This window comes from Castanea sativa, chromosome 4 (genome assembly GCF_040712315.1).
Source record: "Castanea sativa cultivar Marrone di Chiusa Pesio chromosome 4, ASM4071231v1".
Taxonomy (NCBI): Eukaryota; Viridiplantae; Streptophyta; class Magnoliopsida; order Fagales; family Fagaceae; genus Castanea; species Castanea sativa.
Window position 1 is genome coordinate 21,995,217 of NC_134016.1, and position 72,089 is coordinate 22,067,305.

General features: G+C 36.0%; 3 protein-coding genes across 3 annotated transcripts; 2 read left to right on the forward strand and 1 right to left on the reverse strand.

The window, feature by feature from the left end:
- Nucleotides 1-5,730: 5,730 nt before the first annotated feature.
- Nucleotides 5,731-11,229, forward strand: LOC142632594 (uncharacterized). The gene is made up of 6 exons (XM_075806969.1): nt 5,731-5,972; nt 7,354-7,460; nt 7,803-8,000; nt 8,108-8,531; nt 10,893-11,018; nt 11,115-11,229. The coding sequence occupies exons 1-6, from the start codon at nt 5,731-5,733 to the stop codon at nt 11,227-11,229; spliced, it is 1,212 nt and encodes a 403-aa protein (XP_075663084.1).
- Nucleotides 11,230-12,039: 810 nt separating this feature from the next.
- On the forward strand, nt 12,040-27,500 carry LOC142631508 (uncharacterized). Its single transcript, XM_075805674.1, has 12 exons — nt 12,040-12,367; nt 17,112-17,222; nt 17,642-17,728; nt 18,862-18,915; nt 19,091-19,236; nt 19,400-19,550; nt 19,636-19,773; nt 20,935-21,006; nt 21,110-21,183; nt 21,287-21,428; nt 25,085-25,163; nt 27,180-27,500. The coding sequence occupies exons 1-12, from the start codon at nt 12,212-12,214 to the stop codon at nt 27,275-27,277; spliced, it is 1,308 nt and encodes a 435-aa protein (XP_075661789.1). The 5' UTR covers nt 12,040-12,211; the 3' UTR covers nt 27,278-27,500.
- Nucleotides 27,501-50,316: 22,816 nt separating this feature from the next.
- LOC142632595 (uncharacterized) lies at nt 50,317-50,622 on the reverse strand. The gene has a single exon (XM_075806970.1). It carries the CDS (start codon nt 50,620-50,622, stop codon nt 50,317-50,319), a length of 306 nt encoding a protein of 101 aa, XP_075663085.1.
- Nucleotides 50,623-72,089: the final 21,467 nt, after the last annotated feature.

Sequence of the window (72,089 nt, forward strand, 5' to 3'; positions counted from 1 at the left end):
CTAAGTGGGCGAATCTACCCATTTGAGAGAGGCAAGGAAGTGAATAGGTAGACGAAGTGAAATTAAGTGGGCTGAGGAGAGAAAGGACTCTGAATAAAAAGAAAAACGGGGGAGACTGAAGTGAAGAAAGAAGGAAGAGATGGCTAGGAATTACTTACGAGAATGAAGAAAAGCTCCTCGGACTAGCTCTTGAATTTTGAGAATGTAAAAAGTGAGGTAGATGAAGCTTCTGAGTCAGCAAGCAGGAAAACTCCCGCTCGTGTTCCCATAAAGTTCCTGACTGTTGGATCCGCATCGTACCATGGAATGTGGAGACCATGGAGTCGTAGAAATTAAATGAAGGCGCATCCCGAATGTCGAATCATCGAAAGCGTGCATTGGGAAGTTGAAAAGGTACCTACACAGACAGAAGTGACATAAGGTAAGAGTAGAGTAATTCTAGTAAATATAAAAATCCTCCTCTTTTTTTTCGAGGAGCAAAAGAGGAGAATTTCGAGGGACGATTGTAGGGGTGACTGGCCCAGTAGTGTGCGTTAGGTCGTCAGCCTTGTTCGAGGATGTTTAGTAGTCTGAGGACAAGTAGATGTTAGTGAAGAAGTACGAATTTGTGAGTTAAGGAAGGATTATGACCGGGAAGGTTTGGGAAGGTGGTTCAATGAGGAGTGTCTCCTCTGTTAAGCAAAGCAGAGGTCAGAATGTCTGATCTGCCATCTAGAGCAACACTCCGGACGATTCTATTGAAAATTATAAACATTAGGGAAACATAGGACAAAGGAAAGCTAAGAAATATCTAAAGGAAAGTTGCTGCCACCGCATTGAATGCTCTGTAGCTAACCCTCTGACCGCATTAATGTGAAGGTGATACCTGAATAATGACAAGTAGCCTTACAGCTACTCCCAAAGATTTCAGGAAGGTGCTGATAGGACAGGAATTAAAGCCAATCACTTGACCTACACGTTGAAGGTGGAGACGGGGAAAAAGGAGGGGAATATAAGGAAGAGAGACACCATTATGGAAGGGCATCTAAGATTCAAGAGAAGAAAACACTGTAGCAACAAAAACTAGACTTGTAACAAAATTCAAAAGAAATATATATAAGAACTAGTCTCCTTGGACTGTGCCGATGACGATTTTCTTTGGGCAAAACCAATTTATTCTTGTTTCCTTGTCATTTGGGCTTACTATAATTATTATCTAACTCATTAAAGCCTAGTTTTCTAGCCCACTCTCTACAAATTCATTGTATTGGGTTTTTTGGGCCAAGATCTTTTTTACTTTTTTGGGTCACACAGACAAATTGCGCCCTTACAACTATGATTTTTGGTTAATTAGTTATTTGTTTGGATTAATTTCAATTAATTATTTGTTTGGATTCAACGTAAAAGATAATGGAATTAGGTATTATAATTTTGATACTGTTCCATGTTTTGAATTATCTATATTGTTATTATTATGAGAAAGTCATATTGCTACTCAAATTTGAAACTTGGTATGTCTTCCTCATATCATGGTTTTTATTTATATATTTGCAGTTTATATTAGTTTTGAGTGTGTGTGTACAACTATTGAGAGTTTTGCTTTATTAATTAAAAAATTGTACAACACTTTTAAACTATGTAAAAGTATAAAAGTTAAATATTTCTACTTTTTTTTTTATAATACTAATTAACAAAATATCTATTTACTCATTGTTGGATTTTTTTTTCAAAGTTAGTAGTTTTTTCGTGCATCGCCCGAGTTAACGACTAATTATTATTATAGTAGTCGTAATCTCCAAACTCCGTACTAATATTATTATAATTATAGTAATTGTAATCATGGTAAACAATGTTATATTGTAATTTTGCAAATCTCAAATCTCAAAAAAATTTAAAAAAAAAGTTATTGAACAATTATTTATAAATATTTTTCTCCTCAGGTAATACCGTAATAAGCAAATTATATCCTACCCTTGAAAAAAATTAGGATTTAAATTTACTTAATTTTTTTTTTCTTTTTACTCGAGATTTTTTTTTTTTTTGGAAACATACTAAACATGTTACCACCACTCTTCAAGTACTTAATATTAACTAGCCTCATTACACACGCTCCGCACATGCGAAGAGACTCTTTTTTATTTTGAATTTAATATTTTTTTTCAATTTGAATTTATCTGTTGTTAGTAAGGTTACATAGGAAATATTTTTTATAAAATAAAATTTAGAATTTGAAATAGAGTAAACTGCTAGGTTTGGTGTGTGCTAGTTTTTAAGAAAAAAAAAATGTATCAAACGTACGTGAGATATGTTCGGATAGAAAGTGGGCTAATTTTTAGGAAAAAAATTTCTCTGGTAGTTTTTTTTTTTATTTTAATTTTGTTGAATTGAAATTTTAACCTTGTTTTTTATTTTTTAAGAATAAGGATTATCTAATTAGATTTGGGGTATTTTTGACATTTTTTGAAACCATAACTAACTTTTTGAATCCTTTTAATATATATATATATAGAGAGGAGATAATATATAGGGAAATGGTTTTAGTTAGTTTAATTGGTAAAGTCTTTAGCGGTTGAATAAGAGATTTAGGGTTCAATCATGCCTAAACCAAAAACTGATTGATGTTTTGGTCTAATTATAAAGAGCTATCATTAGGAGCAAATGCTATTATCAGGCTTTCAACCATAGGTTAAAACATTCTCTAAAAAAAAGTTAATAATAATAATAAGTAAAATGGAGAATTCTATTATGGTAATGAACATATTTTTCTTTTCTATGGTCGGATGATAAAGAACTATCATCAAGAGTGGATGACAGATGTCATAGGTTAAAACTCTTTCTATAAGAAAAGTTAATAATAATAATAAGTAAAATGGAAAATTTCATTATGGTAATGAACACATTTTTCTTTTCCATGATTTGCCGACAGGGCAAAGAACTATTGGACAAATAGAAAGACAATTGCAAAAGCTGACAGTAGATAATCGAAATCCTCTTTCTCTCTGAAATATATATTTTTGATACATCAATAGTTTATAGTAGAGAATTTGAACTTTGGATGCTTTCACGGAAAACATCAGGTTGTGCAAGTTGAGTTACAAGACTCTTGATTTTTCTCTCTAAAATATGACTGATAATGTTAAGGGAACAAATAAATTTAAGGGACAAAATTAAAATCACCCTAATGTTAAATTTACAATTTAATCGCATCCACCAAAAAGAAAATTGCAATTTAATCTAACTAGTCGTTAACCCGTGCGATGCATAGACTAGTTGAATAGCTATATATATAACCAAAACTTAGTCCTGGAGAACATATCATTGATATACAATTGACTTGTTGCATAATTTAGAAAATAAAAAATAAAAACGGTGAATGTTATAAAACCAATGGAACTACCTAATACTTTTCTCAATAGGAATTGTTAAGTCATGTCATCCAGTAAACACTTCCATTTAAATTATCATTTCCAATCACCCTTTGAAATTTCAAGGTTGCCTTTTCTTCTTGCCTAGTAGGATTGCACAAATTTATTATCTCACCTGCATGCATAATAAGGCACACAGTAAACAAAGCAAAAATAAAAACACATAAATCTTCCATGTAGTTGTTTAATTTATCTAAACAAATAACCAGTTGATGTTAGAGTCTCAAATTCAACTAGTAAACACTATGACACACAACTATTCCAAACTTAAACATACCACCAATTCTACAAACTTCCAGATCGATTTTAAAAGCACCATGCAGTACATATATGTAACCCTGCAAAGCTCACAAATGAGAGCAAGAATTATGCAATTCAATAATAACTCTTCATTTTTATCCTTCTTTGCTAATTATTTATAGTACAACAACAAAACTTGAGCAGACTCTCCCCAAAATAAACATTGGTCATCATTGAAACCAAAACAATTTTAAACAAACATATCAATCAAATGTATAGCTATGCAAATTTCATCATTTAAATTGGAAAAAGTAGCTACTTGGAAAAGGCAATAACTATCATCAATATATAATTTACTATAGACAAAAGGACTAAAATTTTTTTATTAGTAAAATCTAACGGGTCACTACTAAATTGTTCCAATACCAGAACTTATCTTGTTCTTAGCAGGGACATAAAAAATGGTCTTGGTGAACACACCACATTTTCCCTTGAATCTACATTTTATTAGAAGGTTCCCATTCCTAGCCAAATCATTTTTCCTTTAATACCAAGCAAAAGAAAAGATATTGGTTCCCCAAAAAAAAAAAAACCATGCACAAAAAAAGGTTGTTGAGTTAAGAAAAGGGAGACTTCATGGGAATTGATTTAGGCATTGAAATCAAAGCTAATAGTAAAATTGTTATGCATTAAAATTATTATTCAGCATCAAAATTCATAATAACCTGAACACTCCCTTTTGAGGCAATGAACATGAATGAATTGTAATTCTTATCGTGATGAGCTAAAGAAAGAGCTTTGCTTCGTTGCCTACCACTGAAAGTGTGTAATGGAAAAGGCCTCTTGGTATTATGAGCAATTTGAGAGCATAAAAAAAAAAAAGAAAAAAAAAAAGGCAATTTGAGAACAATCCTAGAAAAAAAAAAAAGAAAAAAAAAAGAGCAATTTGAGATTTAGAAAATTTTTTTAATCTCCATATGGGAAGAGAGAGCCATAGTATTAATAATAAAGAATCTCTATATATAATTTTATGGTTAATCGCAATTTTTAGATGGAATGATTAACATTGACAATTTGTTGTGATAGAAGTTGCCAAATAATAGATATCAATAATTTAAAGGAAGCTAATATGATATAAAGTCCTATAGGAGAAAACTATTAATAAAAGTTAATAGTAAAATTATTTTATAATTTATAATAGTTTCCCACCGGTACTGTATTTGATAGGATATGAACGAATAAATTGTAGTAGAATTTAAATTGCAATCAAATCATTACTATTGATTCTGTTACGTTCTGACTGGAACGGTTGGAATTTTTTGTACTGGTATGCAAACCGGTACGAGAATACCTCACGTTCCACCTTGGGTCAGATTTCGGGTCATTCTGGACAGTTTCGGCCAATTTCGGCCGAGATGTGAATTTCGGCCGGTACAGGATTTGGCTTGTTATTTAAAAAAAAAAACACAGTAAAAGGTCCAACGACGTCATTTTGAACTTTACTAAAAACCTAATCCTATATTCCTATTCTATTCTTTGATTCTTTCACTCTTTACTCTCATCTCAAGTGCTCTCTCTACCACTGTGCTCACTGCTCTCTCTCAAGTCTCTCACTCTCCCGTGACTCCCTCTGTCTCTGACTCTCTCAGTCTCTCGGATAGAAGCTTCAACCAAATAGGTATTCTTTCTCTTCTCTCACTCTCTTGGATTGAAGCTTTAGCCAATTCATAAATTTTTTTTCTTATGATTGGTTTTGTGGTTAAGAACTTAGGAGTTAGGAGTTAAGATTAAGTGTTGAGAACTTAAGATATGTGATTTGTGATATACATTGTCATAAATAATGTCTTTTGTTTGTTCATTCCTTCTCCCTCTGTCATAATTTTTTTTCTTCTTATGACTTGTTTTGTGGTTAAGAACTTAGGAGTTAAGATTAAGGCTTAAGAGTTAAGAATTTAAGATATATGATTTGTGGTATACATTGTCATAAATAAAGTCTTTTGTTTGTTCATTCACTTCATGCAAATTAAATTAAATTTTAGCTACTGCATTTGATTGAATTTCATTTCATTTCATTGAATAGTAAACTATGGTTGATCTTACTCATCATAGTTCAGCTAGTACTTCTTCTGCTTCTATGGCCTCTACCCCTGCAAGATCAGAGGATCCTGCATGGGCTCATTCCCGTGCAGTGCCTAACGCAAAAAATAACACTATATGTTTGCATTGTAATAAGTTGATTAAAGGGGGTGGTATTACTAGACTTAAGTATCATCTTGCTGGGATTAGGGGTCAAGTTGAATCATGTAAAGCTATTTCATCTGATATTAGGTTTCAAATGAAACAAATGATTGAAGACTTGAAAAAATCTAAAGAAACTAATAAGAGGATTCACTCAGAATTTGGGAATTGATAACGCCTTAAAATGTATACTTGTTATATATTTATGTGGACGTTATCTCCTTATTACTATGCTTAATTTGTATAATTAAGCCATGAATTGCATTAGTCCATATTATTTATCTTTACATAATTTCTTGAATAAGATGCCATTCATTGTGTGTAATTTTCTACTTTCAGGAAATCATGTGAGAAAGATGAGTTTACAGGAATTTGTGAGAGAATGGAGGCCAAACTAGAATTAAGTGGAGCTAAAGGACCATGCTTAAATGTCTAAGGAGATGCAGCTGGAGTGCTTGGATCGTCTACTTTGATTGGAAGCTTCAAATAAGGAAAGAAACCAAAGAGGTAGAATCTGAAAAGGAAAAATTTGATTTGAGTACTGATCAGTATTTTGGGCATATCTCACTCATCAAAATTCCAATTGACACAAGGTTAGATGAGTTGGAACCATGACTTAATTATATACAACTTTCCTGTTTTGATTTTTTCGAAATTCACAAGTTTTGAAGACCGAAATTAACTCATAAGTTACCGCTATAAACCTGGACGGAAATTAAAATAGTAAAAGTTTTATTTTCTTTGGACACTTTTATGTTAGGGTTTTGAAGGGAGGCTGGGTAGAATGAATTTTGGGGCAGAGAAAACTTGTATTTTCCTTTCTCTAATGGTAGCCTAAACTCTTTGCTAAGGTTAGGGGTTATGTTTCTTCTATACGGTATGAATATTCAATGTGATTCTTGCTAGGATTTTATCAACGATATATCTGATTGTTCAATTAGATTTCTTTTGATGTATTAGTTCTTCCATGCTTTCAATAAGTTCAATCATATTTTTCTTATTGTTTAGATGAATTTCTAATAGTTTCAAATAGAAATCAGATTTTAAAGTGAATGAGTTCTTCTGAAAAACTTTTCTAACCGCATTATTAATCAAGGTTATCATGCGTTCTTAAATTGTCTCAATTCAACCAAATCATAAGTTTTTAATTGTTAAGAACAATCAATTATGAAATATATAACTTCTTAGATCACAAAGTAATTTCTTAGATCACAAAGTAATTTCTTAGATCACAAAGAATTTCATATCGATATAGGGAAACACCCCGATGCCCTAGTTTTTACATTATTGATTTGAATCAGTTTTTATTACTATTCTTGTTAACAATCACCAAGCAAAAATATTTTTCTTCTTCACTCAAATTATTGTTTAATTATATTGTCTTTGAATTTACCCTGCTCCTTGTGGTTCGACCTCGGTACTCCGAGAATTATATTGCTACGATGTCCTGCACTTGGGAGTGAGCAAGCAGGAACCCATATGGTGATCCATTTGATATTGATGAGGAAGAGGAGGAGGAGGAGGAGGTTAGGGTTGTTGAAAAGACTCCAACTCAAAAGAGTCCCCCTCAAACATTAGGTAAATGAAAATCTAGGGGAAATGATGTTGACACTGATATGGGTCAAATAAGAGGAAAGAAGAAAATTAAGAGTTATTTTGCTCCAAGAACAACCTCAGTGACTTAACCCTCTATAAGAAGTGCTTTGGCTACAAAAGCAATGATTGATAATGCAAAAATGAATGTGGTAAGATGGTGGTATCATTCTAATGTACCCTTTTATGCATCTCAGTCACCCTATTATCAACCTATGATAGATTCCATTGCTACTATTGGGCCGGGATTTAAAGGGCCTTCTTTGTATGAGTTGAGGGGACCCCTTTTGAAAAATGTTGTGCATGAAGTTAATGCTTTTTTGTTAGATATAAAAAATGATTGGAAAGTATATGGTTGTTCAGTGATGTCTAATGGGTGGATAAATCAAAAACAACAACCAATAATGAATTTTTTGGTGTATTGTCCAAGGGGTGCCATGTTCTTGAAATCTATTGACACTTCAGGCCTTACAAAGGATGCTGAAACGTTGTTCAATACATTTGATTCTGTTGTTCAAGAAATTGGTGTGGAATATATTGTGCAATTGATTATAGAATATGCTTCTACATATAAAAAAGGTGGAAAAAATTGCAGCAAAAGTATGGTACTTTATTTTGGTCTCCTTGTGCAGCTCATTGCATAGACTTGATGTTGGAGAATATTGCTAATCCTAAGTGGTTCCCTCTTGTTGATGAAGCATTTAAGAAGGCAAAAAAGATAACAAAGTTCATTTACAACCATGGAGTTGTTTTAGACTTCATGAGGCAAGATTTTACAAATGGAAGAAAGTTATATTGTCCTGCAATTACAAGGTTTGCCACTAACTTTTTAAGTCTACAAAGCATGCTAAGGTTCAAAAAAGAGCTTAGACAAATGTTCACTTGTGATAAATGGCTTTCATGCCCCCATGCAAAGACTGCCGTTGGGAATGAGGTAAGTAAAATTGTTTTGGAAGATTATTTGTTTTGGTCTCAATGCAATAACAAAGTGAAAGTTAGTGAGCTTTTAGTTAGAGTACTTCGTCTTGTTGATAGAGATGAGAAACCTGCTATGAGGTACTTTTATGAAGCAAAGGGCAAAGCAAAAGTGATGTAGGACACAATTTATAGTTTAATTATTGTAATTTATTATTTTTGGTATTTTTATGTAAAAACGTTATTTTAGGTTTAGGTGATTTATTTCCTTATTTTTAGGTGCATTTAATGCTTTTTAAGTCAACTTTGATTCTTGATATGGTAAGGTATCAATTAGGAGTTATTTTAGAATATATTTTTTTGTCTGTTAAGTTTTATTAAATAGGCCCTTAAGTTTGTAAACGTTTTTTAATATATATTATTGAATAAAAAAAAATGTGAGGCTTTTCTCTTCTTTTGATTCTTCAAGAACTGTGAACTTATCAGGGATTCTTCCTTGTAGCGTTCAAACTTTATACCTTCGGTTCGTGATTCTTTATAATCATTGGGTCAAGGTCAACTTATACCTTTGGTTCGCGTTTCAATTATAAACGTTGGGTCAGGGTTTCTATCAAAAATCTGAATTTTAGCTTTCTTGGGCAAATATTCCAATATTGTTTGTTGGGTCTCAAAGCGTGTCGATTGGGGTTCGCTTCATTTGGTATCAGAGTACAGGTTCTAAAATCAGTTTTCTATCATTTTATCTTTTGTTTCCTGTTATCATCCAAAAAAAAAAGTGAAAAAAAGAAAAAAAAACTTGAAAAAAAAAAAAAAAGATGGTAATTATTGAGAACATTGTGGAAGATTCAATTGAGATCAAATATGACGATGAGTCCACAACTCACAATCCTCAAGTCTCAGTTGATTTGCTGAAGATGACTATACAATATGTTGATTTTCTTGGAGTAGAAAATTTTAATTTTATTTTTATTATCAACCATTTGTTGATTGATGTTGCAAATAAATTGAAAGTAGATGAGAAGAAATTTTCTGGTACACTTTACGAAGGATTCAAATTTCACAACCGGATCAAGTCATTAAAGCATTCGAAGTATTTGTTTATTTAGAGCGGAAGATTTCAGATATCAAAGATGAACTCGAGGACGAGTTTGTTTCAAGTGGAGGGGTCTGATGTAGGACACAATTTACAGTTTAATTATTGTAATTTATTATTTTTGGTATTTTTATGTAAAAACGTTATTTTAGGTTTATGTGATTTATTTCCTTATTTTTAGGTGCATTTAATGTTTTTTAGGTCAAATTTGATTCTTGATATGGTAAGGTATCAATTAGGAGTTATTTTAGAATATATTTTCTTGTCTGTCAAGTTTTATGGAGTCCTTAAATAGGTCCTTAAGTCTGTAAACGTTTTTTAATATATATTATTGAATAAAAATCAGAAAATGTGAGGCTTTACTCTTCTTTTAGTTCTTCAAGAACTGTGAACTTATTAGGGATTCTTTCTTGTGGCATTCAAACTTTATACCTTCGGTTCGTGATTCTTTATAATCATTGGGTCAAGGTCAACTTATACCTTTAGTTCGCGTTTCAATTATAAACGTTGGGTCATGGTTTCTATCAAAAATCTGAATTTTAGCTTTCTTGGGCAAATATTCCAATATTGTTTGTTGGGTCTCAAAGCGTGTCGATTGGGGTTTATGTTGTCCTGCAATTACAAGGTTTGCCACTAACTTCTTAAGTCTACAAAGCATACTAAGGTTCAAAAAAGAGCTTAAACAAATGTTCACTTGTGATAAATGGCTTTCATGCCCCCATGCTAAGACTGCCGTTGGGAATGAGGTAAGTAAAATTGTTTTGGAAGATTATTTGTTTTGGTCTCAATGCAATAACAAAGTGAAAGTTAGTGAGTTTTTAGTTAGAGTACTTCGTCTTGTTGATAGAGATGAGAAACCTGCTATGAGGTACTTTTATGAAGCAAAGGGCAAAGCAAAAGAGGAAATAAAAAAAAGGTTGAAGAACAAAGTTTTTTTGTATGGACATTATATTAGAGTTATTGATGCTAGATGGGACAAACAACTTCACACTCCTTTGCATGTAGCAGGTTGCTTTCTTAACCTTGCAATTTACTTTAGACCTTCATTTAAAAGGCAAAATGAAGTTCAAAGAGGGTTGCTAAGCACTCTAATGAGGCTGGTTCCCGATCCTGACATTTAAGACAAAATAATTTCACAACTTGATGAGTGCAAAAAGTCAATGGGTGACTTTGGCACATCACTAGCAATCTGCCAACGAGAGAGACTAAATCCAGGTAAACATTAAGAATTTAATAGTATTTCCTTTAAATATGTCTATTTATCCTTTATAGTTGTTATTGTAAGATTACATGGGCAATGATTATTTTATATTTTTACTTGTTATTGTAGTTTCATGGTGGGAGCAATTTGGACTTGGAGCTCCATATTTACAATCATTTGCCATTCGTGTGCTAAGTTAATTTTGTAGTGCAATTGGTTGTGAGAGAAATTGGAGCACATTTGAATATGTTCACTCAAAGAAGAGAAATAGATTGAAACATAAACGAGTAAATGATTTGGTCTTTGTCCATTATAATTTGAGGCTTCGAGAAAGGTAAATTTATCATCTTTACTCGTATGTAAATGAAATGTACTTTCAAATAATTATAATTTATAAAATGTTACTAATGTTTAATATTCTCATTGGTAGGAACATTCAAAGGAATAAGTATGCATTGGACCCTATAAGCTTGGATAACATTGACTTGATGGGAGATCGGGTAGTTGAAGAACTAGCATTTCTTAATCTGGATGACATAAATTGAGATTGTCCTAATGAACGTGTAGCCCTAGTGAATGTGGAAGAGGATGCTGAACATGAAACTATAGATGTTGATGACTATGATGATGACGACAACAACAATTAACATGACTTGACAAATCCTTCAATGGGTCCTGGTAGTTCTTATGGGAGTTTGATCCTTTTCTTATGGATGATGAGGAGGAGGAGGAGGAGGAGGAGGAGGAGTAATATTATGTTATAAACTTTGTTGGCTTATTAGTTATTATGGACTTATGTAATTAGTAATGACTTGTTACATTTACTGTTTGATGTTATATGGAGGTTTATGACAAAAGAGTTAAGATTAAATGTTTTGTATTATTTGATATTTAATTATTTATTTATTAGAATTGACAATTTTATATTCTACAAGAATATATAAAAATTATTTTTTAGGAACCTTGAAACACCCTGAAACAGTACACCGAAATCAACTGGTACCGAAATATTCCATTCTACTAGACTAATCGAAACGGAGTCCGAAACGGTATTCACAATATTGTCAAATTAAGATTTTTATCAACTTAGGAAATTATAGGAGAAGAAAATAAGACTAAAAAAAATTATAAAATGATAATAATGTGGCAAGCTCTGAGGGGTCAACAAAAAGTAAAAGGCTAAAAAAAGAAAAAAGAAAAAAGAAAAAGAGTAATGGAGGGTATTTTGCACAATAAACATGTAATTTTGTTAATTCGGTGAGATGGCAAGACACTAGTGGGCAAATGGGAAAAGGCAATTGAGGACTCTGAATCTGATTGTAGAAAATCGAAACCCTCTCTCTCTTTTTGTCGCCGTTTTCAAAAGTCAGTAGCAGTAGCAGTAGTAGTAGCAGATAGAAAGAGTTTCCGCGCCGTGTGTGCGTGCGTACGTGTGGTTTAGGTTAACATACATAACTCAGAAGAAAAGAGAGATCACAAGAATTCTATATTTCATTCTCTCAATCTTTGTTTGCTAAACAGAGGAATATGATGAAGACGCTGAGCGCAGATGAGTCGAAGACGCTCTACGCTCTCCTCAAATCGGAGCAAAGTCCGATACATGAGATCGCCGCCGACTTCAACTCCAAGTTCCCTCGCGCTCGCCACTTCCTTGCTTGCTCCTCCCTCGTCCTCCTTTTACAGGCAATTCTCTCTTCCTCTTAGGGTTAGGGTTTTTTCTTTTCTCGCTCCAATTTTGCCATCAATGCCTCAAATTTTGCTTCTTACCAAAGATTTTGATTGAGCTGTTTGGAAATCATTCATCAAATTCAATATTCATATCGATTCAGATTTTTTGTTTTTTTATTAATGGAAAGTAATATTATCTTGGGGGTGACTAGGTTTATAGATTATTCTCTTGGTTTATGAGTAATGAGTACAATTTTAGGCAAAATAAGCTTGTGTTAATGACTGTATAAGAGTCTTATCTCTACCTCAATTATCGATTAGGCTCTAGCATTACTATGGTAGAGCAATGCTTTTATTTTGCTTTGTTTGTTTTGGGTTTCCGTTAACTAATTATAGTTTAAAGTAAAAAAAAAAATCGAAACATAGGCAATGTTTGGAGAGCCTGGTGCGTGTATTGTTCACTATCGGGTAGATTCATTTTTTTTTTCATAGGTCAATGGTTGGGGGTGGGGGGATTTGAACCGTAGATTTCTCTGTTGGTAATGGCAGGGGGTGCCAATCAGTTGAGCTACAAGGCTATATTGGCATTGTTGGTTAGGTTCATTTGACTTTGGCAACCCTAGAATAATGGTTTTGTGATCGGTGTTGTTAAAAGTGTGCTGCTTATAGTGCAGAGCACTAGAGGAAAAGAACTTCTTACCCCTATACAAACAACGAGTAACTAAATTGTCAAAAGAATGCTCTACTTTGCAAGGTGCCAAGCCTAAAATTTCTGATTTTTTGTTGTTGTTGTTGTTGTTGAAATATATGTAATTCAAATAAAAATACTAGTAGATCTGAAGCCAATTAAAATTTACCGTTTGTTGCTATTACAAATCTCACAGTCTAATACACTTCACAAATGAATATGAAATAAAATACGAAATGCTGTCCAAATGAAAATGACGTGCCTTTTAAAATGAAGTTATTAATTTTCTTTGCTCTTTGCTTCACCCAAAAACAAAGCATTGGATCATTTTTCTTACAACTTTTTATTAATTTTAGTTTAGTTGCACATGAATATTTTGTAGCTTTATACTGACCATTGTACTTAGCTTTATTTAACAGATTAGTTATATGATATTATTGTCACCAAGGATTCAAATGTCCCATCTAGCAGACGAGAAGAACAAAAATCACTTGACAATGTAACTCAAAATTGACATGTAACTCAAAAATGTGTGCTTTACTTTGCTCAAGTGCATGCTTTTGCAATGCCTTTCGGCTCCTTGAGGCCTTTGAGTGTAAATGTGCTAGATATTTTTTTTATGACACGGGGTGTGATAATTGGATATCTTTGTCTTAAAAAAGGATAACGTTGACTATGGCTGGCCTAAATCATGCCTGAAGTCTCTCTCTCTCTCTCTCTCTCAATCAATTTTTTTTTTTATAAGTAATAAAGATTTATATTCAAGAACACTACCTTATGCAGAAAAACATAAGGCAGAAAGAAAAGTACAAAGGGAAAAGAAAGAGAATAGAGAAAAAAGAAAGGAAAAGATACTAATTACACAGGAGAGAGCTAAGGAACATAGGGAGAGAATCACTAGAGGTGAGTCCTCAAGCCCTAGACCAGTCAAACAGAGAGCCACTGAAAGAAGCCAATAGCTGGTCATCCGAACTTTTCATGTCCTCAAATGTCCTCCTATTTCGCTCCCTCCAAAGACACCACATCAAGCATAAAGGAGCTAAATTCCAAATGCTAGACAAATGCTTTCAGGCCAATTCCACCAACCAAATAGAGTATCTGCAACTGATCTTGGCAAGACCCAAAAAAAACCCAAAAGATCTAAACACCAAACTCCACAGCCGATAAGCCTTACTACAATGTAGTAACAAATGATCCACCAACTCCCCATTACTACGGCACATGATACACCAATCTACAAAATCCATCCATCTACCCCTCAAATTATCACCTGTAAAGATCCTATCCCATACAGCAGTCCATGCAAAGAAGAAAACACGCCGAGGAGCCTTAACCTTCCAAACACCTTTCCAAGGAAAAATAATGGGCAAGGGGTTCTCAACTTATTGTAAAACGATCGGATATTAAAATCCCCATTTTTTGTCAACTTCCATAGCATACGATCTCCGTTCTCATTCGGAGGTAGATTTGAACCCAAGGTACGGAGAAATTCATCCACACCACCCATTTCCCAATCATTTGGTCTCCAAGTAAAATGAACATCCCAGCTTCTCCGTTCCTCTATCCCCAACTGTTTAAGAGAAGAGACCATCGATGCCTCTTTATTGGATGCAATCCCATACACACTCGGAAAATTCAATTGAAGTGGAGAATCCCCACACCATAGATCTGTCCAAAGCTTCATTCTATCTCCCATCCCTACCTCAAAGCGAATATTTTTGCTAAAATCCTCCCATCCCATGCGGATACTTCTCCACAAGCCACACCCATGTACCCCTCTACCTAGCTTGGAAGTCCACAACCCCCCCCCCCCCCCCCCCACCCAATTCTTCCCCAAACTTGAGAGCTACAACCCTTCTCCTTGTCTCCTCAGTTCCAAACCGCCATAACCACTTCCCTAGTAATGCTTTATTAAAAGTAGTTAATTTCCTTACTTCTAACCCACCGTTTTCCAAAGGTGCACATACCTTGTCCCATCCACCAAATGTGTCTTGGAGTCCCCCCACAAGAAATCCCTTTGCAACCTCTCAATTTTATTGGCCACATGCATAGGAATGGTAAAAAGAGATAAATAATAAGTGGGGAGACTAGATAATGTGCTTTTCGCAATGTTAGTCTTCCACATTTTGACAAATATATCTTCCAACCGGCTTACGCTTAATTTTCTCCAAGATAGGATTCCAAACAGTAGGAGACTTGTGAGATGCCCCCAATGGCATACCAAGATAGGTCATAGGCAAAGACCCGATCCGGCATCCCAAACTCTCTGCCAAGACATGGACATTGGGAACCTCCCCAATGGGAACCATCTCACTCTTCAGCGCATTAACCTTTAAACCTGTCACTGCCTAGAAACAAAGAAGAAGCATTTGAACATTGAGAATCTGCTCCTCATCTACATCACAAAACAGAATCGTGTCATTCGCAAACAAAAGATGCGAGACACATACCCCTCCACCCCGTCTACCATCTACCCTAAAGCCTCGAAGCAAACCAGTCTCTTTAGCTCTTTTCATCATCTTACTGAGGACCTCCATTATAACCAAAAACAACATGGGGGATAGCGGGTCCCCTTGTCTCAATCCCCTCGAACTCTCAAAAAAATCAGCTGGAGACCCATTAAACAAGACAAAGAAGTAGACTGTAGATATGCATGTGCGGATCCACCTACACCACCTCACCCCAAATCCCATTCTTTTCAACAAATTAAGAAGAGCCTCCTAGTTCACATGATCATAGGCTTTATCAATATCTAATTTACAAATAACCCCCGGAGTCTTACTCTTCACCCTACTGTCAACACACTCATTAGCAATGAGAACTGAATCAAGTATCTGTATACCACCCACAAAACTGTTCTGAGACTCAGATATCAGCTAATCCAAAACATCTTTCAGGCGATTTGCCAACACCAAGCCAAAATCTTGTAAACACTCCCCACCAAACTAATAGGTCTAAAATCTTGATTATTGGAGGCACCATTCTTCTTAGGGATTTAGGCTATGAAAGTTGCATTAAGAGATTATTCTAACTTACTGTGTTGGTAAAATTCTTCAAACACGGCCAAGACATCTCTTTCCACAACTCCCTAACCATGGTGATAGAAAGCCAAAGAGAAACCATTAGGACCTGGTGCTTTATCTCTTTCCAACTCTTTGACAACAGGAAGAACCTCCTCTTGTTCAAACCTCCGTTCAAGCCAGTCCCTCTCCAACCCCTCTATCTGATCAAATTCCAGACCATCCACAAATGGCCTCCATTCCTTTGTCTCCTTGTACAAGTTTTTATAAAACTAAACAGCTTGGTCTGCCATCTCTGATTCGCCCTCGTAGATAACTCCATTCACCTCCAAAATACTAATATGGTTATACCTTCTCCGAGAATTGGCCACCTTGTGGAAAAATATGGTATTGTTATCTCCTTCCTTAATGCAAAGCATCCTCGATTTTTGTCTCCATAAGACTTCTTCCAATGAGAGGAGGTTTTTTTCGGACGCTCTACATTTCCAAACTCACTCCGGTTCCATTGAATAATATCTTCCTTCAATGCCTTCAGCTTCTTGGCAAGTACAAAACTGGGTTCACTTGAGAAAGAATATCGATTCCACCAAGAATGAACCCTATCTTTGAAACCATCCGTCTTTAGCCACATGTTCTCGAACCTAAAAGGACTTTTCCCCCTTAATATCCCTCCTGCCTCCACTGATATGGGGAAGTGGTCTGAAGTAGGACGAGGTAAAACCCGTTGGGTCACATCCGGATAGTGATCCTCCGAATCATGAGAAAACAACAAAAATGAAGGAAGAGAAGGATAGAGAACATGTGTTCTTGGGTTGAATTCCTGTTAAGGTCTTGGGTTCAAGACTCTCATGGTGAGTGTGTAGCTTACCACAAAAAAAAGTGTGCTGGGGGGGGGGGGGTTCATTTTTAAGTATTCTCAACTCATTAATTCTGCTCTCACCTTTTTAAGTCTATTGATATCTTGATCAAGTTCGATTGTACTTTCTTTTGGTCTTTTGTGATTGTTTATTGGTATCTATTGCTGACTAGCTGGATGTTATAATTATTGCAGGACAAAAAGCTGCTTCATTCAACTCAGCGTATGGTTGCATTTGCTGTTCTTCATCAGACTTATGCCTCCCAGAAATCTTCTGCAAACCCTTTTATAAATTTTATTATAAATGTAAGGGAAGTATTGTTTTAATGAAAATATGAAGGTTTTTTATTTTTATTATTTATAAGCTTTTGGTATTTACTAGTTCTCCTCAAAAATTTTTTGATAATATATTTTTTTAGCATATCTGGTTGATTGTGTCAACAAATCAAACTCTTAATTAAGTAGATGTCATTGCACTGTTGAACTTTGAAGAGGGTTAAATCTTTCAAATAAGCTTGTGGTTTTTTGTTGAACTTAGAAGAGGGTTAAATCTTTCTTTAATGTTACCTATTATTTTGTATTGCAAATTTCTTTTTGTCATTGATTTACAGTATGGTTTAGTTACAATCTTCTTTATTAAAATAACAAAAATAACTGTATCATCTCTTCCCTCTCTTCTTTTTTTTTTTTTTTTTTTTGGCGTGCGTTCTACCGTTGGAATACAGACTGCATCAGATGATGAAGGTGAAAAATATGAGAGGGCATTTATTCTCCAGTTGCTAGGCTCTGATGGCTCGAGTAGTGGCAAAGAGGTTCTACTTTCTCAGTTTAGCCTTTTGATTTGTATAGTTGGACGGTCTTGTCCATCAGTTATTTTGTGAAATACTTGCTTTTTAGGTTATGCATTTTTGAATGTTAACAAGCTTTTGGACAGTGTGACATGTAATCAAATGATGCAAATGAATGACAAATGGCTTGATTGACATCATATCTATGTATGTTACCCTTACCAATTGGATATTTGGATTCCTTGGGTGATTAATTTAGCTAATATTTATGAATTCCGGATTTTTCCTCCTTTTGTACTTTTTAACTACTTTGTGCGTTTTGTGCATATTGTAGTGTCTTTAATAAACTTTTTCTTACCTATCATAAAAAAAAAAAATTCTGGATTTCACAATCTATGTTGCATGGAATTGTGTATGTTTTCAAATGTCAATATTAGGAAATGAATTTGATTGAGTTCTTGGGGATGCTGAAGTCTGCTTAATAGAGGTCTGTTTTGGTTGGCATGTCCCCCATGGGTATTGGAACTTTTGACAAATTGTGTTGTGAAGAGGTAAAAAATAGCAAATTGATCTTCTGCTGCCTTTGGATATGGTCCTGTTTAATCAGTCTGGCTCTGGCATACTTGTTATGTATCCGTCCCATTTGTACATGACATGGTAGGTTGTGCATTTTAAAAATGTGCTTCTTGGATGTGGTCTGTCTAAATTGCATGTTTTAGATTTTCTCAACCCCAAAGAACTGAGTTAGATGCATCTGTGTTTTTGTTAGTATGTTTTAGATCTTCTGCTGCCTTTGGATATGGTCCTGTTTAATCAGTCTGGCTCTGGCATACTTGTTATGTATCCGTCCCATTTGTACATGACATGGTAGTTGTGCATTTTAAAAATGTGGTTCTCGGATGTGGTCTGCCTAACTTGCATGTTTTAGATTTTCTCAACTCAAAGAACTGAGTTGGATGCATCTATGTTTTTTAAAGTAGGTCGCGCTTGACGTTTTTAGTGAATTATACTATGGAGTTTATGCTCATATTCGATTTAAGCGATATTGCTTACATTCGCATGTTCCACCACGTTAGTTTTTGCTACATGTATACTTTTTATTGTAAGATTCTTCTGTCTATGATTAAGGATTTCTGAAGTGGGTATCTCTGTTGCAGTTTCTTAAGCAGTCTGTTGCAGATTACATCCAAGGTTTTGATCCTTCCGTGCATGTAAGTTAGACATATATAATGGTATTAGAGGTGGATGAATGTAGTTAATATATTAATGAGTAAAATCATATCAAGACTATGCAAGGGATCCCTATTATTGAGGCAGGGATAATTTCTGAAATTTATTCTTAATTTAGGTCTTTTCTTGATATCCTTCTGTTTTCTCTACTGTCAGTCTTTTCCGCAATGTGAACAGTTGCAGCAGCAGTATTGTGATAAAATTCATCCAGAACCATATAATTGCTTATTTAAGGATGGTTCAGTGAAAAGTGTGGTGCCAGACCCTGATGTACCCAGCGGTTGTGATGCGAACTCAATAGAGTATGGACCTTAGAAATGGAGAGGCTTTTCCATTTTCTTTTCTTCTTTGTTTTAACTTTTAAGCTTTTACCACAGAGAACTTAGTCCAGGCTATTAAAATTTTGTGTTCCTGTGTATTCAACAATTTCATACTGTGCATTAGAAATTAAGAGTCATATTTTAGGTTTGACTTGCAACCTGGGGCCAAACCCAAACTTGGATCTGGAGATAGAGAAGAATCAGTAATTGGGTTGTTGCGGAATTTGTCGCTGGAAGGGTTAGGTCCTCAGTGGATCAGGCCTCTTCCACCAAGGCTTCCAGTACAGGAGGGGGAGGTAAGAAATGTTTTAAGCATTTCTTTCTGATGAATTTGTTTAGCTTATTGGTGTACTTTATTTATGCTTGTAAAGTCCTTTTCAGCTAGTGTGGCTCAACCCTGATGACAATCATGAACTGTTATGGGACTATGGCATGTGTGTTGATACAAGCAGAGGGGCAGCAGTGAGGGACTTAATTGCAAAAGCTTTGAAGGGACCACTTGTGCCTCCACAACAAGAGGTACTTATTTTTATTTTATGATAAATTATAATATACTATGTACGATATATATTGATAATATATTATCAGTCTAAGATTTAATTGGTCAATATACAAATGGGTTCCTACATGTTGGGTGACTCTCTATTAGTTCCTTGAGGTTTGTATTTGTTGTCACTGTATCCCTTCTGTTTAAATCCATTAACCTTGCTCCATTAAATGTCATTTGACATGCTCATAAATTGAACATTTTAGTGAATTTTATCAAATAAAAAACGAGAAAATTATCATTTTTCTCATTTTTTTGTTTATTTTATTTTTTCCCTTAGGGAATTTTTAATTAAAATAATGTTTTCAACACACATGGATATCACATTACATTTATGCAATGGATTTGGATAGAGGGACAACATTGACAATGAATAAGAACTTCAATGACCAGATTGATCAAATTCGAACTTCAAGGACTAAATTGAGAGCAATCCCAAACAGAAATGGTTCAAAATGTATTTCAGCTTTGAATTTGTTATCCAATGCTTCTTTATAAACAAGTGTTTAATTTATGGGAGTTTCAAACCTTGTGAGGTTCAGCTGCTTTTTATCTAATGATTTGGGAAGTTATACCATATTGGTCATGGGAATCCTCTCAGGTGGGGGGGGGGATTAATTTATGGTACATGGTTCTAGGCTTATAGCACATATGTATGAAGCATTTTTCATCACGTGCATGGATGATTTAAGATGCAGCTTGTCCTTGCTATTACTGGAGGGATTAAAAAAGAATCAGGTTGGGGCTTTGTGAGTCGTCCCTTTGAAATTTTAGAGAGTTTTTAGTTAGGGTTTGGGACCCCACTTAAATATACAAATGAGATGAAATTGCAATAATTCCTTCACTAACTATAAGATGGTTCCAAATAGAAGTCAGTACAGGTCATTTGTTCTTAGCAGTTTGCTTAAAGGTTTTTTTTTTGTTTTTTTGTTTTTTTGTTTTTTTTGTTTTGGATAAGCAGTTTGCTTAAAGTTAGCAATTTTCAATAATAAATAGATTGTGTTGGCTTGTTAGACCTCACACAACTTTTCAGTGTGAAACACCAAGGGTCTAATCTTCTTAGTTTTAAATAATGCTACTCAATTTTTTTTTGAAGAAAAGTATGTTTCTGCTTGTCTCCTTTAATTCTGCAGCAAGTCGTGGTGGAGTTGGTGAACGACCCCAAGCTTGTGTATCATTGTGGACTGACACCGAGAAAGTTGCCAGTATGTGTTTATGTAATCAAACAGTTTATTCAGACTATTAGCATGAGTGGTTTTGCCTTCCTGTTCAATTCCTCATTTTTTTTTTATTTAAAAAAAAAATCAGGAACTAGTGGAAAATAATCCTCTAATTGCAGTTGAAGTTCTCACCAAGTTGATACATTCCCCTGAAATTAATGAGTATGTCTTGCTGTATTAATTTACTTTTTGTATAATTCTGCAGCAGTGATACACTTCCTGACATTGTGGGCTTCATTTTCTCTTCTTGATGCTATGTATACAGATACTTTACGGTGCTTGTCAATATGGACATGAGTCTACACTCAATGGAAGTTGTTAACAGGCTTACAACAACAGTTGAACTCCCCTCTGAGTTCATACGCATCTACATAACTAACTGTATATCATCTTGTGAGAACATCAAGGTTCTTCACTTTTCCTTGTGGCTGTTTGTTATTTTTGTAGTTTTAAAATTATAATGTCTTCATATTCTTAGCATTTTGTGTATAAAGACAATGCGAAAGTTGATTTACATAGGTTTTGCTGTACTGGGTTTGGGTACTGGTCTCCATTTGATGGGTTATTAATGTAGGTTAGATTCAGAGGTGAAGAAAAAGGGGAAGAGTATTGGAGCTTGACAGAAAAGAATAGTTACAAGAAAGACTTACTAGACATATAAGGAAGATGGGGTTGGAACTATGAGAAAGATAAGAAATGATTTTTTTTGTTTTTCTCTAGGACCCTAAAAATTATAGAGCAATCCATCTTGAGTGACATAATTGAATCAAATGGGAAAACATTCTAGATACTTCTTTTTAGTTTTTATTAGCCTAATAATCTGATTATCTTGACTTTTATATATATATATATATATATATATATATATATATATATATAAATATGTATGTATGTATGTATGTATGTATAATGTATGTATGTATGAATAAATATGTACGTATGTATGTATGTATGTATGTATGTATGTATATAATCTGATTCTCTTGAAAAATGTGAAGAGATGATTCATAGGGTTTGAAAATAATTGAATAAAACATTCCCAATTATTTATCTAACCTGGCTCTAATAGATCTTGAAGATTAGTAGTTATCATGTTATGTTAGTTCTCTAAATGATATATGGAAATGTACTGTGAATGGAAAGATCTATTAAAAGTTATAAGCAAATTTTGCATTGCCATTGCTGCTTTGTAGCGGATATTTACTCATTATTCTGCTCCATGATTTGGAGCATAATATGAATTGCCACGTTGCATTGGAATAACATATATATTTTGAGACTACGAAATAATACTGTCACCTCTTTGGCATTGATCTCCACCATCAATTTTGGGATATATTGGATGACATGCTGATTTTTAGTGTAGGTGATTCTGATCAGTTGTATTTGAGATTTGTTCTGTTATGTTTTGAAGCTATATCAGGATTGAAGGGTAACGTAGCAAATCTTAATTGGTACCAGTTGCAGTGGTTAGGCACTTAGAGAAATCGGAAATATTCTTTGGCTGTATGATGTCCTCCTCGCAATAACGGATCTGGGATTACCTCTAGGAGCACAATTCAAGTCCAGAAATATTTGGAATGGAGTGCTGGAGAGGATGGAAATAAAATTGGTTGAATGGAAGAAAATTTGTTTGTCAAAGGTAGGCAGACTAACTCCTTTAAGGAGTACACTGTCTAGCCTTCCTACTTATTATCTATCTCTGTTTCCATTGCTAGTTGGTGTGGCAAATCAATGGAAAGCTCCATCATGGTTTTCTGTGGGGTGTTTTGGGTGACGAGCAGAAGTTTCATCTTGTGAATTGGGATGTGATATGTAATTCCATTTCCTTGGGGGTTTAGGGGTAAGGAAGATGTTAATTTTTAATCAAGCTCTTTTTGGGAAATGGTTGTGGAGGTATGTGTGAGAGAGTGATGGTCTTTGGAGGAAGATAATTGATTACAAATATGGAATGTGGAAGCATATGCAGAATGGATGGGGTAAATTCTTGAATTTTGTTTAGTTTAAGGTAGAGAATGGATCGAGAATCAGCCTTTGGCATGCTGGTGTGGGGACAAGATTTCTTAAGGATGCTTATAGTGAGTTATACAACATTGCTAGGGATAGAAATGCAATGGTGGTGGATTATTTTTTACCAGTAACTGAATTTAATTAAAAAAATGCAAAAGAAGGCCCAATCCTAGTACATGAAAAGGAAAAGCCAAAAGGAAAACAAAAAAGGAATTTTATTCTGATAAGTGAAATAAATACAATAAAAATTAACATCTGAAAAAAAAAAAAAATCCAAAGATAAGAAGTATGGAAAAATGAGTGGAAGTTGAAGTCCACTCATATAAGGTCTTGAGGAAAACAAACCTGTGCCGTGCTACTGATAATCCTTTTTCCTTCAGAAGTGCGCAAATTCCTCTCTCCAAAGCTACCTCATTAGGCATAATGAAACTACCTTCAAAGTCTCCCCACTATTGAGTTTGCCAAAGTCCCCCCTTCAATGAGGCCAACAGAGCAATTTGCTCATTGAATTGGGCATACCCAGCTTACTCTGAATAAGCAGAAAAGTAAATCCCATAGTTCCTAAACAATGTAATACAAGATATTTAATCAACTCCCCATTGGATTTACAGATGCAATACCAATCTACAAATATTATTCTCCGTTTCCTAACATTGTAAAAAATGCAATAGTGGCGGATTATTTAGAGTGGAAAAATTGAGGTATTCATTGCAACCCTGTTTTAGTCCATTCCTTACATAATTGTGAATTAGCTTTTATGACTAAGTCCTTAGAGGATTTATATGCTGTTGACCTAAGTGTGAGGGATGAAGATTGAATGCTTTGCCTTCTTTGATAAGTAAGGGTTTCCAAGTTAAAACTTATTATAAAAGCTTGGAATCGGGGAGCAATAAATCTTTTCCTAGATGAAGCATTTGGAAGGCTAAGGTGCTGCCTAGAGTGGCTTTCTTTTGCTTGGCCAGTGGCATGGTTCTGGATCGGTATTGTATATGTAAGATGGGCGGAAAATCAGTGGATCGTTTCGTGAGCTTTTCAAATGTGGTATTCTGCTTGGTTGGGATTTAATTTGGCGATGCTCTGTGCGGTTGTTGGTCTTTTGGAATGCTGGAAAGGGAGGTTTGGTAAGCATGAAGGAATTGGCCATTGGAAGGCCATTCTACTGTGCTTGTTGTATGGAGAGCGAAAGGCATGGACATTTGAGGAAAAGGAGACTCTGGTAGACAGATTGAAGAATTCTTTCTTGAGGGCTTTCTATGAATAGACCAAAGCTACAATTCCAGCTTAATTCTCAGGCTTTCTAGAGTTCTTAGATATGTTGAATTTTTATACTTAATTTTCATTTTTTTTTTATTGTATTTGCAGTCTCTCTTTTATACGTCTGGTGTACAAGGGAGGTTTTAACGTTAATGAAATTGGTTATAATTTATCAATTATTTTTGAGATCTATGCCAAAGAGATGACAGTTTATTTGTGTTCTGTTGTGAACTGAGATAATTGAAAGATAGATTAGTCAAATTCGAGGGGACTAGCCTCCTGAACTTGAGAGAGGAAATAGACATTTTTGATTAATTTTCTGCTTCTTCACTACGTACATAAATACCAGTGAGGAGATAAGCTTCATCACAACCAAGTCCTAAAACACAGGATCCAACTTCTACGTAAATTTAAATGCAAATTGAAATTAAATCCTAATCCTCATCCTAATCTACTGCATAATTTTATTAGAATTCTATTCAAATTCAAACTTCTTCAACTACTTCAGAATTATTTGCCATTTGGCCTTGGGACATGGTCCCACCAACATGTGGGTGGCTGTGGTATACATAACATATAAGCAATTTTAGTCACTTTATATCGATAACTTAGTTGCCATGTCATGTAGTAAAAAGTTTTGTAGAAAAATGGTATAGTATAGTATCTTCCAATTTTAAAAATTATCTGTTGTTTTGAAGATATCTTGACAGTTTGGAGGTGGATTTAGGAATTTAATGTTTGTATTTATTAATAGATGTCATGGGTACAACTTAAACTTTAAGCTTTCTCTTTTCTCCAGGATAAGTACATGCAGAACAGGCTTGTGAGACTTGTATGTGTTTTCCTACAAAGTCTTATCCGAAATAATATCATCAACGGTAAGTGTTCTATTCTCTTTTCAGGTTAAACTGCTATTTATCTTGAGGTGATTTGATGTATTGGGAAGCCATAGTAATGAGAATAAAGGAAAACCTTTGTAGCCGCATAGTTTATGTTTAGATTCACCGTGTAAATGTCAGTTGATGTTTATGTTTATAGAATTAGTAATTATTGCCTGCTCCACATTAAAAAACAGTAATTAAAATAATCGATGGGATGCAGAAATGGAAAGAAACAAGGCAGGAACATAGCAGATACCAAAATTCATATATAATGATGCTCAAGTCTCAAAGATGTCATTGTCTTGCTAATATAGGTGTTTTCATCTTTGTATTGAAAAATTGTCAACGAAATTGGAAGCATGTTGATAAATGACTGGTTATGAATTTGGTCTACAACTTTGGATGGTGACATTAGGTATAGAAAATGCATAATCAGAACATGTTTGAAATGTGATGTGACGGCATCTCTTGAATAAATCCAAAGTCTTGAAGATACATATATTAATAATCTGTAGGAACAGGGTGAAATGGTAATCATTTTTGAATTATTGAAAGCTCACTAAATGAGTAATTTTTCATAACAAACTAGTGGTAGAAAATGGAGCTTGCTTGAGTGAGGGATGTTGTCCAATGGTCCATTTGCTGAGAAACTATCTGGAAAAGAAAAGGCTAGAATTTTTCCAGATAGGGTTGGCTTAGGTATAAAATGTTCTTAGGTTTCTTCTGTTCTGCTGTGAGTTCTCAGCGATCAAATAATGGTTTTTTGACAAATTAAATTTACCAGCAGCTGCTGTAGACAACTGAGTTCAAAGGGCCTCCAACCCACCCTTTCCCCTAAAAAAAAAAGAAAAAGAGGAAGGGTTTCCCCAACTTTATCAGAAATTCCTGGCCACTTCCTAGGCTTTCTTTCATGATGTTAAAAATCTCAGCATGTATACCAGTCTTGAGAATGGTTTTCTTTTGAGGAGTGAACGTGTGGAGAACTTTTGTGATGCATGATTATCCAAATTTGATTATTTATTTATTTGCTAAAATAAGTTGAGGGGACTAGCCCACAGGGTTTGAACCTGAGCTCTCCCCACTGGGAGTGCCATTGAGCCAGAAGGCTCTCAGCCTGCTATGATGTGTTTCATGGGATAAGATCCCTTCTAATTTAAATACTCTAATGTCCTTTAATTTTTAGCTAGATGTGAGACTCGTGTCATTTATTTAATTTTGTGTGGTTTGCATGAATTTTTTTAAATTTTTTTTTTTGACCATTGGGATTTTTAAAATGTCACGTGTCTTATATATGGATTAAAATTGGAGGAAATTAGAGGGTTCAAATGGGAGGGGATCATTTCCCGTGTTTTATTTGCATAAGTTATAACTCCTAGAAAGTTTATCAGAAGCGAACCAGGTAAGCAGTTTAACTGTGTTATTCTTCAGTTATTATATTTCAGTGGATGAGAGAGATGCAACTAAAATGGTTAAAAAATCTAGTGAAAACTAGATTAACCATGCTCAGCAAGATGTAAATAAATAATTAGATAAAATGAAAAAGGGTTGACCAGTTGAGGCGGCATAATTGTTCCAATAATTAAATCATGAGGTAGAACCTTTGACTTTTAGCTGATGAACATTAGCACGTCAGAATGTTTATGTTTTTACATTTTTTTTACCATCATACTGAAGAGGAGCCCTTGAAAGACAAATCTTAAAATAATGTTACGCTGTTTTTAGTGTCTGGAATTTGTGGAACTGTCCATGCATGTATTTATGCAAGAACTTGTCTTTGTATGAAAATTCTATTGTTAACTAGAGTGAACTATTAAAAAAAAAAAAAACTTAAAAGAGTGAATTTGGTGGAGTAGTGTGCGTATTATGTTTCTGGAACCTGTTGAATGTAAATATACTTATTATTATTGAGTAACCACATGGTGTAGAAGGAATATTTTTTTTGTTGTATTTGTATGAATGTGAATTTTGGTGGCAACACAGCTGATTTCTGTCACTTGCTTTTCATCCTTGCAGTTAAAGATCTTTTCATTGAAGTCCAAGCCTTCTGCATTGAATTCTCGCGTATTAGGGAAGCAGCTGCATTGTTTAGGCTTCTCAAGTCCTTGGAATGAATTAATTCTAGTTTTCTTGGGTCAATTGACTAGCTTTTTCTATTTCTATTCTTACTCCCTACTTGTAGATAGTAACATTATCATTTAGTTACAAATAGTGTTCATTTCTTCTTATCACTTTTGTTGGTCCGCTTCATATTGGTGTACTAATTTATGGCTAAAAATAATGAGACGAGTCCATTGGCATTCACGTTGGTAAATCTCCTCCCATTTTTAGTTTTCACTCACTGTTTTGAGTTTGTTACCATAGCTGTTAATGCAATGAATGATGATTCACTTTACTTTATACACTGTAAGAGAGAGGGAGGTATGTATTTTGTTGCATCACCTGTAGGAGATAATTATTGGTATTTGGGGGGGGGGGGGGGGGGTAAGGCGTATTTCACCTAGCAAAAGCATAATACTTTTTATATTGGCAATCTTTAGATGGATCTATTTTTAAATAATATATTTTTTAGGCTTCACTTCTGATGCTCTGACGGGCTTCTTTACCTGAGGCTTGTGGCAACGCTCGTGATGTTCACTCTCGATTTGGATTTGGTCACGAATCCTGATTAGGCATCATGGGAGGCACTGATCTGAGTTCTTGATAGTTGGATTTCAAATTTGATTTAAGGTCAACGATAATTGCACTGAATTGAGGCATTTCTTTCCGTTTAAATAAAAGGTTTTGAAATTATGGACAAAGCAAAGCAGGATAATAACTTTATAAGAGTGGAGAAACAATTTTATGAATATTTTACCGAGTTGTCCCAACTAGTTTTTGAAGTTATCTAGTATTTGGCTACAATTGGTGTCACCGTCGGGAATGGGAAGAGTCGGCACCCTATTCAAAAATGGTTGAAGAACAGTTCAGAATTGAAGGATAAAACTAGTAATTTATGAAGAAAACCAAATGTAATCTAAAAATAATTAGAAGCTGACAAGAATTACGACTACTTGTCGTTTGTTTCAATAGGAAACTGGTTAATTATTCACATTCTATATATAGATAACATTATTTTGTAGTAGATAATAATAAAGAAATGGCAAAAATGCAAAATTGATTCTCTAACTTTCACATTTTTTCATTTAAGTCCTCTAACTTTCAATTTTGTCAATTCAATTTTCTAACTTTCAATTTTTGTCAATGTAGGGCTCCGTTATATTTGTGTCAGTGGCTGCCGTTAAACCCACTAAAACGACGTCGTTTTGCATTTTATTTTATTTTTTTAATTCAGAATTAAAAAACGAAAGATCTGAAGAAAAAAAAAAAATTAAGGGGAAGACCCAAATCCCTAGCCCATCACCGATTCAGAATCCTACACCTATTGCTGCTACCACTCCTCCACAAACCCAATCCTCTCCTCCTCGCCTCAACAACGACAACAACGTCATCGAAATCCTCTAGCAACGCGGCCTCATTGAATCCCTAACCAGCCCTGACCTCCACGACGCCGCTGCCGCCGTTTCCTTCTCGTCCTCAGCTCTCAAAGTTTACTGCAGTTTCGATCCCACTGTTCACCTCGGCAACCTTATCGTCCTCTCCTGGTTCCACCGCTTCAGCCACCAAAGCGTTGTCCTCATCGGTGGGGCCATTGCTCGCGTGTGCGACCCTTCCTGCAAGTCCTTCTAGCGTCCCGACCTCGACCTCGACTCTCTTTGCCGCATCACCGAGTTCACGTACCAACCATTGCAAGGCTATGATTTCTGAATCGGTGATGGCATTGATGGGTTAGAGATTTGTTTCTTCTTTGTTTTGTTTTGATTCCTTAATTTTTTTTTTCAGATTTTTTTAAAAAATTCCGAATTAAAAAATAAAAAAATAAAATGCGAAACCCACTAACGGCAGCCACTAACAGATAGGTAACGAAGCCCTACATTGACAAAAATTGAAAGTTAGAGGATTGAATTGACAAAACTGGAAGTTAGAGGACTGAAATGAAAAAAATGTAAAAGTTAGAGGGTTAGTTTTGCATTTTTGCCTAAAGAAATTATTAACATATTATTAAAAAGAAGAGTTTTTTATTTTTCCACTTTTCTATCACTCCAACCAAACAAATATGTGAGAAAACTAATTCTTTTTTATTCATTCCTCTTTTTATATCCTTCTATTTTTCCATCTTTCCAACCAAATAGATTCTTAAGCTTTAGCACTCTCATCTAAGTTATGTGTCTATTTCTAATGTCAAGTTATTTATGTCTAGGGGTTTGTTAGGTTCATTTTCTACTAGTCATTTTGATTGTATGTTATGTCAACTTGGTAAGTAAACTTTATGCCTTCTAATAAAAGTAAATCTCATGCTTCAGAACTTTCTCATCCTTTCAAGGTTCTCCCATAAAATTTATCGACTACGGTGGGGCATTCTATGGAGAATCTTTTCTCTTGAGATAGTATCATCAATAGCAAGATAGTTGACACAACCATTGAGGACAACAATCACCTAAATACTCAAGAAGGAGAACCTTTTCTTGATGCAACTCTTTACAAACAACTAATTGAGAGTCTAGTCTATCTCACTATCACTCGTTTGGACATCTCCTATGTAGTGCACATTGTTTGTCGATTCATGGTTGCACCATGGTCCTCACACTATGCCACTATTCTTAGATTCGTTCATTATCTAATAGACATCATGTTCTATGGAATTATCTCTTTCCCTTGGTCATTGCTAACTCTCTATGCTTACTTGGATGCAAATTGGGTAGGTGATTCCACTTATTGTGAGTCCACTACAGAGCATTGCTTTCTTCTTAGTGACTCCCTCATCTCTTTGGCGCAACAAGAAATAGATTGTTATTGCTTGCTTCAACACCGAGGCAAAATATTTCACACTTGTAGACACCACAATTGAGTTCCTTCAGCTGCGTTGTCTTCTACAAGATCTTGGCGTTGATTGTTCTATTGTGACTCCAATCTACTGTGACAATCGAAGTGCCATTTTGATTTCCCACAATGATTTATTCCATGAGTATACCAAGTATATTGAGAGTGATTGCCACTTCATTCATCAACATTTGCTTTAGGGAACTTTACAGCTATGGTATGTCTCTTCACAAAGCTTAGTTAGCTGACGAAGCCTCCCTTATCGGGACATTTTTGTGAATTGGTTTCCAAACTCAGATTAGTATCACTTTTTACCCAACATAAGTTTGAGGGTGGACTATCATAGTACAAGCCCAACGGGCTTTAAGTTCTTTGTATTATTGTGCTACACATGTATTGCATTCCTGCTATTTGTATAGCAGGCAATCCATTATACATTATTATATACTGTTCAATACAATATGACATTCAGTTTCAACATGATGAAAATTACAATGACTCAAAAAAAAAAAAAAAAAAAAAATGAAGTTACACATTTCAGTTGGGCTGTGGTTATATGGCTTCCCCATTTAGGTACGGGCTTTAACAAGTGATTTTTTTTTTGGCTGGGGGGTGGGTTGTTTTCTCTTCTAATGAGTATAGGTAATTTTCCGTTTTCTTTAATATGTGTGGAGCACACTTTAGATTTCAACAGGAGTTTTCTTTTGAATTGGGCATGTGCAAATCATGGTTATGATTAATATAGATTTTTTCAAATCGGCGGGATACATTAGATCTATTTCTTTACTTTTTGTTATAATTCAATATTCAAGAAAGAGTAGATTTGAACCTTGAATATCTTTGTTAGAAATATTAAGAAATGCCAACCAGTTAATCTACAAAGCTATTGACTATATTATACCAATCTTGAGTATAAGAAGATCTAACAAGAGGAAAAAGTTAAGAGTAATAAGTTAGCACTTTTATGCAATCCTTTTACGGTTTGTAGGCTTCAGCAACTCAGGTGTATCAATTAGGGTTGAGCATAACAAAAATTGATTCTCTTGATTTAATTGAAAATGGAGGGAGAGTATATATATTTTTTTCTTAAGATTAAATATTACAAATCTAAAAGTGTACGGAATGTATGACAATTTGAACATTGTTAATCTATGAAATAAAATTTGAAATATGTACTCTCACTATTTTCAATGATATAGATCAGCCACCTGTGCACGTATTGAGTTTTGTTATATATCTTTATTATTATTATTGAAATAAAGCTTTTGAAAATAGAAAATTAGCCTAATTAGGTAATTTATTTAAATGGATTTGAGTTGCTGCCGAAACCAACCCCAAGTTCTGTTGGACTAATTGTCTTTAGTCGGCAAATTTTAAATTTAGATACATGCATTAGTCCTTAATAAGAGATCAATAATGGTGTACATTTTGCTGTACGGCTGGGGTGGGTTCTGTCGGGCATAGTATATTGACTCCCTTCATGTGATCTTCTAAACATATCTATACTCCTTTAGAAATGATATATATACATATATATATATATATATATATATATATATATATATATATATATATATATATATATATTGATCCATTGCTATATTTTTAATTAAGTGCATGACTCACTCCATTATGTATTTTTGTCCTTTCTTGTTATCTGTTGGGTGTTTGGCTTTTTTTTGTTCGAGCATTTGATTAATCTTCAAGCACGTATACTCTCTTTCCCTTTTATAATAAATCTCCTTACGATGATGACCATAATAAAGCAAGATTTAATTTGAGGCAACTTATTTTGAGACGTTTTGATCAATCCAAGTCAAATAGCAATTCAGTGGTTTATCCTTGAGATCTACTATCAAGTAACTTCATAAAAATTCTATAAAAAAGAAAAGAAAAAAAGAAAAGAAAAGTAACTTCATAAAAATAAATAGGTGGCTCTACAAATTTTGTTAAGGGGTCATTAAGAAATTTAAATTAAACAAAATTTAATAAAAGGGGAACTTAAATATATTGAGTTATCGATAAAAAAATAAAACACACACGCACATATACGCAAATATGAAGTTTTACAATTTTTTATTTATGAGTTTTCATATTTTGAAATCGTTACATAATAGTTTATTATCAGTTGTCAATTTGTTATTATTTATTATCAATGTAGGTAGATGTAATTTAAGTTTGTATAACATTTTTATTTTTATGTATTTTTCATTATTTAATTTTTCATTGTTTTTATAAAAATATTTTAAACTAAATGACAAAATTCAACTCACTAGCACTGTATTAATTATTGACTCATGCATCCAAACTCATCCATACATAAATAATAAAATTATATATCTACTTAATCAATCAAATGCTTGAATAATTACTAACTTTACTTTTTTTTTAATTTTTTAATTTTTTTTTTTTATACAAGATAGAATTTCTACTCTAGCATAATTTAAGTGTATATGTGTGTGAAGCTCCCTCTTGGAGACTTGAACCCCGGCCATTGCCCCCCACACTCCACAAACACTTATACCTGTAGAGTGACCATCGCACTAAGGGTGTGCGGTGGTTACTATTTTTTTTTTCTTGAATTACTAACTTTATAACAAAAAGTTATTATTATATGATAACAATACACATATGTAAAAAACCTTATTTATTTTCTTATAATTACTGTACACACCTATTTACACACATCATAATTCACACAAATAATATTATAACAAAAAAAAAATAATAATAATAACGCACGCAATCAATATCAAGCACACACTCACATATATATAATATAAATTTATAGTAAAAAGATAGACACTCATAACTCATAAACATTCACTCTTTACTTTTAAAGTCGAAGTTATCAAGATAGTCAGATAGAGAAAAGAGATGAAATGAGATTCATGAGAGAGAGAGAGAGAGAGAGAGAGAGAGATATGTATTGTTGTTTGGTTTTGAGATGAGTTGATTTATGTTAAAAAGAAGTAATAATTATTCTCAAAGAATAGTTTAAACTGCAATTATGCCCCAAATCCAAAAGAGTTAGCTTCTCCTCCTTTTCTAACAAGCAGGCCAAATATAAAGGTACTATTTTTTTGCCTTTATATATTTTCAGTAAGCAAGCCTCCACATGCAGGTACTAACACTTGTATCTGTTTATCTTGCAGATAGATTTGAGAACCTGAATTAGATCCAACCTTTTTCTAACTACTACTTGCCTTTGGTCAGAAAATTTTATATTCGCATACATGTATCAGTCCCCTTATATATATTTTTTTGATGAAATAATTATATAGGTACGTACTTCTACAATAAGGAAGAACATTCTTCTCTGTACGGTAGGGGAATTATTATATATTTATATTGTTCATTATAGTATACATCATATGGATTACTGCCTTTCAATCATATCCTGGCTCCCATAAAAGCATGTGCAAGATTCAATTAATCGCAAACTGCTCCATTGGCAGCTAGCATAAGTATGTAATACAAATTAATTCTTCATATTCAGACCACTTTGTGACCCTAATCATATGAAAATTTTAAGACATTGTTTAATATATGGCATAATCAATGGATGGGATTATAATGTTTCAAGGGTGGCACTGGCATCAATAAAAAATAATTAAGAAAAAGAAAGGAAAAACGGGTGGCACTGGCACGCATGATTTCCACTTTTCTCTCAATTCGTCTTCTTTTATGGGAAAATGAAAAAGAGATCTTTCATTGCCTAAAAGAAGTTCACTCCCAAGTTTTTACACTTAAACTAGAAATTTGCTAGTGATTTCTGCGTTGAAAAATTGTTTACACACGACATGTGGGAAAATCAAAAGATAAGTTTCGGCCTTTCCACTCACGTGTCATTCACCATTGCCTAAAAACTTTCACTCACAGGTTCTTAACACTCTTAGTAGAACTTGCTAGGTCTTCAATTGGTTCTGAGATCATCCATGGTGGTTTCTTATGCTGGTTCCAGATATATTAATTCCAAATCTTTGCTATTAACCAAAAGGATAATTCTTTTTGTTAACATATATTAGGGTATGTGGGCTTTAGGCCCACCTTATTTACTTGTATAGCACACTTACTTTTACTGCACACTCTGCTTCCTATATAAAGACACTTATGTATATTTTATTACTTGAGAAATACAATACAATATTTCAGTATTTCTAACATGGTATCAGAGCCAATGTTATGACCTTTTCTTAGCGGCCTTGTCTTTATTGGTGTTACTTCATTCTCAACATCGCTTTCGCCGTCATAGTAGTTGTCGCAGCCTTTCACCGTAGAACTTCTGACGTCTTCCAACTATTGTCCTTAGGTTCCAGACCTGCAGCCGCCGTCGTTGAGGAGTCCTGCACCACATAAACCACTGCACTTACTGTCTTTGCCATGCATCTTGCTCCGATAAGTATTTTGTAGGTACCACAATGATCGTCTTGCCTTGATTAACTCAATCGTGGAAGTCTCGTAGTTATCGGAGCTTGCGAAGTTGCGCCTCGATCACATGCTAGCCTCTGTTCACGTGCCTCACGCGTGCCGCACGCGACACGTGCCAAACAGCTTTGCCACGTCAGCCTTTGCTGATGTCAGCATCTTGTCATCTACTGATGTCATCGCCCAGTCAGCCTGCTGACGTCATCCGTTGACTTGTCGTTGTTGATCGTTGACTTGACAGATTTGAACGTTGACTTCTAGAGTTGACTGTTGACTTTGCCAAGGTTGATTATTGATTGTTGACTTTTTGCCAGAGTTGATTTTTTGCAGTCTAGGTGCTCATTACCTAGTTTTTCCCATAGATTTCATTTTTGCAGTCCATTTTTGCATTTTTTGCTTCTAAATGAAGAATAAGGGCAGGTCTTCTTTTGGTTGCAATAATCGTTGCCGACAATCTAGCAAACGTTATTGCTATTTCTGCAAACGTTTTGGTCACAATATTGAGACTTGCTATCATCGCAACAAATTAGCTATTTCAATTTCTGCCTAACACTGAGACTGTCCAACCAATGGCTCTCGTCTTTGCACAATCTAAGTCTTCAGGTTGTACTTTCGCAATTTCCACAGATGACCTTAAAAACATCATCGCTAATGTCATTCGTATGGTTGGTAATGCATCTAATTCCTCTTCTCTCTCAGTTTTATGTGGTATGTCTTCTTCCTCTTGGCTTATGGATTCTGCTTGTTGCAATCACATGACACCTCACTCATCCTTATTTTCAGAACTTAAACCTGCACCACACCCTCTTAATATTTGCATAGCAAATGGTTCCACAATGTCTGGTTATAATATAGGTTCTATTTCGACCTCCAACCTCTCACTTCCTGGGGTCTTTAATGTTCCTGACCTTTCTTACAATTTATTTTATGTGGGACAATTAACTGAGTTGGGTTATCACATTATCTTTGATTATTCTGGGTGTATTGTGCAGGATTCGAGGACGGGACAGGAGCTTGGACCCGGTCTCAGAGTTGGGCGTATGTTTCCCGTGGACAACCTTCGTCTTCCACTTGTTGCTCCTGTTTCTGTTGCTACAGTTTCTTCTATTCCTTCCCTTACACTTTGGCATGCTCGACTTGGTCATGCATCTTCCTCTCGGGTTCAACAATTGGCTTCTAGAGGTTTGTTAGGTTTAGTGTCTACAGAAAATTTTGATTGTGTTTCATGTCAGTTAGGAAAACTACCAGCTTTGCCTTTCAATACTAGTGAATCAATATCCACTGATATCTTTGACCTTATTCATTTTGATGTTTGAGGGCCTTCCTTTGTCTCTAGTATTGGTGGATCTTGATATTTTGTTGTCTTTGTTGATGACTACTCTCGCTATAGCCGGATTTTTCATATGAAACATCGTTCTGAATTATTGCAAGTATGTTGTAATTTTGCAAAAATGGTTGAAACTTAGTTTTCCAAACGCATCGAAATTTTTCTATCAAATAATGCTCTTGAATGCATTCAATATGCTTTCCAAGCTATTTTGCATTTCTATGACACTGTTCATCAACTAACTTGTCCAGGTACCTCTCAAGAAAATGGTAGAGCCGAACGAAAAGACTGTCATATTCTTGACACTATTCGTGCTCTCCTTCTCTCTGCCAAAGTTCCTACTCCTTTTTGGGGCAAAGTTGCACTTCATGCTGTTCATGCTATTAATCGCATTCCCAGTCCTGTCATCTAAAATCAAACTCCATATGAGCGCCTTTTTGCTTGTTTCATTCTTCTTCAGCCACATGAACATAACAAACTTGAGCCTCGGTTAAGGCTTTGTTGTTTTCTTGGCTATATTGAAACTCAAAAGGGGTATCGGTGTTATGATCCTATTTCTCATCATCTTCGTATCTCCCGCAATGTTGTCTTTTGGGAACATAGCCCCTTTGTCGAGCTCCCTCACTTCCGTGCTTCCCTACCTTCCTCCTCTGTCTTAGATCTTTTTCCAGGTGAGGCACATATTCCTTTTGTAGCTGCTCTTGATCCTCATGTAGTTGCTCTTGATTCTCCTATAGACTTCTCTGTCCAACCACCAAATATCTTTTGATCCCTTTCTTAGTTCACCTATTAATGAACAGGTGGAAGATGAACAGGTCGAAGACGAGCTATCCAACCCCAACCTTGAGCTTGGGTCCCCTACTCCTACTCCGCCTGAAGATCTTGCACAAAACATTCCACTTCGTCACTGAATTTGGTAAGATCTATTCCTGCACATTTACTTGATTATCATTGTTATACTGCCCTTGCTACACTACACGAGCCTCACACCTATCGTGAGGCTTCCACTAACCCTTTATGGCAGATTGCAATGAAAGAGGAACTTGATGCATTATCTAAAAACTATACTTGGGATTTGGTGACACTCCCCCCTAGGAAATCTGTGGTTGGTTGTAAGTGGATCTAGAAGATTAAGACTCGCTCTGATGGGTCAACTGAGCGCTACAAAGCTCGTCTTGTTGCAAAAGGTTTTACACAGGAGTATGAGATTGATTATGAAGAGACCTTTGCTTCGGTTGCTCGTATCTCATCTGTTTGTGCCTTCTTAGTTGTTGCTACTGTCAATAAATGAGACATTTTTCAGATGGATGTCAAACATGCATTCCTTAATGGGGATTTAAGTGAAGTAGTTTATGTGCAACCTCCTCCTGGTCTCTCTGTTGAATCAAACAAGGTTTGTCACCTTTGACGTGCACTTTATGGCCTTAAACAAGCTCCACGAGTATATACAATTATAACCACTATATGTAAATAGATTGGAGCAGAAAGTAAAAACCAAAGAGCATATACAATTATAACCACTATATGTAAATAGATTGGTAGGGTATTGATTTTTCTAACATATTCATTCGCACAATTCCAATATATTAAACATTTTTGGAAGTCCACATGTTGAACTATATCATGCTCAAAATGCTGAAGTTCCATTTTCAATATTAGTTTTTCATTATTTGGTAATTATTTTGTGAAACTTGTTTATCTACAAGCAAACATCATCATCTTAAAAAGATTCATATACATCTCAAGGATATAAAGTTAAGCTAAAATAAGCAACTTTACTAAAAAAAGCCAATGATTTTTAAGTCTTATTCTTTATAATTTTATTCAATCAAATGATGCTCAATTATAAAGTCATCTTATTGGTGATGAAAAAAAAAAAAAAATCAATTGTTCAGTGGAGCTAGACAACATGATAACACCACATCTTGAAGTCTTAAAACTTTCAATTTTGGATCTCAAATATGCAAAAACTAACCAAAGTGTTATACTGAAGGTGTGTAATATATATGGTTATAATACATCAACCATTTTTTAAAATAATGGATTTGTTTGATTTGTTTTGCTTTGTAAGAAAGTTTTTGTTTTGGAAAGGAGGACATTGGACCACAAATATAGGCGCTATGTGCATGGCCACTTTAAATATTACATTTTTTTGGAGCCATAATTGTTTTTTTTTTTTTTTGGGGGAGTTATGAATATTTTGAACCAAATATTTCAAATATTGGATTCAGGTCATCTAAATTTCCTAGGATACTCTGGTTAGGACTTAAGGAAATCTATTGGTAGAGTACCCTAAGAAATCTAGAGGATCTGAATCTAAATATTAGCTATTAATATAATATTAAAAATTTTAAAGTCCCTGGGGCCGTGATGTATCCCTGGTCTATTCCACGTTCTGCCATTTGCTCACGTACGGTACAATAAGTAATCATTATGATAAATTAATGTCCCAAATAATTGACTAAATATATGTTAGTAGGGTGTCAAACTTAGGTCTCCCATCATAAAAATTGATAGCTTAGGAGAAAAGGAGAAAATGAACTTTTGTCCTTATTTTTAAAAATATCTAGCAATATGTCTATGTTTTGAAACTATTTAGGTCTATGTCCCTGTTTTGAAACTCTATTTTCTCAAAATCGAGTTTCAATGTAAAACTCGATTTGTAGAAAATCGAGTTATAGACAATCAAACTTAAAAAAAAAAAAAAATTATGGAACTTGAGTTTCACAATTTTTTTTTTTTAAAGTTTGATTTGGCATAACTCAATTTTGAGAAAATCGAGTTTCAAAATAGAGACACAGACATAAATAGTTTCAAAACATGGACATATTGCTAGATTTTTTGCAAAATAAAGGCAAAAGCCCAATTTCCCCCCGAAGAAAATATTAGATCAACTTCTTGAGCTCAATTATATTCCCCATTCCAGTAAGTTATATTTGTGGTCATGTCAAAATGTAAAAAGGCGTTCTGAAGTTTTGTTCAAATCAAATAGACATCGTCTATTCTTATTTTAGTGTTATAAATCTTAGGATATATATATCATAAATAAAAAAATTAATCCAAATTTAATTAAAAAAAAAATTTCAAATTAATATATTTTAAAATTTTAATTTGAAAAAACTTTGGTTATATATATATATATATATATATATATATATATATATATATATATATATATATATATTAGGGTTTGAGATCGATGGCCTTTGATTCTTTTATGTAAATATACGTTGATTTTGGAATTATTAAGTTTTTTTTTAACAATAATTACGATATCTTGCTAATTTCGCAACTCGAACTTGCCCCCTAGCTCTTAAGTATTTTGTATATGAAGATATGTCAATTAAGTTATAAGGCTCTTGACTAGGTAAGAATTAAGAAGAGAAATTGAGTCTTTGTTTTCTGGTTTACCCATAATTGTGAATTTTTATTTTTAATTTAGACTGAAAAGGATTTCTCAAAAGTTTGATATGCTTGTTGGGTCCATTGCTCTTTGTTGGTGGAGTACCAAATTGGTCCGCAACCATGTTTTGGTGTCGTTCTGTGCTCAATTGTAATTTATTTTTTCTTTTGTTCCTAATTGGTAAACTTTTGTGATGCTTCTATAAAAATTCAATTTTAATATTTTAGCTATTAATATGCAATGGTAGTAAGATTCAAAATTTTATTCCTTTAGGTTTCCTTGATTTTCTTATTAAACAAACAAGATTTAGTCTCCTTTTTTTTTTTTTTTCAAAATTCAATTCTAATTTCTTAAAAAATTAAATTTAAAATAATTTTATTACATTTTATCTTAAAATTTTTTTTTTAAAAATATTTTTAAATAATCAAGTGGTCACATGTAGTGCGCATGATAATATTTTTGATAATTCAATAGTTGGAGGTGAGGAGATTTGAACGCTGAATGTCTTTGTTGGAAAAACTAGGAAGTGCTAGTTGTGCTACAAGCAAAGTAGTCAAGATCAGGATTCTATGTTGGATCAATTGGTGAGAGGGTTTTGCAAATTAGATTGTAGGATTGGATCAAGAATCGTAAAATTTTACTTTCCATATTTTTTAAAAAACATAATGGAAAATCATCAGTAATGATAATGTATGTTAAAGAATAAATGTTATACAAATTACTCATAAGTACTAACTACTTAGTACCAAATTACCAATACATGAATATATGACAAACTTCAAATTCCTAGTTACTTTGTCATTGGCTGCAAAAAGAAAATTATCTCCATTCTAAAGAACAAAGATTTTGCAAACATTTCAATTCTATTAAGATAATGAGAAATGTGAAGCCCTTCAAAACCCATCACAACTTGATCAATAGGGCTGGACAATCCTAATCTCACCATAGATAGACATAATTACAAATAATTATAATAGCTTTAATAGATGTTTGCTCTATTGCTTAGAGGCTATATGAACAGTCCTACACTGATCCAAATTGATTCTATGGGGTAAAATTGCAAGGACTTTATAGTGTAGGATCGTAAGATCTTACATTTTATCATCCAGGATTGTGGTCCCATTTAGATCCTACCCTACTTCGATTTGGATTATTTTTATGGAGTAGAATTGTAGTACGTTCAGGATTCTAATATCTAGGATCGCTGACAACCATGGCTACAAGGCTTTTGGTGCTTGTTAGGACATATGTAAATCATGTTAGGAACATATGTCAACATTTTAAGTAATTGGCTAATCCTTTGACAAAATGTACTTTACTTGTAATTGGGTAGATCTAGGATGTGTTTAATGCTTCAAGAAACAAGGTTTCAAGTTCAAGTGTTAAAGCCATGCAAGTCTGTCCAAGAAACAAGTGAAGAAGTGCTGGTCATTAAAGCTCGACAGCTAGTATCTATCGAGGCTTAAAAACCTGTTTTAGCTCAAAACTCGACAGTTGCTCGATAGATGGGGTATCTGTCGAGATTTATGAAAATTAGATTTTCATTTCTAATTTCATGCCAATCCGTGAGTATGTGTTTGTGCTTTCCTTTCTCACAACCCTAAAAATATATAAGGATTATTTTAAGGGCCGTCACAGAGAGCACAATTGCACAAGTATGAAGCAAAGTGTTGTTCATGCAAATTGTGACCGGAAGCCTAGTTTGCCCTCATTCATCTTGATGAAGCTGATGTGTTTGTATACCATAGGGTTTTGTGACCAAGAAACTTCGTGATCTTTATCATGTGATGAATTGAAGAACTTTGCAGCCAACATCCTTCTCAAGTTGGTGATCAAGTCGTGTACTGGGATCTACGTATCTATTGGTTAGTCATGTACTGGGAGCTGTGCATTAAAAGGAGAGATTGTCATTACAGAACAAGTCCAATTGTGTATTAGGGTAAGGGTTCAATTGTAGGTTGGTATAAGGTTCTGGGATTCCTTTACTTGTAACTACTTGTTGTGATAATAGTGAATTCTCGGGAGTGGTGACCTTAAAATCACCCGGTGGGGTTTTTGCCTCGGAGGTTTTTCCCATTTGTAAACAAATCACCGTGTCAACTTTATTTTTCGTTGCATTATTTTTTAGTTGGTGATTTATTTGTGCTGCCAAGTACATTGCATGCTAATTTGATTAATTAATAAACTTGGGTAATTAATCAATTAATTCATCATAAGGGGTCAATACATTTTTGGCTTATTAGTGCTCATGAAAAATTCTTGTCACTCATAATTGATGAATGTGAGATAGAAGAAGAATTTTGGCAACTGATCAAGGGTCTTTGTACACTAAATTAAGAATGTAAAGGACCTGCTTGAAATGACCTAAATCTTAATGAGTTTTAACTTTCATGTATAGAAAATTCAAACTTAGATTCTTAGTATAATAAAAATTAGACAATTTCAAGGATTCTGGCTTTCAGTGGTATATTAACTTGCTTTCATGTGTGTAGAATAAAAATTATAATTTGTAGAGCTGTAAGACTTGATAAAACAAGAAATTTACTCGTTAGTATGTTTCCCGTTAGCACCGTTGGACGATGGATATTCTTGTTAAAGAGAAAACACCAAAATAATGAAAGACATCGGTTTGGGGCCCGCCTACGACTCTCTGATGCTTAAGTTAGCTTAAAAATCTTTAGGAATCAACAATCTGTAGAGAAATTTGTGTGTATTATAGAATCATGTGTACTTGTTTCTTCTGGCTTTATATAGTCTATTTGTAAGTAAATGTACAGCCGGTTGGCTTTCTCTTGTGTTATGCCTAAGCTGGAGGATTAAATGGCTTAGTTATGGTCATTTAATCCTATCACTTAATGTTTGTAACGGTCATGCAACGGCTAGAAAAGGATGACCATAATGGCTCCATATCCACTCTTCATTCGCCATTAAATGCAGAGTTTATGTCTGAGGTTAATGTGCTTACGATCGTCCACGTTAACGATGCCCCCTTGTGTGGATGATCATTTATCACTACTCGTTAGTTGCCCTCTTTATTCATTTGTTGTCCTTGTTTTGGATGAGCATAGGAATACGAATGGTTTTGGCAGTTCAACTCTTTCTTCGTTTCTTGATATTCTTGATCAATCACAATAAATGCGACGTGACTTCCCCGTCAGATGATGAACACGTGTTCCTCTTTCATGCATTATGCGAGTGAATTCCACCTTGAATTTCCCCGCCTTAATTTTTGCTTTTCCTTTATGAGAAACCGTTCCTCTTCCTTTCTTCTTCATTGCCTTTGTGTTTGCAGTTTAAAGCTTTCATAAAGTCCCAACAAACTCATCCTGGTAAGATTTCTTCATTCCGAATCTCCATTAATGGTTGATTTTGTTTTTCTTAGGAAACACACCCCCTCTATTTCCTTCTTCTTCACTAGGCTAGGAGTTTTTCTTGAATATTCTAGTGGAAAACGCCTCTAAGTAGGTTTATTTTTAGCTTATTGTTGTGTTGCTTATAGGCGTGTTTTAGCCACCCTTTATCCCTTAATCCGATGTTCTCTAATTCAATCACTTAGAGATGGCCATCGTAGAGGAGAGGGATTTTGAAGTTAGGTTAAGCGATCTTGAAACGAGTTTGTCTTCAAACAACAAGTTTGAGGAAAAGGATTATGATACTGCTGTGTCAAAACTTTTACAACCCTCAAATCCTTCTTCCTCTTCCTCTTCAACCCTTTTTCATGCCCTTTTTGAGTCTTGTTCTATGGAAGCAAAACAACTAAAATCCATAAGAAAAAGGTTTCAATTCCCACACGTCACCGTTTTACCTCGTCGAAATGAGAAGGCTTGTGCTTTTGCCCATGGCGAGGTGTGCTTCTATGAAGCTACCTTTTCATGTGGCCTTTGCTTTCTCATCCATCCATTCATAATGTTGCTTCTGTCTTCCTTCAATATCGCTCCTGGACAACTTGTTCAACACTTGAAGGATGATCATAAGTTGTATGTCAATTTGTGTGTTTGACCATGAAGGGACATGATATCCCTAAACGAATTTATGCATTTATACAATCTAAAACCCACTACCTATTACGAGTATTATGAGCTTTTACCCTAGAGTAGAAAATCTAGGATTGTCTCTGGACTCCTTTCTTCTTTTTGTGATTGGAAATCACGATACTTCTTTATTTCTGGATCTGGATGGGAAACCATGTCTGACGACATTTGGGGTGAAGTCTAGCAGTTACTACGGAAATGGGAAATCCCATCTCTTGGTGTGTTCTTTTAATCCCCTTTTGACTGACGACTTTTATTTCATCCATGTGATCATTTTTTTTTCCTGTTTGTTTTGTAGTCTCCGAGCGTCCTGATTTGGAGAGTCTTTACCAAGGTCGAGTTCAGGCTGCCTTAAAATTTTCTCATGAGATTGACAATTTTGACGACCTGGTGGATCCTCGTCACTTGTACAATCATTGCCTTAGACCCGAACCTATAGAATACGTGCTAAAGAAAATCCTTCGAGAAGAGAAAAGTATGTGTATTGCCTCCTTTCCTTTTTTTTTTTTTTACTCATCTCAGGAGTTATTGTTTTCTTTAATCTTGTTTTTGCAGGGATGGCCACCGGATATAGTAAGGATAAATATGCTCGTGTGAAGGGAATGAAGAATGAACCTTTGTCTCAACTGACCATTGATATGAAGAAAGGCAAATTGAACAAAGAGAAAAGTGAGATGATCATCTCTTATTCCGTCCACACAGTTCCTTCTTCTCCGACCCCTTCTCTTGAGATGATGATTGTCATGCCTCCAACTACTCGTTCCAAGGGCAATAGCAAAATTATAAAAAAAGTGTTTAGGAGGATCTAGCTACAGCCCTTGGGCGAGCCCATAACGTAATTACGGACGAGGAGCTTAAGGTTTTGGCTTCCATCTCATCTCATGAACTAGTCAGTCGTCATATACATAAACTGGTGCAGCTATTTTACTTAATTGTTATATTGTCATTGAATTTTTCTTTTAGGTTCTTAGAGAATCACTGTGTTTGACAACTGATTACTTGAGCAACGAGGAGAAGGTGGTGGTAGTCAACTCTAAGGTTGAATCTGTTGAGGCTGAAAGCTTGAGGATGAGACAGGACTTGATCGAGGCTATGGATCAAGCCACAAAAGCCAAGGAGAATGTCAAAGAGCTCAATAAGGCATTAAAAGTTGAAAAACTGCTCATCGCACATAAGGACGAAGAGATCCAGGCCGTTCTTCTATCTGAATGCTTTTCTAACCTTCAATTTATCTAGTATTACAAAGGTTTTGAGCTTTTTCGCAGATGGATGATGAAGCATCATAACCAAGCAGTGGACTTTTCCAACCTTGACTTTGAGACCACCGATACTGAGATTCTTGCCAATGAAGCCAAAGAACAAGAAGAAGTTATTGCTGTTAGTGTTGTTGGAGGGGACGATGCTACAGATGCTGGATGAAACAACTAAGGCCATGAAGACGAGGTTGTTGCTACACGTTAGAAGACTTTTAGTCCTCCTTTTTCTTTTTTGAGAACATTGGTTGCCTCCATGTTTTGAGGCTTTTATATTTTTGCTTTAAAAACAATGGTTATTTTGAATGCTGCTTTAGCTTTTATCGATCCTTATTTTGAATGTAGCTTTAGCTCTTGTCAATATCTTCTGTTATGTCCAAATTTTAATTGCTAGGATCTTTTCTTGGAAGGACCTTTCCCACAATTTGAACTGAAGAAGTTCGTAAATAAATTTTTCGACGAATCGTCAGTTAAATTTCTTGACAAATTTTTCTTTAGGTACTTTTCTATGACTTAAACTCGTTATTGGAGCTTTTATCATTAATAATAGTTCTTGGGAAATTTAGAGCCCAGTTGATAAAATTAACAAGTTTTAAATCCAAATTGTTAATTAGATTTATTACGAATAAAACTTGTTAAAACAAACAAACATCAATATCATGTCAAATATAAATGCAGCGGAAAAGTAAATAAGACAAGATATGATGACCTAGGAAAACCAATGAAACCAACCAGTTTCACAGTGAAAAACCTGGGTGGGAAACCTTTCCGAAAAGCAATTCACTATAGTAAAGAGAAGTTTCAGATTTAGTACAAAACCTTTGTCCTTAGACTCTACAATCCCCGTAGATGAACTTACAGCAGAAACATTCTATCGCTTCAGAATCTCTAAACTCTTTAATATATGAACGCCACCCTTTGATGCACGAATCCTAGTACATGACTAACTCCTTTGCACGAATCCTAGTACGTGAGTCACTCACCAACTTGAGAAAGAAGAATATTGGCTGCAAAGGTCTTCACTTCATCAACAATGAAGATTAAGAAGCACTTGGTTACAAAACCCTAAGGCGCAAAGACGCAGTAGCTTCTTTAAGAGGGAATAAGGCTTCGGTCACCTTTTGCATATGTTCTCCTTATATTCTCTTATGTGATGGCCTCTAAAATAAGCCTTATATATGTCTAGGGTTGTGAGAAAAGAAAGCCCACACAAATCCATAAACATGGGCAAAAAATCAGATATGAAAATTCTGATTTCCATAACCTTGATAGATACCTCGATAGATTGTATTTGTTGAGCCTTATTAAACCTCGATAGATAGCTATCTGTCAAGCAGGTGTCGAGCTATCTGTTCGCAGGTGTCAAGCTATCTGTCCAGCTTTAGTTAACACATTTTCTTCACTTGTTTCTTGGTCCAATCTTCATGGCTTTAATACTAGACTGGAACAACATGTTCTTTGAAGTATTAAACACATCTTAGATCTACCCAAATACAAGTAAAGTGCGTTTTGTCAAAATATTAGCCAATTACATAAAAGAATGACATATGTTCTTAACAAGTGAACCACATATGTCCTAACAATCTCCCCCTTTGGCAATCCGTGACAAAACCACAGCAAACAAATGAACATATGAGAGAAGTCATAAAACACTCAACTCATGCTCACTTGTTGAATATAATAAAATCTATCCTAACACAAACTCTTGAAAAACTTTGCAAGAAGAGAGTTCATGGCAAGTAGACTTTGACAACTTGTATTTCTGAAACACTTTAAACAGAACACGTCAAGGCATCTTTGTGTGAAGCGGAAATAATAGATTGCATACAAAAATAAGAAGTATGTGTATAAAGAAAAAAAAAGAAACAACATATGTAGAGATAGGTGAAGAAAACATACATCATCCCATATATATCAAAGATAAGTACAATGTATGTAAACATGGTCACAAGCCCAGTGTACAAGATTAGAAGCTAAAAGAAGCTCCTACAACAACAAGGAGGTAAACACTCCCCCTAACAAGATGAAACACAACTCCCCCTTACAAGGGCATGTATTTCTCCCCCTAACATGTAGAATCTTAAAGAAAGAAACTCAATTCTCCAATTTCTCCCCCTTTTTGTCATGATTGACAAAGGGTACAAGAAGCTAGAAAGCTTCACTCGAGAAACATAAAGATGATCAAGGATGCTCAAGGGGGTACAAGGAATCCATATAAATGCATGAATGTAATGAAACAAGATGCTATGGATGACAAGATCAAAGAAACAAGCAAAACATGAAAAAAAAAGCATGCATGAGAATTTCTATCGATTGAGAGGTGTTGAGCAGCTATTAAGCCAACCTCGATAGATCAAGAAGGTGTCGAGGATCTATCGAGCAGACAGAAAATTTCTCGATGGATTGAGAAGCTCTCGAGAAGCTATTGAGATAGCGATAAGAAAAAGCTGAAGAGCTCGATAGATAGCCTAGCTGTCGAGAGGTGTCGACGAGATGTCGAGATTGCTTAAAAACAGTTTTTCAAAAAGGGAAAAAACACAAACATGAATGCAATCAAACATGCAGCTTAACCAAAGATCCAAACAACATTTGATCTCTCAAAAACATTTCTCAACAATAAAAAGTTAAGCATTTTGCTCCCAAACACACACACACACACACACACACACACACACACACACACACACACACACACACACACACACACATACACACACTAAACAAGTTTAACCAATTTTATATTTCAAAAACAAGTTAAGACACTTTAGTGAGCATACATCAACACACATAAACCTTGTGATGGCCAAATCACATTGTACCTGCACATGTATCAAGAGTAGCAAAGAATATTGCGTATTGTGTGTGAAAAACATTGCAAGATTGCATAAGTGTCTCAATGTTATGATGATTTGAAATATGAGAAAATCACTTTAATTCATACACAATCATAACTGTTTGATGGGGACTATCACCTTTGAGGTACATCCTATAACTCCCACATCTCCTAGAATATACGTTGGCAATCATGTTTTAAAGCATTTTGTTCTTTTTTCTTTTATTTTCTTTGCATATTTTCTTTTTATTAAGCAAACCATGCATGGGTATATAAGAGAGAGAAAAGAAATACCCAATTATGTTAAGCTTTTAGACATTGCACTTTTGCTATGCTGAAGCATACATATGTCATTGTCATGATTGGTGGGTAACAGTGGTGAGATGGTTATTTATGCCTTTCTCTTAGGATTTTCTAGTCATTCCCGTCAAAAAGAGTGATACGAGTGTTAAGTACAAGAGATCACTTAACCTTACTCATCACAAACAAAGAGCCGCAAAGCTCACTTGCTTAGTCGTGCATAGAGATGCTCATCTAAGCTACAAAAGACACAAAGTTTAGAAAATTCTATTTCAATGGCGATTTTAAGGTTCATAAGAATCGATGTACACATAGACACACTATTTTTGTATTTTTCTAATTTTTCCATTTATTTTGAAAACAATACAAAATAAATAATAAACAACCAAACAAAAATAGACAAAAAATCATGAAAGCATGAAAGAAAGATGCATATGCGTGAAAGCATGATAGAAAATGCAGTGCATGAAAGCATGATTCCAAAAGCAGATAATAAATCAAGCAAAGAGAGTCCTACTTTAGATAGAAAAAATTAAAGCAGAGGACAACATAAAAGACAATTAAGTCTTAGGCTCCTTTCTCACCTACACAGCACGAGTCTTTGGCCGTGAAGATGAAAAGGCACGTGTCCTAGTAGACTACTAAAGGACATAGAGGAATTAGAATTCCCCTGAAATTGAGTTAAAAGTTCAAAACTTTTAATAACTCACCAAGAGTTTCCATGACAACGGGGGTCAAGGATCACACTCAGAAAATTAATCCAATCAGAGTGTACCCACTCTGATACCACTTGTTGGGAAATTTAGACCTCGGTTGATAAAATTAACAAGTTTTAAATCCAAATTGTTAATTAGATTTATTACGAATAAAAATTGTTAAAACAAACAAACATCAATATCATATCAAATATAAATGCAGCAAAAAAGTAAATAAGACAAGATATGATGACCCAGGAAAACCAATGAAACAAACCAGTTTCACAGTAAAAAACTTAGGGGGAAACCTTCCCGAGAAGAAATTCACTATACTTAAGAGAAGTTTCAGATCTAGTACAAAACCTTTGTCCCTAGACTCTACAATCCCCGTAGATGAACTTACAGTAGAAACCTTCTACCGCTTCAGAACCTCTGAACTCTTTAATATATGAACGCCACCCTTTGATGCATGAATCCCATTACGTGACTAACTCCTTTGCACGAATCCCAGTACGTGAGTCACTCACTAAGTTGAGAAAGAAGAATGTTGGCTGCAAAGTTATTCACTTCATCAACAATGAAGATCAAGAAGCATTTGGTTACAAAACCCTAAGGCGCAAAGACGCAGTAGCTTCTTTCAGAGAGAATAAGGCTTCAGTCACCTTTTGCATATGTTCTCCTTGTATTCTCTTATGTGACGACCTCTAAAATAAGCCTTATATATGTCTAGGGTTGTGAGATAAGAAACCCTACACAAATCCATAAGCATGGGAAAAAAATCAGATCTGAAAATTTTGATTTCTGTAACCTCGATAGATACCTTGATAGATAGTATCTGTTGAGCCTCATTAAACTTCGATAGATAGCTATCTGTCGAGCAGTTGTTGAGCTATCTGTTGAGCAGCTGTTGAGCTATCTGTCGAGCAGCTGTCGAGCTATCTGTCTGCAGGTGTTGAGCTATCTGTCCAGCTTTAGTGAACACCTTTTCTTCACTTGTTTCTTGGTCCAATCTTCATGGCTTTAATACTAGACTTGAACAACATGTTCTTTGAAGTATTAAACACATCATAAATCTACCCAAATACAAGTAAAGTGCGTTTTGTCAAAGGATTAGCCAATTACATAAAAGAATGACATATGTTCTTAACAAGTGAACCACATATGTCCTAACAATAGTCCTTTGTGATTTAAACTTGTCATTGGAGTTTTTATCATTAGTAATAGTTCTTTATGATTTAAACTCGTTATTAGAGTTTTTACCATTAAAAATTCCTCTCTAGGGTTTCATGATATAAACTCATCATTGGAGTTTTTACCATTAATAACTCTTCTTTATGATTTAAACTCATCATTGAAGTTTTTACCATTAACAATATCTCCCTAGGAAATTCATGACTTAAACTCATCTTTGGAGCTTTTACCATGGGTAGTTTTTGCTTAGAAAATTTATGATCGTGTCTACAACTTTACTTCTAGAGTTTGTACTGTTATGGATGATTGAATCGAAGATCAAGCCATTGAAAAAAAATGGCTTGGGGGAGCCTTATTATTCCATTCACCCTTATTTATGAGAGGATTACAAGGGAAATAACTTGACTAAATTGAAATTCTAAAAGAAAATGCTAAAATAAAAGCAATTGCAACAAAAGAAATCTTGCTTATCTGATGTTTCGTCAAACAAGATACTACTATGAACAGAGTTTATTGCTGTCAGTACTTTCTATTGATAGTACTTCTTGAGGTGCTCCACATTCCATGGATGAGGGAATGAGTTTCCGTTGAGATCTTTTAGGTAGTAGCTTCCTATTCTTGAGTAGTAGACGACCTTATATGGACCTTCCCAAGTAGGGCCTAAGTTTCCCTAGGTCGAGTCCTTGGTGGCCTATGAGACTTTTCGCAGCACCATATCATTAGGGTTGAACCTTTTGAGCTTCACCCTATGATCATGGTACTTTGACATCTTCTACTGGTATCGGGCCATTTTTTGAGCTGCCTCATCTTTGACTTTTGATAAACAATCCAAACTTAGTCTCAGCTCTACGTTGTTTGAATTCTTGTTATAATAAGCTCGTCTAAGGCTTGATAGCCCTATATCGATGGGAATGATTGCTTTTGTACCGAAGGCTAGCTTGAATGGTGTTTCTCCTATTGGTGTCCTTGTAGTCATTCGATAAGCCCATAAAACACCTGGTAGCTTTTCTGGCCATGCAGCCTTTGCCCCCTCAAGTCGAGCTTTGAAGAGTTTGAGCAAATTACGATTTGTGACCATTGTTTGACCATTCGCTTATGGATCGCCAGGTGACGAGTAATGGTTCTTTATACCTAGCACTTCACAGAATTCTCAGAACTTTTGGCTATCAAATTGTCGTCCATTGTCAGAAATGTTTGCCCTCGGGATTCCAAACCTACAGAAAATATTCTTCCAAACGAAGTTTTGTATCTTGCTCTTCGTAATTACTGTCAAAGGTTCTACTTCGACCCATTTCATGAAATAGTCAATAGCAACAAGTAAAAACTGAACTTGCTTTTTACCTTGTGGCATGGGGCCAATGATATCAATACCTCATGTTGAGAATGGCCATGGGGAAGAGATGCTCGTCATTAGTTCTCCTAGAATATCCTGCACATTTCCAAACTGCTGACATTTATCACATTTTTAGACGAGCTTAACTGCGTCCTTTTGCATGGTCGGCCAAAAGTAGCCTGCTCTGATTGCCTTCCCAACTAGAGATTGGGGTCTCAAATAGTTTCCGCATATACCTTCATGGATTTCCCCCAATACATACATCGCTTCTTCTGGATTCAAACACTTCAAGTAGGGCAATGAAAATCCCATCTTATAGCATTCATCATTTACGATAGTAAATCTTGTGGATCTAACTTTAACCTTTTTTTGCTTCAGACGGGTTTGATAGAAGATGGCCATCTTTGATATAAGAAAGGATTGGATTCATCCAGGTACGTGACTGTTGAATTGGGAAGGCTTGTAATCCTTCTATGCATGGGACCGTCTGTACCTCCATATATAACGCATGCTTCTTTGCAGAGTCATCAAACAATGCCAACTTGGCCACCTTGTCAGCATCTGAATTGTTCTCCCGCAGGATTTGTTTGAACCTGGCATCATCAAAATAATCAACCAATTGGTTTGTTAGCTTCAGATACCTCTTCATTCATTCCTCCTTCTCTTCATACTCACTAGTTATCTACCCAACAACCAACTTGGAATCAATTCTCAGCCTCAAATTCTTGACTACTAGAGCTTTTGCTATTCTTAAGATGGTGAGGATTGCTTCGTACTCTGCTTCTTGTTATTGTTGGAACTTGGAGTTAAACTCCATATTTAAGGACATCCTTCTCAGGTGAGGATACAATTATACCAACACCTTCGAGCTTTGTAATAGATGAGCCATCTGCATACATTGTCCAATATTTTGCTTTTGGATTAGGGTTTGGAAGAGTAAATTCAGAGATAAAGTCTGTTAGTGCCTGGGATTTGATTACTGTCCTTGGCCTGTATTCGATATCAAACTGGCTTAGTTCAATCTCCCATTGGACCATGAGTCTTGCCACATTTGGTTTACTTATGGCCTTCCAGATGGGCTGGTTTGTCATTACCATGATGGTATAAGCCTAGAAGTACCATCAAAGCTTTCCTGAAGCGACGATCAAGGACAAGGCCATTTTATCTATTTGCGAATATTTTATCTCAGCAGCCTGAAAAGCTTGACTAGCATAGTAAATAGGTCTCTAAACCCTGAACTCTTCATGAATCAAGGTTGAGCTAGCAGCCGTCTGTGATATAGCAAGGTACAAAAATAGATCTTCCCTTTCTATAGATGAACTTAAGAGTGGTGGTTTAGCCAAATACTCCTTAAGGCTATGAAAAGCTGCTTCACACTCGTCTGTCCATTGGAAGACTTGCTTAAGAGTTTTGATAAAGGGGAGGCACGTGTCAGTAGCCTTGGAGATGAACCTATTTAGAGCCGCGATTTGTCCAGTCAGTCTTTGCACCTCCTTCACTGTCCTCAGCGAAGCCATATCAAGTATAGATTTTACCTTCTCTGGATTAACTTCGATCCCTCGTTGAGAGACCATGAAACCGAGAAACTTCCCCGATGAAACTCCAAACATACATTTAGCATGATTGTGCTTCATTCGATATTTCCTCAGGGTATCGAAAGTCTATTGAAGGTTGTCGAGGTGAGACCTTGCCTCCTTACTCTTTACGAGCATGTCGTCCATGTAGACTTCCATATTCTTGCCTATTTGCTTGCTGAACATTTGGTTCACCAGTATTTGGTACGTGGCTCCTGCGTTCTTTAACCTAAAAAACATGACTTTATAGCAATACAAACCCTAGCTGGTTACAAATGCAGTTTTTTCCTGGTCTTCCTTGTTCATGAGAATCTGGTTATAACCTGAAAAAGCATCCATAAAGGTTAGTAGTTCATGTCCAGTTGTTGAATCAACGAACTGGTCAATTCTAGGAAGAGGAAAACTTTTTTTCCGGCATGAATTATTTAAATCTGTGAAATCCACACACATCCTCCAGTTTCCATTGGACTTCTTCACCATAACAACATTAGTAAGCCATTTGGGATAGTAAACCTCTCGAATACAGCCTGTAGTCAAGAATTTCTCTACCTCTTCCATGACTACTTTCTTTTGCTCTACGACAAATACCCATCACCTTTGTTGGATGGGCTTCTTTGTTGGATTGACGTTGAGACGATGCTCTATCACACTGCCATCAATTCCTGGAATATCTTCGTGGCTCCATGCAAAGATATCTAGGTTCCTTTTCAAGAAGTTCACCATTTCCTTTTTCAAGGATGACTGAAGCTCCTTTCCTACCTTGGTAGTTTTCGAAGGATCACCCTCTACCAACTCCACATTCTCTACCTCTTTGTTAGGACATATGTGATTCATGCTAGAAACATATGTCAACATTTTATGTAATTGACTAATCCTTTAACAAAACGCACTTGTAATTGGGTAGATCTAGGATGTGTTTAATACTTCAAGGAACAAAGGTTCAAGTCCAGAGTATTGAAGCCATGCAAATCTATCCAAGATTCAAGTATTGATGAGCAGGATTTTAAAGCTCGATAGCTAGCTCGACAGCTAGTATCTATCGAAATTTAAAAGAGCTGTTTCAGCCCGAGGCTCGATAGCTGCTCGATAGATAGGGTATTTGTCGAGATTTATGAAGTTCAGTTTTTCAGAGCTGAGTTTCATCCAATTCGTGAATGTATGTTTGGGCTTTCTTTTCTCACAACCTTAAACATATATAAAGATTATTTTAAGGGCCGTCACAGGTTGCACAGTTGTATAAGAACACAATTGCACAAGTGTGAAGAAAAGTGTGACCGGAAACCTAGTTTGCCCTAGTTCTTTCTCTTGAAGAATCTACTGTGTTTGTACACCATAGGGTTTTGTGACCAAGAAACTTCATGATCTTCATCGTGTGATAAACAGAAGAGCTTTGCAGCTAACATCCTTCTCAAGTTGGTGATCAAGTCGCGTACTGGGATCCACGCATCTTTTGGTTAGTCATGTACTGGGAGCCATGCAATACAAGGAGAGATTGTCACTACAGAACAAGTCCAATTGTGTATTAGGGTAAGGGTTTAAATGTAGGTTGGTATAAGGTACTGGGATTCCTTTACTTGTAACCGCTTGTTTTGATAATAGTGGATTTTCAGAAGTGGTGACCTTAAAATCACTCGATGGGGTTTTTGCCTCAAAGGTTTTCCCTATTCGTAAACAAATCACCGTGTCAACTTTATTTTTCGTTGCATTTTATTCTTAGTTGATGATTTGTTTGTGCTACCACGATCATTGCATGTAATTGAACCTAATTAATTAACTTGGCTAATTAATTGGTTAATTCATCACAAGGGGTCAATACAAATTTGGCCTATCAAGTGGTATCAGAGTAGACACACTCTGATTAAGGTTAATCTTTGCTTTGTGATCCATTGACCCCCGTTGTCATGGAAACTCTTGATTGTTTTGATTTGCATGATCTTGTGTTGAATAATGATGATGATATTCAAGATGCCTATTGCAAGCTTTATAATTTTTGTATGAAATCTCTTGAATGCTCTACAAAATTAAAAGCTAATTTTAAAAAGGTTAAACTTGAAAGAGATGATTTGATTGCAAAATTGGATGAAGCTAATAATTTGAATGAGAATTTCAAAAATCAAATTTCATCTCAGGTGGACAAAATTAAGAGTTTGAAATAGCAACTAGTTGAATTTAAAACTGAAGTTGAAAAATTATCTAGTGCCAAACTTGTTGTTGAGTATTTTTGTATTCCTCCATTCGACAAGAATAATGAAGAGTTGAAAACTAATATTGCTAGAATAGACAAAGGTCAACAATTTGATGTTAATGCTGAAGTTTCTAAACTTATGTCTAAAACTCCTCCTAGGTTGAATAAAAATTTTGAATTTGTCCCCACTTATCATCATTGTCATATTGTTGGTCATATTAGGCCAAATTGTCCAAAGTTGAGGTCTCTGTCAACCTCTAAGGTTAGACCTTCCTCTAGGAAACCAAGTATCTCTAAAATTGCTCATTTTTGTCACCATTGTGGTGTTTCTGGACACACTCGTCCTAATTGCTTTAAGTTGTATCCTCAAAAGCAAGTGTCCAAGCGGTCACAGGTTTCCTCTCAAGGAACTACACCTTTGTTTGGAGAGTTATTAAAAGTCTTGAGCTTTTTAACTCAATTTCAGAAGAATTCTAATTCTTCTATGTCCTTTAGTAGACATACTAGGACACGTGCCTTTTCATCTTCAAGGCCAAAGACTCGGGCTGTGTGGGTGAGAAAGGAGCCTAAGACTTAATTGTCTTTTTTTTTGTCCTCTACTTTAATTTTTTCTATCTAAAGTAGAACTCTCTTTGCTTGATTTCTTATCTACTTTTGGAATCATGCTTTCATGTATCCGCATCTATCTTTCGTGCCTTCATATTATTTGTCTGTTTTTGTTTGGTTGTTTAGTTTTTATTTTGTTTTGTTTTCAAAAAAAAAAAAAAAAAAGAAAAATACAAAAACAGTGTGTTATGTGTACATTAGTACTTGTGTACCTTGAATGGCCAATGAAACAAAGTTTGCTAAACTTTGTATCACTTGTAACTTAGATGAGCATCTCTATGCACAACTAAGCAAGCGAGCCTTGTGACTCTTGTTTGTGATGAGTAAGATTAAGTTATCTCTTGTACTTCATACTTGTATCACTCTTTTTGACGGGAAGGATTAGAAAATCCTATGAGAAAGGCATAAATAACTATCTCACCACTGTTGCCCACCAATCATGAAATGACATTTATATGCTTTGGCATAGCAAAAGTGCAATATCAAAAAGCTTAACATAATTGGGTATTTCTTTTCTCTCTATTGTATGCCTGTTCATGATATGCTTAATAAAAAAAATATGCAAAGAAAATTAAAGCAAATAAATCAAAATGCTTTAAAACATGACTGCAAGCATGTATTCTATGAGATGTGGGAGTTATAGGATGTACCTCAAAGATGATAGTCCCCATCAAGCAGTTATGATCGTGTGTGAGTTAAAATTGATTTACTCATATCTCAAATCGTCATAACATAGAGACACTTATGCAATCTTGTGATGTTTTTCACACACAACACGCAATATTCTTTGCTACTTTTGATACATGTGCATGTACAATATGATTTGGTCATGACAAGGTTTACTTGTGTTAATGTATACTTGCTAAAAGTGTCTTAACTTATTTTTGAAATATAAAATTGGTTATACTTGTTTAATGTGTGTGTGTGTTTTGGATCTAAATCCATGACATTTTTCTTGATTGAGAGATGATTTTGAGAGTTTAAAATGTTGGTTGGATTCTTGGTTAAGTTGCATGTTTGATTGCATTCATGTCTGTGTTGTTCTCTTCTTGAAAAATTGTTTTTAAAGCAATCTTGACAATTCCTTGATACCTCCCGACAACTAGGCTATCTATCGAGCTCTTCAGCTTCTTTTTATCGCAATCTTGATAGCTCCTCGATCCATCGAGAAATTTTCTGTCTCCTCGATAGATGCTCGATAGTTCCTTGATCCATCGAGCTTCATTGATGTGGAAATCTCTGGACAACTACTCGATAACTATCTCGATAGCTACATCTCCTTGTTTTTGATTCTCAACAGCTCTCGATCTATTGAGGTTTATGAGATTCCTATAAATAGGATCCTCACGATACCAAGTTCATTTCTCCCCGATCTCCCTCGACAGACTCAGTCTCTTCACCTCCCAAAACCTCTCTCACTCACTCCAAACCTCATCCCTACTTAGTTTTCGGTCTCAAGATCTTCTTTCTTCTTTGGTATGATGCTTTCTCACTCATTAATCATGCATTTCATATCTTTTGACCTAACCTTTCGGGATTTTGAAATTTTTTTGGGGTTTTTCAAAATTGATGAAGTTTTTGTGAAATTTTTGGGATGGGTCTTGCTTAAATGATTTTAAATCATCATTCATTGCATCATATTTGCATTATAACAATATTTCATGCATTTTAGATGTGTGTTTACCTTGTTACAATGATTGTGTTCTGGTAGGTTTGGATTGGGCTGAGCCCATGATGTTTTTATTATTGCATATCACATGCTCATGCATTTTAATGCATACATACCTTACATTCTCTATTTTCTTATATATTGATTGTGATTGGTGCTTTTCTGCATGTCTCTCTTTCTCCCTCTCTTCTTGTTTCGGTTAGTTTCTCTATGGCACCTAAACGAAAATCTACTCCGTCTCGGAACCCTCTACATTTTGGGGCATCTACCTCTTCTGATCCTACCCTTTCCCATGTTTGGTTCCGTGATGATAAAGCCCGCAAGGACTTTTCAGAGAACTTTTCTAGACGAGACATTCATTCGGAACACCAAGTCATTTTGTTGGACTTCTCTAACACTGACCTACCCACTGTCATTCATAATAGGGGTTGGGAGTCACTGTGTGACATTCCGGTCACTTGTCCATACGTGCTTATACAGGAGTTCTACTCCAACATGCATGAATTTGATTATTCAGTACCTCTCTTTGTCACTCGCGTTTGAGGTATGAGCATTGTGGTCACTTCGGATATTGTATCCGACATGCTCCGTGTCCCTAGGGTAGCACATCCTGACTACCCTAGTTGTGATCGTTTTAAGACTGTGTCTAAAGATGAGCTTATGTCCTTTTTTTGTGAGCGTCCCTCTAATTGGGGTGATCATTGGTTCACTCTTTGTTCGACCTTTGCTAAAGGTCCTAGGTTTATTAACATGGTTATAACTTTTGTTTTGCATCCTCTCTCTCTCACTATAACTCCATTACAAAGCCCTTGCTCGGTTTTTGCTTTCCCTCTTAGAGCATCTCACTATGGACTTCCCCTCTCATTTCATTCTTTCCCTCATTGATGTCTATAGCGATACGGTGACCCATGATAAGCTCATCTTCCCTTCGGCTATCATGAGGATTCTACGCCATTTTTCTGTCTCCTTTCCCGTTTTCGACCACTTTCATGTCATGTGTGCCATAGACGCTGCTACCGTTAAACGAAGTGAGGCGCAGTTACGTTTGAGGGGGCCCGGGACAATGATTCCTTTAGCTTCTACAGCTCCATCCACATCCACTCCCTCTTCTTCTACGGGCGGTGTGACTCTCGAGGACATCATGGCACAGCTTGTGCAGATGGATGCTCGCTTTAACACTCGTAGTAATGAGTTGTATCAGGTGAACACCCATGTTGGTCGTATTGCACGACGATAGGCTGTCATGGGTGGTTTCGTTGCTTCTCCTCCTCTTACTCCAGATGCTTTTGAGGATGAGGACGATGATGGTGATGGTAATGTTACTGATGCTGAGGATGATGGTACTAGCTCTTCTAATGCTGATGAGATGTTTACTTGATGTACTTACCCTTTGTCACTCGTGACAAAAAGGGGGAGTAGTTTTGGATATGAGAATAGTCATACTTATAGGGGGAGGGTTAGTATAGGAGATTTTTGTTAGGGGGAGTGTTTATATTTTTTTAGGGATGTAGTGAGGACTTATGTATTTTTTTCTTTTCATTCAGTTTTAGATACATTGTTCATGTACCTTAGATCTTGTGATCATGTTGTGATAGCAAACCTTGTACTTGTTGATATATATATACATTTGAGATTGTTATTATAGTTCTTTCACCTATCTTTACATGTGTTGTTTGCTTTCTCTCTTTATGTACATGTTTCTTATATCCTGTATGCAATCTTTTATTTTTGTTTCATAGCAAGATGCCTTGATGAGTTTTGTATAAAGTGTTTCAGAAATATAGGTTGTCAAAGTCTCTCTTGCCATGAACTCTCTTTATGCAAAGTTTTTCAAGAGTTTGTGTTAGGATAAATTTTATTGTACTTAACAAGTGAGTATGAGTTGAGTGATTTATGTCTTCTCTCATATGTTCATTTGTTTGTTGTAGTTTTTTCATGGACTGCCAAAGGGGGAGATTGTTAGGACATATGTGATTCATGTTAGAAACATATGTCAACACTTTATGTAATTGGCTAGTCCTTTGACAAAACGCATTTTACGTGTAATTGGGTAGATCTAGGATATGTTTAATACTTCAAGGAACAAAGGTTCAAGTCCAAAGTATTGAAACCATGCAAATCTGTCCAAGATTCAAGTATTGAAGTGCAGGATCTTAAAGCTCGACAGCTAGTATCCATCGAGGTTTAAAAGAGCTGTTTCAGCCCGAGGCTCGACAGCTGCTCAATAGATAGGGTATCTGTCGAGATTTATGAAATTCAGTTTTTCAGAGCTGATTTTCATCCAATCCGTGAATGTATGTTTGGACTTTCTTTTCTCACAACCCTAAACATATATAAGGATTATTTTAAGGGCCGTCACAGGTTGCACAGTTGCACAAGAACACAATTGCACAAGTGTGAAGAAAAGTGTGATTGGAAACCTAGTTTGCCTTAGTTCTTCTTTGTTTTGAAGAAGCTGCTGTGTTTTTACACCATAGGGTTTTGTGACCAAGCAACTTCATGATCTTCATTGCGTGATGAATAGAAGAACTTTGTAGCCAACATCCTTCTCAAGTTGGTGATCAAGTTGCGTATTGGGATCCGCGCATCTTTTGGTTAGTCACGTATTGGGAGTCGTGCAATATAAGGAGAGATTGTCACTACAGAACAAGTCCAATTGTGTATTGGGGTAAGGGTTTAACTGTAGGTTGGTATAAGGTACTGGGATTCCTTTACTTGTAACCGTTTGTTTTAATAATGGTGGATTCTCGGAAGTGGTGACCTTTAAATCACCCGGTGGGGTTTTTGCCTCGGAGGTTTTCCCTATTTGTAAGCAAATCACCTTGTCAACTTTATTTTCCGTAGCATGTTATTCTTAGTTGGTGATTTTTTTGTGCTACCACGATCATTGCATGTAATTGAACCTAATTAATTGGTTAATTTATCACAAGGGGTTAATACAATTTTGGCCTATCACTCTTCAATAGGCTTTGTTGATTCTTCCTCCACCATCCAGGTGTGGTTTTCTTTGGATGCCAATATTGCTTGGTAATATTCCCTAGCTAACAGTTGATCTTCAAAAATTTCTCCAATCTTTTGAGGGGTTAGAAATTTTACCTTTTGGCAGTATGTAGAAGTTGCAGCCTTGAGACTATTAAGAGTTGGTTGTCCCGTAATCACATTGTAAGATGAAGGGAAATCAACGACTAGAAAGTTTACCTCCTTTGTTACCTATGTTGGATAACTCCCTACTGTGATCGAGAGGGAAATGATGCCCTTTGGGAATACATGATCCCTACTGAAACTGACTAGGGGAGATCCAAAAGGTTGGAGTCATTTTGGATCCAACTTCATCTGTTGATATGCTGTCATGTACATCACATCTAGGGGTGTGCAACCAACTCGCCAACCTGCCAAAACCGACCCGACCCGACGGGTTGGGTTGGTTTTTAGGGCTTGGTGGGTTGGGTTGGGTTACAAATTTTTTTTATAGCGGGTCGGGTTGGGTTTGGGTCATAAAATTCTAAACTCACCAAACTCGACCCGACCCACACATATATTTAATATATATTATATAATTAATAATTTTTTTAAAAATAACTAGCTCTTCCTATCCTATATAAAAGCCAATTAGTTCACACAAATCCTAGTAAATTACTATTGTTGTTTAGTCTTTAGTGTTGTTTGCCTTTAAGGAGTTACATTGATACTAATCTTTGGGTTTTTAAATATATTTATATTTATATTTTTTTCTACTAAATTTAATAATAATAATAATAATAATAATAATAATAATAATAAATTTGTCCTACCCATGGGTTCAACCCGACCCAACCCGATATATGTGGGTTGGGTTGGGTTGAATTTTTTTTTGACCCACCATGGTGGGTTGGGTCAAAAAATCCCCTTAATCCGACCCAACCCGACCCATGCACACCTAATCCACTGAGCTTCCATTGTTTACCAAGACCCTCCTAATATTGTACCCTTCAATTGTTAGCATGATAACGAGTGGGTCGTCATATGGTTGTCTGATCCCCTCACATCTCGTTTAGAGAAAGCAATGTCTTCATCTCCTGAGCGTCGATGCTTTGCTACTGGATGCTTTACATGAGCGCTATTGACTTGTCTTTGAACTGCCTTTCTCAAAGACTTATATGATCCTTCTGTGATTGGCCCTCTAGTGATCACTCTTATTTCTCCTATGACCTGCTTAGGGTAGTCCCACTCATCTTCTTTGTGGTCATCATTAGACTTTTCTTCTGTCCTAGGGTAGGATTGATAGTCTTTCTTGACAAACTTTTGAAGTTTCCCTCTTTGAATTAACTCCTCAATCTGTTCCTTCAAATTGTGACACTCATTTATGTAATGGTCATGATCCTTGTGAAAATGACAGTATTTCTTTGGATCTCTTCGTTTTGAGGATAAACTCAACGGTTTAGGCCATTTTAAAGCGGGATTGTCTTTTATCCGCATTAGAATTTTGTCTACATGCATTAGTAAAGGAGTAAGATTTAATTTTTCCTTGATGATGCTTCTGGACTACTTTTGCTAGCCTTGGTGTCTGAAGAATTATCTTTGTGATCTCTTTTCTTGCTCTGCAAATCAATATTCTCTTCTTTCTTTTGTTTGCCCACCAACCCCTTTGCGGTTAATGTGTCTTCTCCATTCATATACTTCTGAGCTTTGAATCGTAGATCCGTCATTTAAGTTGGTGGAGTCTTCCCCCAGGAGAAGATGAAATTAGGATTATTCGACCCTGCTTAGAAGTTCGTCATTATCACCTGATCATTGGCCTCGTCAATCTCCAACACTGCTTTGTTGAAGCATTTCACATACTTTCTTAAGGTTTCCCTCTCCTTCTGCTTTACAATTAGCAAATATGAAGTGGGACTTTTATGCCATTGGCCTCCAATAAAATGTCAGACAAAAGAGTCACTTAATTGCTCAAAGTTTGCAATTGATGACACAGATAGTTTATTGAACCATACCCTTGTAGCTCCTCTGAGGGTGGCTAGGAAAGATCTGCAGATCACCTCGTTTGGGGTTTGTTAAAGGTTCAATATTGTCTTGAATGCCCTTATGTGATCTAGAGGATCTTTAGTACAGTCATAGACCTCCAACTGTGGAATTTGGGAGGTAAGGGACACTCCAAAATATTGGCGATGAAGGGTAAGTCTGTCCTTTTGATCTTGCCGTCAAGGTTCATGGCCGTTTTTGCTTTCATGGCATTTTTCATTTCATCTAACTCCTTTCTCATACTTCTCATCATCTGATCATTGCTGTGGGTTAACTACTCAGTATGCTTGGAAGTCTCCCTTTTGCTGTTTTTTGGGCTGTTGGCTTCGTCATCGTTATTGTTACGGTTATGTTGTGTTAGAGATGTATTAGTGCCCTCTGGTCATACTTGCCATTTCAAATCTTCATTCTACTTCATCAGCTCCTGCAGATTGGCTGTCAACACTTGAATTTGTTGGGCCATTACCACCGGATCTGGCGGTGTAGTTGTAGTTGAGTCCATGGGCTTTGAGGAACTTTGTCGGTAGAGATACAATGGCTTGTCGAATTGTAACTCGTTGCTCTCCATAGATGACGCCAAACTGATAAAACATGAAATTGCCTCATCAGTTTGTTCCCCGTTAGCACTGTTGGAGGATGGATGTTCCTGGAGCTCGCCAAGTGCCCTCCAATGCTTAAGTTAGCTTAAAACTCTTTAGGAATAAACAATCTACAGAGTAATTTGTGTGTATTATTGAATCATGTGTACTTGTTCCTTCTGGCTTTATATAGCCTATTTGTATGTAAATGCATAGCTAGTTGACTTTCTCTTGTGTTGTGCTTGAGCTGGAGGATTAAATGGCTTAGTTATGGTCATTTAATCCTATCACTTCAGTCTTTAGTGACAAAATTGAAGGAACAAATGCGTACAACACAACAATGAAGGACTTGAATTCAACCAGGCCTTTTAAATAAATAATGAACAATAAATAAATATCTATATATATATATAAAATAAAGGGAAAGAACATAGATCTTAATCGTGGCAAACAAAGAGACAACATAAGCAAATGCTACATTTTAGGTGCATGCCATGTGGAAAGGCTTAGCCTCGACACCATGTCGGAGGTATATGCTTTGCCGTCGTTAGTACAAATCTTTTGAAGATCTGTCTTTCATTTTTTAGGTCTCCTTTTCAAAACTCACCTTTCAATATATATATATATACACACAAATTCCCTAACCAAATCCACACAAATAAAGCCTTAGATATTTGGCCTAATATTTTATAGTTGTTTGTTATTCCCAGGATTCTATATAATTTTGTTTTGTTTTTTTTTCTACTACAAAACCAAGTGAATTGACTCACTTCTTTCCATTGACACAAGCTCAAACTCAGGAAATTAATAGAATATATAAATAAATGATTTCCTACTAAAGAGGTTCTTTAATATATGTGAAATGTATTATTAATTAAAGAGGTTATTCATAAGCTAAACTTTGGGAACTAACAATATATTTAAGCCAATACCAAAATATGAGTTCATCATAATTGTCATGCTTTGGATTAAGCATACAATTCCTTTTAAAAAAAGGGATTATGAATACAAAATTATTTTTAATCCTTTTTCATAGTATTTGATTTTGATAAAAATTTATATTATTCAATTTTTACTATTGTTTTTTGCGAGTTTTAAAATTTGGAAAGACTAAGACCAAATGATGCCTACATTCTGTTCAGACTTTGAGAGGGAATGTATATTAATTGTCATTGTTTTATTTTTGGCTAAACATTATTATAGATTTTTCTAACCGTGGATATCTAGACAAACATTCATATGAGGACCCAATCAAAGAGAAAAAGTGTGTAACCAAACCAGTAATCATCAATGACCCAACTTAGGTTGCAGCAGAAGTCCGTCTTTGAGTGAAAAATCCAATTTCAAGTCTCAAAGTTAGCGAGAGTGAGGATTTTAACTTGCACCAGCACAATATATGCAATGAGCCAATGACATCTGCCTCAATCTAACCGGCACGTATTAACTATACGTGGTTCTTTCCTGGTGAACCACGATTTCAAATACAGCTCACAATCATCAATCATTGTAGTCCCCAATTATATGGTACCCAAAATATATATACCTGCTGATGATGTGAGACTCTGAAGCCTGATCTTTGTCCATTGACCCCACTTTAAAGGAATCCAGGGCACAACTTTCAACAAGTGGGATCATGAAATACCCAGCTTGCTTCTATTCTAAAAATTAGACACCCATCACAAGATCTACTATCATATTCTAATGTTTTGTGCTAGTAACTTTTTGACATATGTAGTTGGTCACCATATATTGTTGGTACACCAATTATTATATTTTACAATTTACAATCTCCACCTTATTGTATACTTCAATTATAGAGATATATTGGGCACCACTACGACCTTTATATATGTTCATAGAAAGATTGTGACATCAAGCTTTGAACCAAAGCAAGAAAGATGAGGCCATCAACAATCCTTAGAAGTCTCTCTTTGAGAATTCCAGCGAGGCTATTGGCTTCTCCGACTGTTGCTCCATTGCCCATCAGAAGCAATTTCGACAAACAAGTCTCGGAGGAGCTCAATTGCTTAGAGGGGGCTAGTGAATTCACATACACTAGTAGTGCTACTTGCTTAGTTCAAGTACTTGATGCTTCCATTGCCACCCAAAAGATAGCCTTCGATTCACTCGCCAATGTCACTGGTAGAGATTCGGATCACAAAGCCATAGATGAGTACCTTGATGATGATAGTACTGAAATGCTTGATGCATGCAACAATTTATCAGAGAAAGTAGAGATTATTCGAAAGTACGTAGAGTCATTGAGAGTGGTTTCACACTTGCTTGATGGGCAAGTTGAGCCTAGTGCAATGGCACTAGCACGTGCCCAAGACGTTTTAGAGTCATGCGAGGCAATGCTAAGAAGATTTACGAGCCAAAGGCTAGCTCATGGCACAACTATTGTGGCATGTCACGAGTCAGAATTGGGAGAGATCCTTAATGGGTCTAAAGCTATGGCCTTAATGGCATGCAGATTTCTTGGACTTTCACTATCATTCAGATCGAAGCACGGTCTGTGTCGATCCACAACTGTAATTCAGTATCGGAGGTCACCTACGAGTAGTTCTTGGTTGAGTTCATTGCATGAATTGCAAAGGCAAGTAAAAGTGGAAGGTGAGAAACACAAAAGGTCCAGCTCCTCTATGACCTTGGAAGAGTTGAGAGAGACAGTGATGGCGGCTCGGGACTTGCGGGAAAAGTTGAAGTCTGGAAAGCAAAGTAAGCTCGGTGTAGCTGTTGAGGAATTGAAGAGAAGTTGTGGGGAATTAGAGGAAGGGATTGATGTTTTAGAGGGAAGAGTTAAGGAATTGTATAAAACTTTAATTCATGTTCGAATGGCTTTGTTGGGAATTCTATCCCAGGCCTTCATTTTTGTCGACATATATAATGTATAGATTTGATGAGATTAACAATCCATTTAATCATAACAATTGGTTTCAACATTCGCGTGTGTGTATATATATATACACAGTATACACACATTTGCGTACGTATATACATATATCTTAAATTGTTAAATTGTTTCTTATTAATCGTATTATCAATTTTTTAGATTTTTTTAATCTTATAAGGATAATACATATATGGGATGGAAAGCGATCCAACAATGTTGTTTATTTAGATTGTATAAATTTCCACATCTTTAAGATACTTTTTCTATTTGATGATGTTATACCATACTGCTGGAAAAATAGTAATGAAGAAGAAAAAAGAAAAAAAAAAAATCAGGACAACCCAAATAGAGCCGAATATGCTATTGATAATTTTTGTTCGAACGAGAATATACTACCGATAACGATACAATTAGTATTCAGTTAGCTATTTCATGGCATAGACGCAGACTAGGCCATATATGGACCACTATCTAGAGGCATAACAAAAGTATGCGTGCCAATACACTGCTCTAACTATCCAGATCCATACAATATTAAATCTGATAGGCCCGCCAATATCCTCGTCCAAAAGAGGAGTGAGTGGACGAGGGTAACAGCAGTCTTCGTCCAATATAGTATCCGTCGGATGAAGAAAAGGCCATTCACTCACAATCAATGGCGAAGCGTTACATAATAGTAATAAGTCTCCTTACTGTTGGAGAGACGAAGATCTTATCATTAACACCTCACAGAAGCGTTACAGATACCATATTGAAACCACCATTAAAACACCTCCAACGGCTAGGGGGAGGAAGCAAGTGTGTATATATACTAGCACCCCAAGACCTGAGGAGGTGCGAAATTTCTACCTAATATACTTTCATACTTTGATATTGAGTCTTCTTTTCTCTCTCAACTATTTGACTTTACCATCGGAGGCTTTGTGACAGGCATCCTTCCATTCTCTTCTTACTCTTGCAGGGCTCTTGACAGTCTTGGATGGCTCTCCCTCTAGATGATCATTCTAACTGACGATCTCAGCATCATTAGTTTGGCGCTGTCTGTGGGAAGGACATTTTCGGACCTAGGTTCGAGAGTGTAGTTCCATTCAACTCACAAGTCCAGATGAAGTCCAACGCTCCCCAAGATCCTACAACACTAGCTCTACAAATCTAGACGCTCACTGCCAGCGTGGAGGAGCTTACCAGACAGAACTTAGAGATGAGTCTGCGACTGTAGCGAGCGGACAACTGTTCTGAGACCAATTAGGAAAATGATGGAGAAAGCTACAGAAGGGATGAACGAACTAAGGAGTGCAATCAAAGAAAAAATAGACTGGAGCCTAAACCGAATGGTTAGGAGGACAGATTCACCCTTCATCGCGACGGTCTTGGAATGCCCAGTGCCTTTAAAGTTTCGTCTACCACAGCTCGAGCCGTTTGACGGACTAAAGGATGTTAGGATGTGTGCCCTTAAATCCTATTGTATGATGCTATGTATGTTATTATGTATGACTTAATGTTGTGTTTAATAAAGTTGTTTTGTTATTATCTAAAAATAATGGTAACATGAATATTGGGACATTATCATATAGTTCATGAGATGCATAGTATGTGATTTATGTAATTTAGTCACTAAAGATATAAATCACAAGTTCTATGTAAACTCAGAATTTTAGTTTGTAGTCGGTGATGAAATTGAGCATTTCATCTGTGAAGACTAGAACATATAACTAAGATGATTTGTCTTGATAATGGAAATTGAGATTTCTAGTTGGTATGTTGATATGTTTTAAGAGTTAAAACATATTAAACTAGACCGCTGTGAGATTTATTATTCTCCTAACGACTGTCAAATGAATAATAAACTCACGACTTATATTTACATGAACTTTTAATCCTAAGAGGATAATGGACCTGATCATGAAGTGTAGGTTGCTTTGATATATCAGGAGTGAGATCTAATGTTACGGTCAAAACCTCAGTATGTTGGGCAACCACATTTAGTGTTGATGGAACATATATTCTCAAGATGGAATTCATAGTCTTTTAACGAAGATACAAAATATTCCCTTGAGATAAGTTTAATGGGTTTGTTATTCAGAGAGTTAGGTCTAACCACTTTAGTAAGGAGTTACTAAAGTATATATTTATGGAATTGGATTTCATAAATATATAATGAATAACTTTAAAGGATTAAATCGGGTACTCAAGGATAAGATGTAGTAATTTACAAAGTGGTAGCCTACATTTATGACTTTGTGTTACTACGAATATTTTATGAAGGGGTTGCATGTACAATAAAGTCTTAGGATATAATTTATAAATAAGGCCTAGAGTGCAACTATATTTATATAGTGGTATTAAATATAGTTAATGGTAACTTTGGACTTATCAAGAGTTGACAGAAAAGCCCAAGACCCATTGGAGCTAGTGTCTTATTGGTCCATTTCGGCCCCACTCCAAGCCACACACTTAAGCCCAATTGGAAAGGCCCAAAAGGCCAGCCCAATTAGATAATCAGTTAGATACAAAGGGGGAAACATACATAATTTTCTATAGAGAATTGTAAGAACACTATTGCGAAGTAGTGTAAGAAGTGTTAAACACTTTTTGACATTCTCCCTTAGGAACTGATTGAGAGACCACATATCTTGGGCGTTAGTGGAATTGGAGTGAAGATTGAAAGTGTTCCCAATTGCTTCTGATCTGGAAAATTTTGAAATTCACCGCTCCAAGGTACAATCTCTTGTTCTCAAATTCTGAAACTTAAGTAAATCTGTTATTTTTCCACTGCGTACATGCATATTTCCATCAAAGGATCCTTTGGACCACCTCAACACCTTCAAGACGACTTTAGGTCTTCAATAGCCCCCTGACTAGATATTGTGCCGCTCTTTCCCCACCACTCTTAAAGCAGCGGCGAGATAATGGTTCATTAAGCTACCAACATCGTCTATTAACAACTTCGAGTAACTTGGAAATTCCTTCATACACCACTTCGTCGGTGGGCAGTGCCCAGAAAGGCCAGCAGATCATTTGCTAACCATTAGACAAGGAGAAAAAGAGACCTTAAGGTCGTACGTAAAGCTTTTCACTCGAGAAACTTTAGAGGTAGATGAAGCAGATGACAAAATACAGCTGATGACCTTTAAAGCTGGGTTGAAGTCCAGGGAGTTTGTGGTTTCATTATCAAAGAATCCTCCTTAAACGATGGCGGAAATGCTCCTGAAGGCGCAGAATTACATGAATGCTGAGGATGCCTTAGCAACAATAGAAGAGATAGAGAAGCCCAAGGAGAAGGAAAGAAAGGAAGATGACTGAAGAGGACGAAAAAGGGAATGGACAGGTTGTTAGAATACTAACGGAAACAAGCGAAGAGATGACAAAATGCCTCGGATGGTAAAATTTTTTCCCTTAGTTATGATTATTGACTAAATATTGACGTAGATTAAAGGTGAGCACTACCTTAAATGGCCTAGGCCATTACACTTGTCTCCAAACGTGCGTGACAAGAAGAAATATTTTCCCTTCTAGAAAGATCACGACCATTACACAGAGGACTGTAGGGACCTGAAGGAGCAGATAGAGGAACTCATGCGAAATGGGAAGTTACAGAAATTCTTAAAAAAGGGAGATTCCAGTAGGTCTAGGGACGATAACAAGGGCAAGCATGAAGCCTCTTAGAGGGACAAAGACCACTTGTCCCTTCGTCCACAAAGCGCAATAGGGGAAATAAAGACAATTACAGGAGGACCGTCCACAGGGGGATTGGTCAGATCCATCAAGAAGTCATACCAGAGGCAGGTGAATAGCATCTATAGGATACTACCCCAGAAGCAAAGACGGATGGACGGGGACATCTTGTTCTCAGAGGAAGATGCCAGAGGAGTGAAACAACCTTATGACGACCCGTTAGTTATTATGCTCATAATTGAAGGGTTCAACACTAGGAGAATTTTGGTAGACAATGGGAGCTTGACAGATATCATTTACCTTTCTGCCTTTCAGCAGTTAAAGGTAGACCCGAAGAGACGTTGTCCATTCGAATCCCCCCTCGTCAGTTTCAGTGGAGACAAGGTGTAACCAAGGGGAATAGTAATGCTGTCGGTCACAGCTGACTCATACCCCCTCTAGGTAACCAATTGACACAATTGGTAGTGGACTCACCTTCGTCCTACAATGTAATTATAGGAAGGCCAACCCTCAATCGTTGGAAAGCAGCCACTTCCAAGCCACTTCCATGTATTGCCTGAAGGTGAAGTTCCCAACACAATGAGGGATCAGAGAGATAAGAGGAGATCAAGTGCTGGCGCAAGAATGCTACCAGGCAGTACTAGCATCCAAGGAAAACCATATATGGATAATTGAAGAAAAGACGCTAGAGATTGTAGAAAAGCTGGAAATGGTTGAGTTGGTGCAAGGAGATCCTGCAAAGACGACCCAGATAGGGATGAGCTTGAACCTCCAAACGAAGAAATAAATCATCAACTTTCTGAAGGATAACTTGGACGTATTCACCTGGAGTTATGAAGATATGCTTGGTATACCGGCTGACATCATTCAACACCACCTAAATGTGGATCCTAAGAAGAAACCATTCTAGCAGAGAAGAAGAGTTTTTGCTCCTGAACGAAACAAAGTAGTCATGGACAAGGCGGACAAGTTGCTTGCTATTAACTTCATCAGGGAGGTCTATTTTCCTGAGTGGTTGGCCAACGTCGTCATGGTCAAAAAGGCAAACGAGGAATGGAGAATGTGCATCGACTTTACAGATTTGAATAGCGCTTGCTCGAAAGATAGCTTCCCCCTGCCCAGGGTTGACCAACTTGTAGACTCAACAACTGGGCATAAGCTTCTCATCTTTATGGATGCTTTCTCCTGATACAACCAAATACAAATGGTTGAAGAAGATCAAGAGAAGACTGCCTTTGTCACAGGGGCTTTATTGTTATAGGGTCATGCTCTTCGAGTTGAAGAACGCATGAGCCATATACTAAAGGTTTGTAAACTAGATGTTCAACAAGCAAATTGGGAGGAATGTGGAAGTGTATATGGATGACATGCTTGTCAAGAACAGGGAAAAGGAGAATCATTTGGACGATCTCAGGGAGATGTTCAACACGCTCAGGCAATACAATATGAAACTAAACCTGGCTAAATGCGCTTTTAGGGTATCCGCGGGAAAATTCCTCGACTTCATGGTGTCACAGAGAGGAATAGAGGCAAACCTAGAAAAGGTGAAAGCCATCCTTGAGATGTCCTCCCCACAGATGATTAAAGAAGTGCAGTCCCTCACGGGAAGGGTGGCAGCCCTCAACAAAATCGTCTCCAAAGCAACAAACAAGTGCCCTTTCTTTAAAACCTTGAAGCAAGCTTTCGTTTGGACAGACGAGTGTGAAACAACATTCCAAGAAATAAAATGTTACTTGAGCAATCCCCCACTCCTAAGTCTGTCCAAGGAAGGCGAAGACCTGTTCTTGTACTTAGCAGTATCTGCGACCGCAGTAAGCACGACCTTGATCAAGGAAGAACAAAGGGTGCAATGCCCGGTGTATTACATCTACCAGGCCTTCCAAGGAGTTGAAGGCCGGTACCCATGAATAGAGAAGATCACCTTCACCCTGATAGTGGCCTCCAGAAAACTTCGCCCGTACTTTCAGGCAAACCCAATCATAATAATGACTAATTAGCCCATCAAAAAAGTGATGAATAAACCCGAGGCTGCTAGACGAATGGTACAATGGGCCATCAAGCTTAGCAAGTTCAATATAGAGTATCGACCCAAGATGGCCATAAAAGCCCAGGCTCTAGCAGACTTCATAGCATAATTCACCTCCTTTGAGCATGAAGACAGCCCAGAAGAACCAGCTCTTTGGACGATCCATACAGATGGGTTGTCCACGCAGAAGAGAAGAGGGGTAGGCATCGTCGTCACCTCCCCTTAGGGGGACACTTTGAAGTACGAAGTTCAACTTAACTTCCCTGTAACCAACAAGGAAGCAGAGTACGAGGCCATACTGACAGGGCTGAAGATCGTCCAGGCACTTGGAGCTAAAACTGCCTTGCTAAAGAGCGATTCACAGCTTGTCTTATGGTAAGTTAACAGAGATTTTGAAGTAAAAGAGTTAAGGATGCAGAGATACCTAAAGTTGACAAATCAATTAATCGGCAAGTTTGATGGGGTAAAGTTTGCTCAAATCCCACGAGATCAAAATGTAGAAGTTGATGAAGTGGCCAGGAGTGCATCATAAGATGATTAGGTGAAGGTGACAAATTGGAGAGTGGAAGAGTAGAAGTCTCCCAGCATTGAAGAATTCCAAACATTTTTGGTGCACACCCAATCTGGCTAGACGAACCCAATCCTATCCTTTCTTAAGGATGGACGATTACCACCTAATCCTGACGAGGCCAAAAAGATCAAGAAATGATCGGCCTGGTTCACTGTGTTGAATGACGAGCTCTACAAAAGGGGATTCTCACAACCCTACCTGAGATGTGTGAAAGAAGAAGAAGCCAAGTACATTTTAGAAGAAGTTCATGAAGGCATTTGTGGCGACCACATGGGGGCAAAGTCTCTCATAAGGAAGATCATGAGAATAGGATATTTCTAGCCAACAATGCAACAAGACGCAGTAGATTTTATCAAGAAATGTGGCAGCTGCCAAAGGTATGGGAATGTTCAGCGAGTCCCAGGGGAGAAAATAACGGCCATCACTTCGCCCTGCCC

What these genes read in the sequence shown, in the direction of transcription:
- LOC142632594 (XM_075806969.1), top strand. Translation starts at nt 5,731, where the DNA reads ATGGTTGATCTTACTCATCATAGTTCAGCTAGTACTTCTTCTGCTTCT. An exon ending in TTCTGTTGTTCAAGAAATTG is followed by an intron (nt 8,001 to 8,107) that starts GTGTGGAATATA and finishes CTCCTTGTGCAG; the next exon opens with CTCATTGCATAGACTTGATG. An exon ending in GATGAGAAACCTGCTATGAG is followed by an intron (nt 8,532 to 10,892) that starts GTACTTTTATGA and finishes TTAATTTTGTAG; the next exon opens with TGCAATTGGTTGTGAGAGAA.
- LOC142631508 (XM_075805674.1), top strand. Translation starts at nt 12,212, where the DNA reads ATGATGAAGACGCTGAGCGCAGATGAGTCGAAGACGCTCTACGCTCTC. An exon ending in GTTTTGATCCTTCCGTGCAT is followed by an intron (nt 18,916 to 19,090) that starts GTAAGTTAGACA and finishes CTCTACTGTCAG; the next exon opens with TCTTTTCCGCAATGTGAACA. An exon ending in TTCCAGTACAGGAGGGGGAG is followed by an intron (nt 19,551 to 19,635) that starts GTAAGAAATGTT and finishes AGTCCTTTTCAG; the next exon opens with CTAGTGTGGCTCAACCCTGA.
- LOC142632595 (XM_075806970.1), bottom strand. Translation starts at nt 50,622, where the DNA reads ATGGTCACAAATCGTAATTTGCTCAAACTCTTCAAAGCTCGACTTGAG.